We start from the raw sequence: 72,089 nt of genomic DNA on the forward strand, positions 1-72,089 counted from the left end.
CACTCCAAGAGCATAACCTGAGGCACAAGAACACTTCCGCTTGGGGCCCGAACCGTCGCAGAACTGCTCACAGCCGCCATTCAGATACAGGCACTTTAGAGTATCCTGAAAAACTAAGAGAGAGAATGTTTTGTGGCATATCAATGGATGGATGATTCTGTTTTTAAAAAAACAAACAAACAAACAAAATATGTATGGATATATATGGATATATATATGGAGATGTATGGATCCTGAACGCAGAAGGTGCATTTTACCTTCCTGACAGTATTTTCCCTCAAAGCCCTCCAGGCACTGGCAGATATATGAGTTATCCAAATATATGCAAGTCCCATTGTTTTTGCATGGGTTAGTCAAGCAGGGCTCGCGAGCTGGTGTACACACACACACACACAAACACACACACACACACACACACATACACACACACACAATTAAGCCAAATAAAGCAAGTATACAGGTATTGTGCTTTTCTTATTACTTATTACTCTTATTAGAACGCAAATAACAGTACAGTAGTCCTGCACAGCAGCACTGTGATCATGCAAACTCACCATGGTAGGTCAGCCAAAACGCTTTCTGTGAGGAAAACAAGAAAAGCAGGAGTTACAGGGCCATTCACAGGCAGTTTTTACAGGCAGTTATAGCATTATACAAGAGATGCACTTTTAAAGCACATTCTAAAGCAGAATTACAGTTCAGTTGCTTAATTTAACATACAGCAAAATAAATACATTACTAAACGTGACCTAAAAAAGCTTCACATTTATTTCTTGTCATCAGAAACTCTAATTTTCTTAAGTCAGATTTCACTCACGTTTTATAAACAGACAAGAACAACAATTGATTTATTGGACAGATTTTTTAAGGCCTCATTTGCAGAGTTTACCTAATACAGGCAAGTAGCAGAAAGGAGAGAAAGGAGGTGAAGGACACTATGGCTGAAGGAACAAGTTTAATTAGGTACTAGTCTTTAGTCCCCTGCGGGACAGAGCACTGTTGGGATGATTGCATTAGTTATAGTGTTGGTCACATATGCCTTTAAAAATAAATAAATAAATAAATAAATAAATTGATGGGGAGGAGGTTTACCCCCAGGACCCCTCATAAGCCCTTTATCATTTATTTTGTTTTCCTGACGTCATAATTTTTTTCCCCACACATTTGCTTGTATCCACATATTTACCTTACCATAGTTTAGCCTTCGCCACTATATAGAATTACATATTTATTTATTTTTTAAAGGCAGAGTTATATAAACTGTTTAATTACAAGGTATTAAACGATAATAGAAAATGATTAATTAAATTTATTATTATTATGTATTTATATTTTTTGGTTACATAAACCAACATAAAATGAATAAATAGACCATTTATAAATGTATAAATGGTCTATATTTCCACGAGTTTTGAGTTACACAACACCAAAACCACGCTTTTAGACTTCACAGACAAAAGCAGCCCCTCTCTGGAGTTAGCCCACCGTCGCCTGGTCGTTCTCAAGCGCTTCCCGCGCCTCCTCGTAGTCGCAGACCTCCTCCATACACTCGCGCTCGATGCTCCCCTGCTTCACCTCCTCCAGAAAGCCCGAGTTGGCGCGTTTGGGGCGCTGCAGCACCGCGTTAGCGTTAGCTTTCCTCAAAAACACTGAGAGGAAAGAGGGGGTGGGGGGGATCACACGTTAGAAAATTAAGAAAAAGCTCTCCGGGGTATTTTGCAGGATTTGTGTTCTTACCTGCTCCGGATATTTCGTGGCAAAAACAGGCCAGCAGCACCAGAAGCGTTTGGGTCTTCATGTTTTGGAGCCCTGAGCAGCTGTGAAGCTCGAGGCTTCTGGGTCTTTCCTGGGGGTCAACAGTCTCACTCTTCGATCCGCAGTGCAAAGTGTGGAGGGTTTCACAAGGCAGCTCGGCTGTATGCTTGACATAGTTCAGTTAATAAGCCTGTGCAGTCTGTGTGAAGTGCTTTACATGCAGTTAATCGATTAATATTAATATTATTATTATTATTATTATTAATAATAATAATAATAATAATAATAATAATAATAATAATGATAATGTTATAGGGAACGTTGGCCTACACGAGTAGTAATACAAAAAAAGTATTGCAACAAATACATCCATTTATCCTCTTATCCGCTTCTTCCTGGTCAGTGTTACAGTACTACGTCCAGAGCCCACCAGGACCACATTGGACACCCTCATTTACTCACCCACTCGCCTCCAAGACCAATTTAGCATTGCTAGTTCACATGCAGTGTGTTTGGGAATTGGAAGGAAACTCACACAGACATGTGGAGAACTCACCAAATTTACATACAACAGTCATGGTTACATCTGTAACTTTCTATACATATATAAATCTGTTTCACATCTCTCAGCTTCTTCAGCTCTTTGTTACCTTTAGTACTTTTAACTTTTTAAAATGGATCCCCTATCCTATTTATTGTTTAGTGTAATTTTCCTTTAGTTTAATACCGTAAATAATCTGTGTTCTGTGTTTTTTGTTACTTGTCATACGTGTTGCTCTCACCAAGACAAATTCCTTGTATGTGTAACATACTTGGTGAAATAAAGAGATTCTGATTCTGATTCTGATTCATTAAAGACTTTAATATTGTTGTTCCAAACCAAGTCCTGGGGGACACCCCCTGCCCTTCACATTTCAGCTATATCCCTCCCCTATACACTCGATCCAGCTAATCCCTGTATATATATATATGTATATATATATATATATATATATATATATATATATATATATATATATATATATATGAGAAGGAAAATAACTTAACTTTCAATGAAGTCAATGAAAAAAGATTTGAAGCATTTCTATTGGTCTGTTTATCATGAAATTCGTACACAATGTAAAAAACTAGTTATAGTTTTTAGTGGCCGCCTATAAGGAGTAAAAAGCAGAGGAATTTTAAATACATCAGCAAAATCAATGCTGGATGAGTAACGGTTCTTAAGTCTTTGTCTTGGATCTCTATTAAAATTGTTCTTAAAAATGTTAACTTTTTTTTGTAAAAAAAAAAAAGAGGAAATTATTGTGAATAGAAATCCCACGCTCTTCCAGTGAACCAAAGGAATGCTATTTATTTTATTACACAATGACAGTGAATTCGCACAAACAGGAGTCTGAGTCTTGTCTCAATTAACATTCCGATGCGAAAAAAATATATTTAATATATATTAAAAATATATTGTTTCATAAAATCTAAATGTAAACAGTCGTAGTATAAAAACACACCGTTGTGTGCATAAAATCTGGGTAAAAGGAAAGTTTACTTATCCAATCAGAACAGTAGGATCTGAAATCAAAGGTAGAAAAAAAAAGTCACAACTTTCACATTTAGGGTTTGTAATGGAATAGCCTCCCGATACTGGGGGGAAGCGCACATCATAGTTAGTAAATATTGATTTCCTGACTTTGATTTTGGCAATGGGCCAACACAATCCAAACTACCGATTAAAGGGTTCATCAACTGCGGGGATAGGATGTAAAGAAGCCTATGGAACCCTCTGATTAGGTTTCCTGGCTATCTGGGAGACGAAACATGACTGGCAGACCATCAGCCTTCAATCCAGGCCAAAAGAAAAAATACAATATACATTACACACCTATTATTCACATATATTAGAAAGAAACTCTTTAAGTCAGATACACTTGGATGTTTTATTTGAATATTAAACAAAATTACAAAGCTGAGCATTACAGTGGAGATTGTTTAGTACTCACAAATATAAATACAAAAAACTTTAACCAATGCTGTGATACTGATTTTTTTATTTTTTTATTCTTTACTTATGCTCCACAGACTTGGCCTATGATTCCTATGCTGAGTTGACATCAGGGGCTGGCATGTGCTTGTGGACCCACTCTAGGTAATTGGACACACGTGTGTAGATGCCGTAGTGCCCTGGTCGTGCACATCCTTTCCCCCAGCTCACAACACCTAGGAGAAACGTGGTGTTCCTGTAATGGGTTACTAGTGGTCCACCACTGTCCCCCTTACAGGAGTCCTGTTTACCTTCAAAGTAACCAGCACAGAACATGTTAGTGGTCAGCGAGACATTACTTTGCTGGACACAGTCCTGCGTGCGAATACGCGGCACCTCGAGCTTTCGGAGCACCCGTGAGGTAGGCCCACCCTCGCTGCGCCGCCCCCATCCGCTGACCGTGTGTAGATGGATGGCCCAAAGTTCCCGTTCAGCCAGCTTTCTGCGAGGAAGGCACACGGGTGCGACATATTTGCCATAGACAATTGGGCGGCGGAGGCGCAGAAGGGCGATGTCGCTGTCTGAGGTTGCGGAAATGTAGTTTGGGTGCATGATTATCTCGTCCACTTCTATCGTCTGCTCTGAGCCTTCGTTCACGTCAATGTCATGCTCACCTGAGTCACATAAAGAAGGTGATAATAGAGATGGTGGCTACAGAGAGACAACATTCAGCAGTCACTAAAAAACTCTAGAGATAAAGATACTCTCTCTAAAGATAAATACCTGCTACGATCTTTAGAAACTTCACCACAAGCTTCTCCAAACAGTGAGAAGCTGTGATGATCCATGTAGGCTTAATAATCACACCCCCGCAGAAGCCCTTTTCTCCATATTTCAGCAAAACCTGAGGAGCACACACAATTAGAGGCAAAGCACCATAACTGCATGTTTATATGTTTATTACTTTTCAAAAATATTTTATTTTTCTGCATCATGTGAACATGCTGCTCTTCACATTCACATTCTAGACAAGCTGTGTGTGTGCATTTGCACATCTGTGTCAACAATGAGTGCAAAATAAAGTAGCTGAATACATTTATAAGAAGAGGCATCTGCAAACATGGGGCATTGTCGCTGAATGCAATCAAATCTCAAATCTCATAGAAAGTGTTCAGTTACTCCGAATACTCCAGGATTTCCAATAATATGTCCATATAGTGTATCTATCTGTTTACATATCTGTCTGTAAATCCTTCCCTTTGTCTTATCTGACTATCTATGTCTATCTATGTAAACTACAGCTACTGTTTTTTTCCATTTTGAAGAACACAAGGCTTTATCCTGATAGTGATGCTGTTTAATGTAAATCCTACAATGACATCTTAACTTCACCTGCCAGGGACAGTGACCTCTTGGACATTCTGCTCCTCCGACTATCCGAGCCCTTGGGTCCTGCTGCAGATCCTTTGACGTGCTGTTATTCCAAAGAAGTGGCACCTTACCACAGGGAAATGTCTCTGATATGAGAGAGAGGGAGTCAAATGAAGAGAAATGAAGTAAGTAGGCTCATTTAGCACTCATTTATTCTACTCGGCCGCAAGACTCCCTAAAATAACACTAGTTAATTGTTGTCAATTGTTAAAAGTGGAAAATGTTAACAATGCACTTCCTTTATTTATTATACATGCAGATGTGATTTGTACATCATTAGTCTCACCTTGGGTCAGGCAGGCTTGACCATCCGTCCCAAGGAAATATCCGTCTGCACAGGAACAGAAGCGTTGCCCGTTATTCTCCTCACAAAAATGCTCACATCCCCCATTGTTATGGAGACAGGAGTCAGGAATGTCTTTTATTACTGGAGGAAAATTGCAAAGAGAGACCAGTGAGCAACAAAGGACAGCCTTGACTCAAATCCTAGCCTTTTAATCTGCATCAAATGTCACAAAAGAATGTAACATGTGTTAGTGTACATTAAAAACCTGTAAACAGGTTAAATGATAATTAAATAGATGAATAATAACTAGCTTAATAATAGCGTACTACTAACAAAAAGGTGCACATAATTTGAGTATGGGTATGATCTTACCACGCTCACAGTTACGCCCACTGAAGCCTGGTGCACACAAACATGTGTAGGACTCCTTTAGTAGGTAACAGGTGCTGTTGTTTTCACATGGATTTGACTGACAGTGGTCTTTAACTGTTAAAACACCACAAAAAATCCTAAAAATGGAATTCTAATATGTGTGTGATCATTAAAGCGTAAAGTGAGTGACTGAACCTCTTACAATTGTAGATTTTCCAGAATTCATCCTGTTGAGAAAAACATAAATCATTGGACAAAATAAACATTTTGATTTCAGCTGCAATGCTCATGCAGTATAGTCTGATTACAGCGTATTTCTGTATGGGGGGAAAGTTAGGACGATTCTAAGGGCCTGTGACTGACAGGGGCACCAAAAACGTATTAATTGCATATTTCTGGCAGACTTGTTAAGAGTTGTGGGGCCCAGTGTAATATATTTTCATTGAGGGCCCATAATCCCTGGCAGCACCCCTGATCAGTGATATTCCAATTGTCAGTTTGAGCCATGGGGTGTCACACTATTGTAAGCTTCCTTCCTTGTGCAAAATGTATAATTTACATGGTACTGACCGTGGCTTCAGTGTGTTCAAACACCTCTCTGGCCTCCTCATAAGAGCATTTCTCCTCTAAGCATTCCCTTTCGAGGTTACCCATCTTCAGCTCCTCTAACCAGCCAGAGTTTGCTCGCTTGGTCCTGGCAAGGACTCCATTGGCTTCATTCCGCCTTACAAACACTATAGAGTAACCAAGCACATGTGCACATGAGAAGAACCCCAGCATACAGTCATTGAATGCAATACATTCCTTTTAAATCTAGAGACATTATCCTTTAAACTCCCTGTACATGAATCCGCATACATACATACATACATACACACATACATATATAAGTGGTTGTATTTTACCTGAAGCAGTGTGGCAACAGCAAAAACTCAGTATCAGGCACAGCAGTGATAGCAGCTGCATGGTGGATAATGGCTGGTGTCCTAATCGCTCTGCTCCCCACAACTGAAGGGTCCAAAGTCTGGGAACTCGCTGTGCAATCAGGACAGGCTAAAAACGTTCCCCAAACCTCCAATAATGTAACTGTCAAGCTCAAGAGTAGAGTCAATAATACTGCCCATAGCTCAACTAAAAGAACTAAGACCAACCTTAATTATCAAATTAAATCTTTTATTTAATTATTGGCAGAACTTTACAAATGACATAGTACAGTATCTACTATTAATGCATTTCAAATCAAAATGTAACATTCAGAATTTATAGATATAGATATAAAAAAATCTCCATTCATTCTTTAGCCATAGTGTCCATAATCCATTTTATAAAGATGGACACACGAGTGTAGATCCCATACATATCTGCGCGAGCACAGCCTTTCCCCCAGCTTACTATGCCCGTCAGGAACCATGTGTTGTTGTACAGGGTAACGAGTGGTCCGCCACTGTCCCCCTTACATGAATCGCGGCCTCCCTCCTTGAAACCAGCACACAACATGTTGTTTGTTAACGTGAGACCTGATTGGGCTCTGCACTTCTCTAGGGGAACCTTTGGCACTTCCAACCTCTGGAGCATACTGGCCTGAGGTCCAAACTGAGAAAGCAGACCCCATCCACTTACAGTGGACATTCGCACTGCCCCCAGTGTGCGATCAAATGTGCCTTTGGTTGGGGGGAGGCAGACGGGCACAACATAGGGACTCAATGTTATGTTCCTGCGCAGGTGCAGCAGTGCTATGTCGCTGTCAGTGGTTGTGTGGTTGTACATAGGGTGGATAAACACTTTGGACACCCTCCTAGTCTGCTCTGTGCCTTCCTTTTTGAAACGGATGTGCTCACCTGAACAGGAAAGGGGGAAAGGAGAGAGAGAGAGAGAGAGAGAGAGAGAGAGAGAGAGAGAGAGTGAGAGTGAGAGAGAGTGAGAGTGGAATTATGGGAATAAAAAAAGAAAATTAAACATAAACAGTGTTCCCCTTACAACAAATGCAGTTGCTTAGCCAAGACATGTTTTGTGTCCAGTTTTGCACAGAGGCTACAAGGCTGATATAGCTGTCAAGTAATTTATGTTTATCCAAGAGTTACACACTGTTTCTCTGTGTGTGGAACATAAAAATAATAAAGTATAGATTTAAGTTAAAGGCCATTGAATTATTGAATTATTGAAGATTATTTCTTCGTTTTTTTAAATTGTTACATCTACAATTACACCTAGGCGTTCAATTTAGGACACAAATGTCAAAACTGTTAGCCTTCCTAAATGATTCTACCACATTCAAAAGGCTACTTTACTTTATTTTACCAAAACACTGTTGTCTTTGGGTGCATCCTAATTGTGTTAGTGGCTAATCTAATGCACAGGGCCTTTAGTTCCACCAGAGAAGCCCAACCAATGGCAGACCATGTTTAGATGTATCTACCCAGATAACACCAAGATCCTGATTGTAGCCCTTTTGTTGCCACAAACTGAATAATGCCGAGACCTGGTGTAGGAAAACAATTCTAATTACATCCAATACTCAGACTGGCTAAAGAGTTGCTCACTGTGACATTTGGTTGGTTTTGCTACCTCTAGGCTGGAGACCTGCAATACCAAGCATAGTCCAAAGTCCACCAAGGATGGGTTTCAGAAGAAGTCCTAGAAGATTTTCCAAGAATATTAGTGAAATGAACCTCATTGCCCATGAGGAATGGGCTAGGACTATTTAGGAACGCTGTCAGAAGCTGGTGTCTGGCTATGCATCTTGTATGCAGCAGGTCAAAACAGCAAAGAAGTGCTCTACTAAATACTAAGGGTGCTTGTCATGATGCGGTTAAATAGTTCTGAAGCTGTCTTTAAAAGGGGCAGTCTGTGTTGAAGTTGGAGAAACGACTTGTCATATTAGTTGTGTTGAGCTATTTAAACTGCTCTTATTTGATAGGTTTATCACAAACCGCTGGAAGTTTGTAAATTTTGTCAACCTAATTTGCAACCTGATTAGGTTTGAATACTTTTTGGTCTATGACAATGACAGTGTACTTTTCGTGTTAAGTTTGAATCTCATAATATTAGGAACCATATAAGCAAATCTGTTTACTGTGATTACTTAACAACTCACCACAGGTACCATACATGTCTATGAAGATTTGAGCTAAGGGAAATTAGAAAAATGGTGTAAATGCTTTTATTGCGTCACCTTCTAACTGATAGAGTGGATGCTTTTCATGGTGTTTTTGTTCATCACTAATCCTTACCTACTGTCACTTGTAGTTGAGATATTTCTTGTTCCCAAACACAGTGAGCTGCTGTGAGGATCCATTGAGAGTTTAGAATAATTCCCCCACACTTATACACACCATTGTAGTCAAGCATTGCCTGTAGAATTTACATGGATGGACAAAGAATGATGATGGTCAGAATCTGAAAACCTATCCTCAGTATAGAGAAACTTGAAAAAGTTGAATGTGGAAACCTTCTTGAAAATCTATTCAAAATGAATGTCCTCTTGCTCTTATTTACCTGCCAGGGACACTGTCCTTTAGGGCACATGTTTCCTTTTACAATTCTAGGACCCAGGCCTGACACCACTGGTTTGCCACAAGGAAAGCGTTCTGAGAGATCAAGCAAAAAAATGTTGTGTGGTGTTATGTGAAGGCCTACACAATGAGAGACTAAGGATCTAGTGAGACAGTGTAGAGACATACCTTGTGGCACACAACTGTGGTTGTCTACACCCAGGCTGTAGCCAGAAGCACAGTGGCACTGGTGGACCAAACCTTCCACCTCAGTGCAGAAATGCTCGCAACCTCCATTTTTGTACAAGCAGACATAGGCATTCTCTGGAACTGTTTCTGTGGAGTAAGCAAATGTACTGTAAGGGACGTACTGCAAGAGCTTCCTAAGACAAAGAAATTGAAATAGCAGAGTCAGTCATTCATATGCTTACAGGCTATGGTAAGAATATTGAATTGTGAACCCAATATCACTGTGTATTGATACACCCCTAGTATATATTATGGGCATATCTACAGAGTGCCCTGGGCTAGGCCCCTTCACTTGGAGGCCAGGAGCTAGGATTCCTCCCATGGAAACCAGCCCAACCTCCACTTATGTTTTACATTGTTAAAAGTGTTTGTGTATCATAATAATACAAATGTACAAATGTAGAGTTGTCCCAAAACGTTGAGCAGTAATGTAGCTGTCTGTGCTATAGGACATGCAATTGGACCTTAACCTAAATGAGCAGTTGTTCACCTGAAGACAAAATTAAAGCAGTAGGAACTCAAGACAACTGTAGTAAATGAGTAGATTTAGTCAGTCATTGACTGTGAAGGATTTGCATACATGTATCAAATATAATCCTTCTATCAATAATTTTTAACTACTTGTTGTTAAATGTTAAAAAGCTGTAATTTGCCAACTCCCCTGAATGAAAGCTGAGAGTCTACACACTACTACCACTTTATTGCTTTAAAAAATCCATTGAGGTAATGTACAGAGTGAAAATGACAAAAAATGTGTCACTCTCTAGTGGGGTATTTGGGGACTTGACAATGGGCATCATAGAGATGTGGCAATGCATTGTGGAGATCAGACACTGTATTAATTATGATATATAATGCAGCTGCAATGTTTGAAATGCAATGTAGATTTAATACAATCAACAATTTTCAAAATGTTTAGAATTATGAACTCAGTATTATGAATCAAATCATAAACCGTGTACATTACACCCCTAGAATATAGTATGGGCATAGCTACAGGGTGCCTTAGGAGGGCTATGTCCCTTCACTTGGAAGCAATGAGCTAAGTGTCGGTCCTTGTAAGCCAGCCCAGCATCTAAAAACCAGTAACAATAATGAACTAAGATGCGGTGTGCTTCCAAACTTTTAAGCGGCAGTGTTACTGACCAGCTTTCTCAGCAGTCAGAACAGATGCTATCAGTCATGTTACCTTTGTCGCAGTTCCGCCCCTCAAACTTGGCTGGACATATGCAGATATAACTGTTCCCCTCACTGACACAAGTGGACCCATTAGAACATGGCTCTGATTTACAGTGGTCCACCTCTGCAGAGACATCAATGTTGTCAAAGTGCCTGTGTGAATCAAGGCAAGTAAACGGAGGAGATATTTCAAGTCAGTCTTTTTTCAATGACACTTAATACCGTACCTGTGTATACCCTCCAGAACACTTCCTGAAAAAGAAAGAAACGAATGATAAAAGATCAAAGATAGATTTGTTCCTCTGTTATAATCTTGCTAACGTGATCAGTTTACAATAATCAGTCTCACTAAATCTGGAAGGTCTGTAATTGCTGTTGCTATATGGAACATAACGTAGTATTCAGAAACGTTTCATTTGCCCACCAATTGCTCAGGTACAGTGAAGATCTCCCTGGCCTCCTCATAGGAACATTTCTCCTCAAGACATTCCCTCTCCAAATTCCCTAGTTTCAGCTCCTCCAGGAATGAGTTAGCACGTCGGTAGCGATGCAGAAACATCTGGTTAGCCTCAGTCCTGCCAAGGAACACGGGGGCTGCCAGGTGTGGGAACCATGGAGAGGAGAAAGAAAGTTGGGTTCATGTGTTGGGGAAATAATTTTACCGTGTCTCTGTGACTTTTCTGGCAGATGGGCCTTGTTCTAGCAATCTGTAACCTGGTAGTTCCGTTCTTGTGGCTAACTAGTGGTTTGCATCTTGCAGTGTAGTTTTGTATTTCTGTTCGTCATGTCTTCTGAGGATTTTATGTTGACACCCGTTTATGTACGGCGCCATGTTTGTTCAGGTGTTGTTCATTCACGTTCATGTTTTGATTCGGGTCACCTGAGAGCTGGAGTACAAAAGGGGAGCAAACGCGAGGGTCTGGGCCGAGAATTACTCTTGCGATGTCAAGCGTTATGTTGGCCCCCTGTCACGAGACTTCCAAGAGAGTCCAGTGTTCTGTAGTATCCGCTCTAGAGGAGCCGTTCATGTTCAGAGGGAGTTATCTGGTTCACCGGTTGGTCACCAGTGAGATTCGGCGTACCGTTCCCTCATAGTCAAGTAGGTTTATCAGCGCCTGACGAGCACGTTTGGGTTCCTGCTTCTGTCTTCCTCCCTCTGTTAAGTTGGCCCAGCCTCGCTTTGCTCCCTGGCTACCTACCAGCCTCAGGTGGCCTTCAGGTTTAACCCATGTTATTTTGTCACGTTTGTCTTGTTTTTCCTTCTCTGTTATTGCTGCACTCTTGTGTTTTCCCCTGTTTTGTTAATAAATCATGCATCGCACCGTCCCTGCGAGTGTTCACCTGTCATTGTCTAGCCTAGCCAGCATGACAACTATGAGTATTTCAGATAATTGATAGAACCTAGGTTTACATAATAAAAGTCCTGTGTGTGCATCATTGAAAAAATGTCCAGTATAAATTTAGAATAAAACATATAAAGGTGACAAATCAGTATGTATTGTATTTTAAAAGTAGACTTATTAAATTACATACATTAAAATACATTAAGTATGTTTTATCACATTATAGCATTTGTGACATAAGTGTTTGAAATATGTCAGATTTAATAATAATAATAATAATAATTATTATTATTATTATTAGTAGTAGTAGTAGTAGCAGTAGTCTCCCCATTTCTAGCAATAACACCACAGAGAGATTCGTCTGTTTAACCATGACTAACAGACATGAACAAATAGGAATAGAGGAATAGAGTCAAGCAGCTGTGTAAGTAGAGACCAATTGTGTTTTATATGTGTGTGTGCTCTTCAAACTATCACTTATACCCTTTTCTGGATGTGTCCAATGTAACAAACGGTACAGCTTACCCGCTGGATGCCCCAAGCAGACTGGGATACAGAGCAGAGTGATCAAAAGGCAAAGCTTCATTCCGCGTAGCCTCGACTCCATTATGTTGTGCTTTGTAGTCTACAGGTTTTGATCAAAGTTCAGTTCTGTCCTTTTCTGAAACCTATGGGGTGAACACCAGAAAGGGGTTGGCCTGGGGATTGCAGAATACATTTGAACTACGATATTTTTTTTAACCCAATTCAACAGTAGGTGGTGCATTTTTCCTGTGAGCAGCTATACCAGCGTCGCAATGTTACAGTTGAACCACTTTCATTTCTATACGGATAATAAAATACACAGCGATATAGGCTCCCCTGGTCATGAACTGATCTCTGAGAGACATGAAGTTAAAAATGAATCATTCTTTTAAAACATTTTAAGCAAAATTAATGTATTACTCCATTCAGACCATACAAAGGTTTGGGAAATTAAGATCTCAGATAACTTTTACCAGGTCTCAGACCTTAATAAACTTGCAAGCGCTGTGACTACATTTGTGACAGTCATTTTTAGGAAAGGCCAGGTAATTTCAAAAAGCTTGATAAATTTCAAAAGCTTTATAAAAATTCTGACTCCTCAAACCTTATCCCAAAAATCAGCAGCCACGAGTAGCTATCTAGCACTCTAAAAAATAAAAAGTGTTTTCAGGTAGCTGTATCCTCAGTAAGAGTAAAAGTAAGTAAAAAGTAAGTAAAAGTAAGAAATCGCAATTGGGGATCTGGAAGATTAAAACACTTTTAGAGGGACCTGCTTGTAGGATTTCTACAAAGGCAAACAAAACCCTTGTTTGACTGCAAGACCTTCTGGAAGATTTAGCAGACTCTGAGGTGATGGTGCACTGTTTAAATGTGTAAAGACTCTCGCAAATATGACCTTCATGTGAAAACTCATCAGGAAAACCTTTCCTGTGTCCTTACCACAAATTCAGTGTCAGAAGATTCAAAGAAACATCGAAACAAGCCTGATGCATTTTTAAAATGTTCAACTTTGAAGAAGTTTTTGGTTGCAATAAACAAAAAGGTATATCTAGAGAAAAAAAGGTGCACAATTTCATAAAAAGAACACCTCTTCAACTGTTAAGCACAGGGGTGGATCAATGATGCTTCAGGGTTGTGTTGCAGCCAGTTGCATGATCTCAGATAACTTTGAATGAATGAATCCAATACTAGCAAATTCCAGGAACAAACATCCCACCATGATTCAAAAAGAGAATGATTTCTACAGCTAGATAACGACCCTTAACACACTTCAGAAACAGAGACGTAAGCTGGGGGTTTGCCATTGGCCCCACAGTCCTCCAATGTAAGTACACACCACAAAAACAAATCTGTGGACTGACCTTAAAAGAGCAGTGCAGCAAGATGGCCGAAGAGTCTCACAGCAGTAGAATTCATTTGCAAAGAGGAAATGGGGAAAATCTTATATATATATATATTATATATGTGTGTGTGTGTGTGTGTGTGTGTGTGTGTGTGTGTGTGTGTGATCTGTTTTCTGAATACATAATAGAATACTAGTCCTAAGGTAACATAACTTTAACAGAAGAAATCGACAGTCAACACTGTCACAAGTATTTAGTCATAGAAATGCCTTCATTATATTTATTTTGCTTTATTGTATATATATATTTATATTTTTAATCATATTCTATAATACATACAGTAGATTTAATAATATAATAATGTTTTTTTATAATTGTGCCTTAAGTGACTACAATTCAGAGAAAAGTTGAAAAAGAATTATTTAAAAAAGATCAGATGATCTAAGCATCAGTAGTTACACTTATATTCCTTTACAAAAGCAAGTACACAGAAGTATTGTGTATTGTGGTTAGCCATACTTGTTTAGTCTTTTTTTTAATTCTTCTGTCAAGCACTTAAATATTTAACATGTCAACAGAGGCCTGGAGAATCTGGGATGTTGATTGAGCGTTTCACGGTCTGACCTTGAGCTAAATTGGACATCCCATCTTGGCTGTTGAATGTTTTTCACATGTGAATAATCGTTCTCACTGGAGAATGATGGACTTCAGATTGTTTGCAAATGGTCATATAGCCCTTATAAATTGATGGGCAGCAACAATTGCTTCTCTATGATCATTGCATTGTCTTTCCTCCTTGGCACTGTGTTAACACACACCTGAATTCTTCAGACCAGCAAAATGCCAAACCTTCTGCTTTTATAGGAGGTGGTCACACTTGCTGATGATCAAGTAATCAATGGCATTGGATTAGATATTTACCCTCTTAATTCCTATGGAAGCAGTAAAGGTGTACTTAATTTTCCACACACTAATCAGAAGACCTGCTAAGGACCAGATGTTTTTTTGGGATATCCGGATATGTAAAACCATAGAATTCAAAGAGGGTGTACTGTGTTTTCATTACTGTATGCTCTAAAAAAATTATGTTACTCACTGCTTTTTATTTATCCATTTAATCCAGCATCAATTTAAATGTGTACTCTACAAGCAGTGTCAGACATAGAATGAAATGTAGGCTAAAGGGAGGGGCCTGGCAAATACATCTCGGAAACACCAAGGCTACTGTTACAATATAAAAGGGTTAAAAACCCATTCATTTCCCCTTCTCACCTCCACAGTTCGTGTTGGCCAGGATTCCCCCCTTCACGTCATTGTGAAAGACATAGGCCAAATAGAAAGAACTGCTCAGAGCACCTGCAGTGCACAAAATAACAAATGGTTATAAGTGTGTCTTGTGTTGTATAAAATGGAAAGAATCGCTTCATTTCAGCAGAAATAGATCGATGCTAAAAAAACAATACCAAAAATATGGAATTTTTCCACTTGTTGCAAAATGACGTGTTGAGGTTTTATTTTTTAACTGTGAGCTGTGTTATTTTAGTGTCTGTAAACCCAAAACCACAAAACAAGAGTGTGAGTCTTCCCAAGAACTCATACACACAGTCACGTGAGCAGAACATTCAGCAAATCAAAGACTAGAAAGAGATTTCCCAGTGTTGTTTTTGTACACTGGCAGTTTATTAGGTACCTTATTGATTACTATAGAAGAGAACCTAATAGGTATACAGTTACTGACTGTAGCTCAACTGTTGCTGCCCAGTTCATCAGCCCACCTCTGCCTTGTCTATCCGTGTAAAGGGGCCACCATAGGACCACCAGTGTCCAGAAACTGTTTGGGCGGTGGATTATCAGAACAGTCACACTGACATAGCAGTGGCATGTTAGTGTGTGTTGCTTGGGAACAGGTTTCTTATACAAACTGCAAATAAAGAAGCCCATAGAACGACTATTGTGTACTGACTGCTGTTAAAGCAGCTTTATGCAATATTTTGAATTTCTAGCTCTTGAGCGTCCCCTACTGTAAGGAAGTGCAATTTGTGCTCTTTAAGACTTTACACATGCATCCCTGGACAGTCTGGGAGATACAGAACCATCACTGAAAGAGAAAGAAGTTTGTGGACTAATGTGGTAGAGTGATACTACAGGACTTTACACAAATATGACTCTGACATGTTACATTACACAACATTACACAGTTGTCACGCACATTGTCCTGCCCACTTCACCAGATTTTTCATAGAGTAGTTAGCGGAGCCCGGAGTGGCAATGATAGATATGCCATTCTCCCTATATCAAGTCAGTGGAGCATCAACATGATGTAAAGTTGTTATTTTAATGTAAAAAAATGCTACATAATGTTGCTTTAAACTGGTAATTCAACTGGTAAAAAGGCCAGGTTTAGAAATTGACTGCAGTTTTTTATGGTGTATACAGAGAATTAAGGGACAATGTGACGCCTTTTATATAGCAGGCAATTCCAAGTGCTTCTATGGCCTTCTGGTGAACCTTTAGACTCTCGTCTGAAGAACCTGGAAACCTGCAGCACAATATATTATATTTGCACATTGGACTTTTTAGACACAGAGAGAACATTTCAAAACTGTTTAAAAATAAGTCAAACCTTCAAACCTTCAAGTATTTCACATTATTTTTTCAAACTGGGTCAAGAACAATCCCACATAATATATCTCTTTAAAAGGGTAGGTGTTATTAAACATTGCAAATATTAAATATGTCCTAACTGACTACAATTCATGGCCATCCCATGCCAACATAATTAGTTATCTTAATGAGTAAACAATGCCATGTCTCCTTTACGAGCAGGTCAGCAATAGGTGCAGTGAAAGCTACCAAAATGTACACCATTCTGGTCAGACAAGGTTCTGGTCCAGTAAGTGAAATTAAACATGGGGTGCTGCAATTACACTTACCATCCATAAAGGGAGCCTTAGTGTAAAAATTACTTGCATGAGTGCAACCTCATACTTGATCGATAATGTCATTAACAGCCTAATCACATAAGTATTTTCCAGAGCTTCTTACACTGAACTACACATAGTGTATTTATGCTAATGTTAGTACTGCTACAGTCATGCCCGAAAGTATTCATACCCCTGGCAAAGTTTGACTTAAATTTACTTTTATTTAACCAGAAGTTATATTTTTGCCTTGAAACGACACAGGCATCTCCCAGGAGATAACACGATGATGTACAAGAGGCATCATTGTGGGAAAAAGTATTTCTCAGCTTTTATACACATTTGAACAAAAAGTGGCATGTCCAAAATTATTCATACCCTTTGAAAACTGTCACAGTATATGGGAAAATCCAAAGTTCTATACCATTCCAAATAGTCAAAGCTGTTTTAAAGCATCCTAATTACCCTGATTCATTGGGAACAGCTGTTTTAATCAACTCAACAGGAGAAAAACAGCAGCTCTCTGCAGTTGGTTTGTGGACAGTCATGGCTAAGACAAAGGAGCTCACTAAGGACCTGCGGCTGTGCATTGTGGCCGCTCACAAGTCAGGAAAGGGCTATAAAGCCATATCAAAATGTTTTCAAGTTCCAGTGGCTACAGTGCAAAGTATTATTAAAAAACACAAGAAGTTCCGCACTGTGGAAAATCTCAGAAGATGTGGTCGGAAACCAAAAGTGACACCTGTGCTGGCTAGGAGAATAGTGAGAGAGGTGAAGAAAAATCCAAGGATCACCACCAAGGCCATCCTGGTGAATCTGGACTCTGCTGGTGGCGACATCTCAAGGCAGACAGTTCAACGGACACTGCACACTGCTGGGTTCCACGGACGCAGGCCAAGGAGGACACCACTTCTCCAGAAAAGGCACACAAAAGCCCGCTTGACCTTTGCAAATGCTCATCTGGACAAAGAAGAAGACTTCTGGTGTTCTGTTTTATGGTCAGATGAAACAAAAATTGAATTGTTTGGCCACAATGATGTGTGCACCATTTGGCGTAAAAAAGGAGAAGCCTTCAACCCTAAGAACACCATCCCCACTGTCAAACATGGTGGTGGGAACCTAATGTTTTGGGGGTGTTTTTCAGCCAATGGACCAGGGAACTTGATCTCAGTAAATGGCACCATGAAAAAAGAGCAATACATCAAGATTCTCAACAACAACATCAGGCAGTCTGCAGAGAAACTTGGCCTTGGGAACCGGTGGACATTTCAGCACGCCAACGACCCAAAACACACAGCCAAAGTGGTGAAGAAATGGTTAGCAGACAAAAACATTAATGTTTTGCAGTGGCCCAGCCAGAGTCCTGACTTGAATCCAATTGAGAATCTGTGGAGGGAGCTAAAGATCAGGGTGATGGCAAGGAGACCCTCGAACCTCAAAGAGTTGGAGCTCATCACTAAAGATGAATGGGCAAAAATACCAGTGGAGACATGCAAAAAGCTGGTCAGCAATTACAGGAAGCGTTTGATTGCTGTAATAGCCAATGAAGGCTTTTCTATTAATTATTGAGAAGGGTATGAATAATTTTGGACATGCCACTTTTTGTTCAAATGTGTATAAAAGCTAAGAAATATTTTTTCCCACAATGATGCCTCTTGTACATCATCGTGTTATCTCCTGGGAGATGTCATTTCCAGGCAAAAATATAATTTCTGGTTAAATAAAAGTAAATTTAAGTCAAACTTTGACAGGGGTATGAATACTTTCGGGCATGACTGTATATCTGAATATGCTTATTTAGTGGCTATTTTCTAGCTATGATACAATCTTTACTCTCAAAAGGCTCTAAATGGCACTATGTAAAAAAGGATGTTTGTTAGTTTATTATGACAAATTCAGTGAAGATCAAGATCAGGTTTCATATATGATCATTTATGTTCATTTATGTACAAAATGTAATTGAATCATTTTTAATTAGATTCTGTGGGCATTAGGAGTATATGGAAGTCTATGTGCTCATATTTACATACCACTGATCTAGAAGGTTTTTGTCTTGTTCTGAACGTGGGAGTTTTTCAGACGTACCTCTCTGCCTGGTGTATGTACTGCTTGCAAGTGTCCCAGGCATCAAGAACAGGAGATCTGAGGGCCCACTCAGCCTGCTGCTTCAGGCACGCTCCATTTAGGGTGGCGTGAAGTGCACTAGCATACACTGCCGTGAACGTATCCAGCTTTGGGTAAGGATGGGTGAGCTTCACAAACTGCACTGCAGCAAACACCTGAGCAAATTCAAAACAGGATGAAGATCAGAGGAGATTAATTACTGATGAAAGAGACCTCAAGGTAGATTACAAGACACAGTGATGTCAGGCATTAACAAATGGCTAACAACCTTGCGGCAGACCAGGGTTCAATTTCCCGGTAGTACCATTTTCATCTCTAACAGCAGACCTACAGAAGGCTCTTAAATTCAGTGATGCATCAATGTGTGTCGCGTGTAATATTACAGTTATTTATGGTAAATTGTCCTTTGATGGTGTCTTTGTAATAGGCCACCTGCATGATGAAATGGTTCTGTTGATTTGAAAGGTCAAGCACGCACTAAACACTTTGTCCGTGTTTCTTCCAATTTTATTTAATCGTTTCCATGCATGATGTGTCACAGCTGACAAAGAATGGACTTTACAAAATCCAGGAAAGGACCTGGAGCATTAAGCTCTCATCACAAGCTTGTATGCTTCAAAACAACCATCATGAGAAGTCACCAGCATTAACACTCAAAGACTACCGTCCGATAGCACTAAACTGATATAGCGACATATAGAGACAGACAGATAGATAGATAGGTAGATAGATAGATAGATAGATAGATATCTGTCTATCTATGTGTCTATATATCTGTATATTATTAAACGGTGGAGGCAGGAGGATGGAGGATTATATAGGTAGTAACACTGGCTTTAAAAGGATACATATAGATAGATTGATAGATAGATATATAGATAGATAAAAGGAAGAGGGTGTGGATGGTTGGATGGAGGTTTAGGTATCTATCTATAAATCTGTGGTTAATGTAAGTATCTGTCTATCTATATATCTGCATGTTAGTCGAGGATGGATGGAAGGAAGGATGATGGAGGATTAACATTGAAGTTAAAAGGATACATATTGACAGACAGACAGACAGACAGACAGACAGACAGATAGATAGATAGATAGATAGATAGATAGATAGATAGATAGAGCAGGGGGGCTTGCATGGACGTAGGTTTACATATTTATCTATAAATCTATTGGGAATGAAAGTATCTGTCTATTTACGTATTTATCTATCTGTCTATTAGTCTATGGTGGATGGAAGGAAGGAGGATGGAGGAGTAAATAGGTAGTATCATTGAATTTAAAAGGATACATATAGATAGATAGATAGATAGATAGATAGATAGATAGATAGATAGATAAAAGGAAGTAATTTTACTATGGTGAATGGAAGTATCTGTCTATCTATGTGTCTTTTTATCTATAAATTAGTTTACCGTGGATGGAAGCAAGGAGGATGGAGTAATATATATGTAGTAACATTTGCTTTAGAAGGTTTCATCTAGAGACAGATAGATCGACAGACACATAGATAGATAGACATCTACATAGATAGATAGATAGATAGATAGATAGATAGATAGATAGATAGATAGATAGATAAAAGGAAGACATTTTGGATGGATGGAGGATTAGGTGTCTATCTATCAAACTATGGTGAATGGAAGTATCTGTCTATCTATGTGTCTTTCATCTATATATTAGTCTATGGTGGATAGAAGGAAGGAGGATGGAGATTAGAAGTATCATTGAATTTAAAAGGATTCATATAGAGACACATAGATAGATAGACAGCTACATAGAAGGATAGATAGATAGATAGATAGATAGATAGATAGATAGATAGATAGATAGATTGATTGATAGATTGATAAATAGGTCAAAGGAAGGAGGTTTGGATGGATGGAGGGAAGTTTAGGTGTCTATCAATTTATGGTGAATGGAAGTATCTGTCTATCTATATGTCTATATATCTGTATATTATTCTACGGGGGATGGAAGGAAGAGGGATGGAGGATTATATAGGTAGTCACTTTGGCTTTAAAAGGTTACATATAGATAGATAGATACATAGACAGTAAGATAAACAGAAGAGGGTTTGTATGGTTGGATGGAGGTTTAGGCATCTTTATATCAATCTGTGGTAAATGTAAGTATCTGTCTATCTATATGTCTATATATTTGTATATTAGTCTACGGCGGATGGAAGGAAGCAGGATGGAGGATTATATAGAAAGTCACTTTGGCTTTAAAAGGTTACATATATCCTGAACATAAACTGATATATTTAAGAAACATATAAATGTAGAAAAAGGGAGAATTTGGTTGCCTTTCATTTGAAGAGACAAAACATGCACATAGTTTTTGCTTTGAATGTCAAAAGAAAGTAAAAGTCTCCGTATTCGAGGGTTTTTAACTGGAGACTGAAATGACCTCCAATTAAGTCTATTTCTGTTTATTTCTGTGTTCAACAGATTTACAGTCTACATGCACATTCAACAGTGCTGTTTTTCCCTTAATCTAATAGTGTCAAACATGCTGTTTTAAATAGGAACAGAACAAAGCAATTACACACTCAGATCACAGACATTTCATTAAAAGAAGAAACACAGGCCGACATCACTGGATGCTCCTCTGGGTTCAGTTTGGACAAAGCTTATGAACACAAGTGAATCAGGCAGTGGTGGTGTAGTATTGTATTTGTAGAACAGGTGGCGCAGTAGAGCTTCAAATGAACCACTTCTGCTTCAACTGGTTAAAAAGCCTCGTTCTGCTCATCCCTGATACAAAGATATGACTGGGAGAAACAAGCAGCAGGAGAGCAGCGCTGGACCTGTCAGCCGGAAGTGACGTGTCTGTCCAGTAGAGACAGATTTCTTCTACAGTGTTAAAGTTTTCATTTCACTTCATTTATTTTAATATTTATTACTTGTAGATGAAACTGAAGAGCACATTGAACACCTACTTTTTGCCTGAAAGGAGAATAAAAATATTCTGGAAATATCCTGATTTCTCCTCATTTCTGCATGAAAGGGTTCCTTGATTACCGACTCATATTTATTATAAATAAAGGATCTGCCCTGTTTTTACATCTTTATAAAGCCTCAGTTTGGCAAAGCTTTATTTTATTAGAGAGTTATTATAATAATTTAATTATCTGACAGGAACAAACACTATATGTCCAAATGTTTGTGGACACTCCTTCTAATGAAACACATTCAGCTGTATTTAAGTTGCACCCATTGCTGACACAGATATGCAAATGCACACACACAGCCAGTCTAGTCCATAGACTAGTTCTGCCAATAGAATAGGACTCTCAGGAGCAGATAATCATGAACCTATTGGCTCCATGCCTAATGCCAAGCCGGGGTTAGAGGGGTATAAAGCCCCCCAGCATTGCAGTGGAGCAGTGGATCTGTGCTCTCTCGGATGAAGGTGCTCATGGTGCTCATAACATATAGGTTGATCTGGGGAAAGTTTTGAACTTGGGGTTGGGGATGAGAAGTACAATACTGAGTCGCTGCGGTTTTCTCTCTGATGATATTAGTAGTAATAAGTTCCACTTTATGCCAAAAAGATTTACGACCGTGGGAATGTGATGTCCCTTGGGGGTGTGGCGACATCATGGAGTAGGTAGGTGTGTGCAAAATGGTAGAACCGTGGGAAATGTTTCTAATTCTTTGTCCACTGTACAACTGTTCTTCCCAATTTGTTCCTACCACAGGATTATGTAGGAGTGTTTGAAATTTAAGATAATTCTTTATTAATCCCACATCAACAAATCTAATATTTTAAGGAATATATAGACTACATAAAATATATATATATACCATCGTCTGAGACTAGACTCTGAAGGAGTTCCCCAAGCAACATACAGCGGATTCCTGTCCTACTTCAGCTTTTTGTTTTCTCATGTTAGGTATTTCCTACACGACAGCTGTACTGAAGACCCACAGTGTAGTCAGAAACAAGACCCTAACTTTTTATGCTTTGACGTTTACAAGAAACATAATATGGATAAACATTCCCAGTGTGTGTGTGTGTGTGTGTGTGCATGCAGGCACCGAAGACCCTTAGTCAGAGAGATAAGTCGTAAATTAGTTTGGTTGGACGTTTGGGTTTGTGTATGTGTATCTGAAAACAACCAAGGCAGGTGCAATCGCTGTGTCCAAAACCCTGTATGTCACCAAAGGCGCAAACACGTCCACATTAGACACCACTTGAATGTAAAGAGCTGAGTGCTGAGCATGGTGGTTATGAGAAGACCTGCAACTGAGCTCAAGCTAGAGAAAGTTAAGAGCTTTGTGTTTGGGAGGGAAACGGGTCAGTGTTATTCTGTGGAATGCTGTGTACAATGTGAGAGCAAGTGGGGTGTTGGCAGTTTATTCAGGTGGGCTCTCAGTGTTACTTACTGTGGGGGTCTTATTTTGGAAAACAGGAGAGCGTGGTGTTACTCTTTGGGATCGATACTTTAAAGTGTTTTAGAGTAGAATATCCAACAATGAGAACACCGCCCTGAGGAGTCGTCCTCGGTGCCGGAGCAGGTGACGGTGAAGTCGAAGAGCTGAGGACCTTGAAGTGGTTAGCAGTGTTGGAGGCGTCACAGGCTGCTTCCAGCCACGTCCTCCGTCAAGAGAGTTTGGACTGCCTCTACAACGGTAACTGGATCTGCCGGTCAAGCTGGACGTCCTCTTCCTCTGCAGTTGCTGAAACACAGAAACGACGGACAGTGTACAGTGTTCAAGTTTTCACTTCTCTTCATTTATTTTAGCTTAACGCTGAAGTGCATGCTGACCTCCTGAGTGGAGACACGCAGCAGATCAACAGGAACCTATTGGCATCAAGCCTAATGCCAAGCGTGGGCTAGAGGGGTTTAAAGAGAAGTACAATACTAAGTAGCCGCAGTTTTCTCTCTGATTACACTGAAACTTGCTTTATTGAGGGACTGAGACAGCGGGATTACACCAGTACACCAGTGATAGCTACCACTCAGTGAACGAATCTGCATATTTCCTCCCACACAGAGATCGGATTATAGTCTGACTAACCGGAGACGCTTTTGATTACCAAGTGTAAAGACATGAGACTAAAATCTTATCAGGATACAGCCCAGATATAAGTCCCATGAAGTGACCAGGAGTAAAAGGGAACTACAGCTCTGGTCAGAATTAGATCCTGGTTGAAGGGGAAATGCTGGGAACATCCCTGCATTCAATAAATGAAGACATAAAAGGGTATAAATTCAGTATATTCATGTTTTACATACATGTGAAGATGTACACATCTCTTAAACATTTGTAATGAAATAAAAAAGATGCATTATAATGCAAAATAAACACAAATACGGAATAAAAACACTATGAATAGTAACAGTAAAAAATCTTTTAGAATAACTGCAAACACAAATACAGTAAAAACATGTATTTTATTAAATGCAGAATAAACACAAATACAGTAAAAAGAAAAAAAATGAAAGTTGTGTGTGTGTTACACATCAAACTGCAAATTAAAGTGTTCTACACATATAGCAGAGGTTCTAGGATGTCTCCTGGGCAGTCTCTGCATTGTTCATCTTTGAATACAGAACAAAGGATAAACACATTACAAATGCATATATACATAAAGGACAGACCCATAAAAGCTTTGTCCCAAATTTGTCCTTCTTGGTTAGCAATGGCTGAAGTTACTGCCCTTTCCTAAATACACCCATCATTCAACCCAACACAATTACCAAAGTCTCCACTCCATGTTTAAAAATGTTCCAACTCCAGCTAAACATGACGCTCATTTTTAAGGAGGCAACCAATAAAATGAGAGTAAGGGTGAGACAGATTTACTCATGTTTATGTCTAAATCATTTGAAGCAAACATGACCCGACCTACCTCTGCACCGTCTTCCCCTCCAATTACCTGCCGACTGTGTTCCATCTCTCCCGCTCAAATTAGACGAGGTCCTGATACTTTTCTTCAGTCACTGTTCAGAATCACATCCTGGCTTTGTGTTGGAAAAATTACACATTTTAAGGAACAAATGACTTCATTTGTTTATTGTAATAATAAAGGAATATGATATTTGGTAGATATATTTTAAAAAGTAATAAATATTTTTATTATCAGTGTGATATTTAATATACATTTTGTCTAAATGTGTAAATAAATGCCAAGGATAGTCAAGGATAGTCCTTCATGTAGGGGTCAGTAATATTGGCCTGTGGACATCTAAAGTGACTAAGGATAATATTAAAGAGGAGATTACTCTGGCCCAGGCGATGTCGTAATATGCTCTGCTGCCATCCTAATGAGGCGCGGCCCTCAGGCTTACAGCAGACTCACAGCGCTAAACTGCCGGATGTCCAAGTGGTGTTCAGAATATCATGTGGGCTTCATAGACAACTGGATAAAGTATGAGGACAAGCCTGGTTTTATAGGCAGGGATGGTGGAGTCCACCCCACGCGGGAGGGTGCTGCCTTACTTTCATGCAGCAGAGCCCACAGTCGTTTAGTTAGTCTGCAGAGTAGAGTATTCATCACTCAGGTTCAACCGTATTGAGACTGTGTCTGTGCCCCAAATTAAATCTATATTAATTAATACATTTTATTTTAATAAGAATATATAATAATTATATGAATTCATTGCATATATTTATTAATCACTAGATTTGTTTCCAGTCTAGGTGGAGGTGGGCAACAGTTAAAAGCAGGGAGTGGGAACGGTAAATGTATGCTGTAAATTGCTCCTCTGCAGTAAAAAATGGACACAACTGCATTGCCACCAGCAGTAATTCAGGCATTTGCAAAAATGCCCAGAGTTCAGTTTACATGATGCAGCAAAATAGTTCCTCTTCACTTCATTGTAGAGTCCCCCTGTCCTGCACGTTTTATAGGCAGGGGTGTTCAGTCTTATCTGCAAAGTGCCGTGTAGCTGCAGCTTTTCCATCCTAAACAAGCTGCAGGACACCTGATTCCACTTGTTTAATCAATTGGTGAGTCTTCAAACTTGGCTGGTATGAAAAGCTGTAGCCACACCGGCCCTTTGTGAGTAAGATTGAACACCCCCACCACTGAGGGAGGGTTTGTAACTCATGATCAATAAGATAAAGGCGTGTATTTGAAAAGCTTCTCAATGTAGGAATGCAGATATGGGATCAGAGTCCTCTGTTATTTACAAAGACAAGAACTGCTCCTAAATTAGTGCATTACCTAGCAGCTGATTGTCTGCTTATATAAAGAGTCTTTTAACTCTTTCAAATAATCTTATTGTCTTAGTTTCTGCTGTTCCCACATTTACCACACCTTTATGTTAAAAAAGTGACACATTCCAGCAGATTTTAAAAGTACTGAGAAAAGAAGTTATTCAGTGAATCAAGAAGTGTGTCCACTATTCTTAAAAGCTCATGTATAGACCTTGATGGTCAGGCAGAGTTTTAAACTGCTTTAAGAGAAAATGCAGGAGCAGTGCTTGAGCAGTTCTCTACCAGCTACATGATCTATATAGAAACAGAACTCCAGCAGAATCCACTCTGTGCATGAACCTGATGAGACTCCACTGAATTCTGCGTGCAAGGCACCTTTTACCACCCTGTATCCTGTCATTATGTTAAATGCATTTTTTAATAATGCAACATTTAACATTATTGATAATGTAATAGCAGTGATGTGTGAAGATTAAGACACACCTAGGGCTGGGCCTTAATGTCCAAATATTATATTAAAGCACCATAAACTCAATTTTTCCTCTTTTCTCTTCAATCCTACTTAGTGTTTGTGGAGTTGTGTGAACAAAAAATCATGCTCCATCCCTTACAATTAAAACTGGCTGTTTTTTATTTGAGGTCTTTTCAACTGTGTGAAATTCTGCTTCAGGTACTTTAAGCTAGATACAGTGGGGTATGAAAGGTTTGATTTCTGATATTTACAGTATTTTTAGGATTACATTTCAGGGAGGTGAATCATGTTATCTAAAAAAAATGGGCTATGCTAATCCCCTTACAGAATCCATAGGGAGCGCTACAAGCTCTGTGTTGAATCTGAAGCGCAATGCTGTTGTATCCCGTATTCAGAGCTATGCTACTGAATTCTGTATGAGAAGTAGCAGAACTTTCCTACAGACCACAGTAACAGAACCCTGTTCTACCAGAATAGAGCAGTGTAATGATGTCTTACAGAACACAGTAGTCTGTTCATTCACAACAGAGTAGCATAACGCTTTCATTCAGAAGACATTAGAATCATTATTTTAATACAGAATACAGTACCAGTTCTCTTTCAACCAGAATACGGTAGCATAACACTACACAACCAGCATAGAGGAGCATAACTCACACAGAATACAGTATTCAGTTCAAATGAATTTTATTTATACAGCGCTTTCACAACAAATGTGGTCACACAGCAGCTTTACAGAGATCCGGGTCCAAGCCTCTTCTGAGCAAGCCAGTGGCAACAGTGGCATGGAAAAACTCCCTCAGATCGAGAGGAAGAAACCTTGAGACTCAAAAAGGGAACCCATCCTCCTCTGGTCGACACCGGATAGCACAATGAAAAGCAGAACAGGAATAAAACATGGAATTAAGGGAATATGGCCAATGTGCCGTCAAGCCATAAAAAGATGAAAACAGGAGTGAAATGAAGTCCATGCAGGTACACTGTCACAAGCACAGCCATGCCGTGAGGCGAGGATAACTCCATTCGAGGCACCAAAACCGGACAGCGGTCAGGAGGGTGGTGGAGAGAGCGAGGTCTGCCGATGGAACAGTTGAAACTGGGCATCTCAACATATGTGAAAGAGAGAGAAAACACAAAGGGTTAGGAGGAAGGGGGCAAAAACTTTTTAGAAGGGTTACAGCAGGACAGGGTAGGAAAGAGCAGCCAAACACAAATGCACTCGCACCAGCAGACAGCAGGGGGCAGCTCAGCACATGGGGAAAAGAGAAGAAATGAAGGAAAAAATAAAAATAATGAAGAAAAGGTTTAGGTTTATGTATGAATATGAGAAGCACCGTAACACCGCTCAAGCACAACAAAGCATCAAAACTAATTATACAGAACACAGCAGCATAATTTTCATGCAAAACATGCAGGACACAGCAGCATAATTAAACAGGACACAGCAGCCCAACATGGTTCAAGCAGAACACCTTAGCGAAATATATTTCAAGCAGAACACAGCAGCATAATGTTGATAAAAACATAAGCAGGACAGCAGCAAAATTATTATACAGAACAAGGTTAGGTGACACTGTTCAAACAGAACACAGCAGCGTAACAAGTTTGATGCAAAACACAAGCAGGACACAGCAGCCCAACACGGTCCAAGCAGAATACAAGCAAGTGGCACAGCTGCAGCCACCTTCAGCACTGTGATTGCAAGGCAATCTCGTCAAAAGTTTTAGACTTTGCTTAGGTCAAGTAATTCCACATTTTTGATTGAGTAATTAATTGTCAGGCAGTGTTTCAGTTATTCACACCAAGACTAGACTTGCGATGGACTAGTGAGGATAAATGTTTCAGGATCCTAAAGCCAAGCATAGACTTGAGCTTAGTGATTTGAACACGTGTCTGCATAAGTAAGTATGTTTATGTAATTATGTTTCAAGAAAAGATAAATAAATATATTGCTGCATTGGTCACCCGGACTCGTACTAGGTTTGTACAATGGTGGTAGCAGATATGCTGTCCAATAATCTATGTACATATGCTGTATGCAGTTAAAAGAGTTTGATATGGAAAGGGTAAGCAGAAAATAGTAGCTATGCTGGACACTGCTGGAAGCCTAGTTACCAAAATACTGTGCAGTAAGCTACCAACACCCTGTCACTGCTGTGCTAGTCTATACCCTTTAGTACTAGTGTGTAGTATGCAATTGGGACGCAGCCTAAATCCCCTATCAGATGTTGGAGTGTTTAGTGCGCCCTTCTTTACCTCTGTTTGAGCCATGGAAGCTCAGGTACCAGCACTAATGCATGGCCTTAATAGCTGATATGACCAAATACGATCAAATAAATAAATATATAAATAAATATATATGTATATGTGCTTTTACTGTGCGTTTACCTCAGTCTGGACACTTTTCTGTCAGAACTATTTGCTGAGTACTCGAACCGTTTCGCCTCAGCCAGCTCTCGACCGGCTGATGAAATCCCGAAACCCTGCTCATTGGTCCCACAGGACTGATTGACAGGAGTTTAAACCAATAAGATCACGGAAACAATTCATGTGAACCAATACAGAAAATAAGAGAGTTAAGCTGTAATTGAAAATACTTATTTATTAACGTGTTAATACAGTAATAAGAACTATATTTATAAACAGTACATACTAGGGATACATATATAATAAAAATACAGAAATAATAAATAATTTTACTGGACACTCATCAGTCCTTCTGGGGTGTCGGACAGGCTGTAAGTGTGTGTGATTAATTTGGTGATTGATATGATGATTGATCAGTGCTTGATCAGTGTGAATTGGTTTGGTATCTTAGCTTTTAGCAATTATTTAGTCAATCGCCATCTCCCTGCTCTCTTTCTACGGGCAGACATTTTGTCACAGCTGGCCATAAATGAATGAATGAATGAATGAATGAAGGCCCCAAACATGACAAAATTAAAGTGGATGAAGCTGGAATCTTCATGAGAATTTCCCCACTGCGGGACTAATAAAGGACTATCTTATCTTAGGTGATCAAAACTGAGGCAGAAATGAGCTGTATAGCTGTAGGTCTTCTTAGCGTGTTCTTCTGTGGTGTTTGTGGCCGGTGGACCTCAGAGCAGTACTGATCAAATTTTACGGCTGGCCATAAATGAATGAATGAATGAATGAATGAATGAATAAAGGCCCCAAACTTGAAAAAATGAATTTAAATCCTTAGTGGTTTCCTGAGTGTCCCCTGGTCAGATCTACGATCTTGAGATAAGAAGTTGTGATTCAGGAGGCGTTTGAACCATGTTTCTGCGCTGTATTATTGTAAAGATATTAATAGAAACGCGGAGACAACATCGTAAAAAAGTAATTAGCATTAAACAGTAGCATTTATGAGATTCCGAAAAAAGGACCTGTCCCAGCAAAGGGGGGCATCCGGTCACCCTATCTGATCACTCCCAAAGGAGCTGGTTAAGTTGTTTGAGATGTCGAATTACTGGACAACAGTGAGGGTTCCGCCATTTCTTGTTTACCCTTGTTACCATGGTTACACCATGGCCAGAGGTTTAGTACAGCTCCCTGCAGAAGTCAATGGCAGTGGCCAAGTGGCCAATCAGAGGGCACGGTTTTAAAAAATGTCAGTCAATGATGTCATAATGGCCTCTTTGACATCCCTGTGACATCACGGCCCCACAGAGCAGTATAAATAGACCCTGCAGAGCTCACCTTCCTCACTCTGAGCCTTTCACTCACGCAGTGCAAAGGAGCAGTCAGTGGCATTACCAGTTCTCACCTGAACCAAGACCGAAACCGGGGAGATGGAGCAGTGGAAGGCTGAGCGGGAGTCCCTGCTGTTTCAGCTCAAGGAGGCCCAAGAGAGCATTGAGAAGGAGAAGGCAGCCAGGCTGAGGGAGCGGAAAGCCAACACAAGGAGGCACAACCGCTGGATAAAAAGGGTCAACACAACAAGGGACCAGGACATCGAAAAGGAGACGTACGAGCTACGTGCCAAAATTCAGGACCTGGAGGAGGCCAAGCAGGAGGTAAAGGACTCGCTGGACTTCCAGTCGGAAATCCTACGACAGGTCAGCGAGGAGCTGGCAGACAACAAAACCAGGCTCAGCAGGTGCAGGGTGCTGGCAGAGCAGCTGTACGCCCAAAACATGGAGCTGCATGCATTAAACTGGTACAAGAACCAGGAGCTGGAGGTCCTGCGACAGGAAAGGGCTCTGACAGAGGCACTGGACAAAGAATACAACCTGGTATCGGCTCTTCCTCCAGTGGCAATGCAGAAGCAGAGGGTCATGGAGGAGCTGAAGCAGAAGGCAGCTGCTGCAGAGGAGGCCGCTGCGGAGAGGGCTGCTGCAGAGAGGGCAGCTGCGGAGAAGGCAGCTGCGGAGAAGGCAGCTGCGGAGAAGGCCGCTGCTGAGAGGGCCGCTGCGGAGAGGGCCGCTGTGGAGAGGGCAGTTGCGGAGAAGGCCGCCGTGGAGAGGGCCGCTGCGGAGAGGGCTGCTGCTGAGAGGGCCGCTGAGGAGAAGAGCCTCAGCCTTTTTAGCCTTCTCAGGGCGAGGCTTAAAGGCTTCTGGAGCCGACTCTCTGCTGCATGCAGAAAGATGAAGTGAGAGAGGGAGACAGAAACCGAAACCGAAACCGAAACCGAAAAAAAAAAGAAAAAAAAAGGACGGGAACAACAAGAAGGGAACAGAAAGAGACAGAGTGACGATGAAGATGAAGGGAAAGACAGAAGGCAACAGAAAGAGACAGAGTGACGATGAAGATGAAGGGAAAGACAGAAGGCATCAGAAAGAGACAGAGTGACGATGAAGATGAAGGGAAAGACAGAAGCAACAGAGACAGAGTGACGATGAAGATGAAGGGAAAGACAGAAGGCAACAGAAAGAGACAGAGCGACGATGAAGATGAAGGGAAAGACAGAAGCAACAGAAAGAGACAGAGTGACGATGAAGATGAAGGGAAAGACAGAAGCAACAGAAAGAGACAGAGTGACGATGAAGATGAAGGGAAAGACAGAAGGCAACAGAAAGGGACAGAGTGACGATGAAGATGAAGGGAAAGACAGAAGGCAACAGAAAGAGACAGAGTGACGATGAAGATGAAGGGAAAGACAGAAGGCAACAGAAAGAGACAGAGTGACGATGAAGATGAAGGGAATGAAAGAGACAGAAGAAGGGTAGAGAAAGAAAGTGTGGGGGAAATGGGGACGTTAATCACAATGACATCATAAAATGGGCTGGATACCCAGCCTCAGAATTCTCAAATAATTAAACAAATCAGTCCCATTAATAAATGAAATTGGCCTCATAAATGAAATCGGCCTCAAAAATGAAATTGTCCTCAATAATAAACGAAATGGGCCTCATAAATGAAATGGGCCTCATAAATAAATGAAATGGGCCTCATAAATGAAATGGGCCTCATTAATAAATGAAATCGGCCTCATAAATGAAATGGGCCTCATAAATAAAATTGGCTTCATTAATAAATTAAATGGGCTTCATTAATAAATGAAATGGGCCTTAAAAATGAAATGGGCCTCATTAATAAATGAAATGGGCCTTATTAATAAATGAAATGGGCCTCATAAATGAAATGGGCCTCATTAATGAAATGGGCCTCATTAATTAATGAAATCGGCCTCATTAATAAATGAAAATCAGCCTCATTAATAAATGAAATCGGTCTCATAAATGAAATCGGTCTCATTAATAAATGAAATCGCTGTCATATGTTCAAATCATTAATATCTCAAACGCTAATTTCTAACTAGAGAAAGCTATATCAATGATTTGAGTTCTGAAGGTTTAATTAATAATAGTATTACAATAACAGCCAGTATCAAATGATATCAAGACAAACAAACTGGAATAAATAAATGAAGCAGTTATTAACACAAACTACTCTAAACACAATAACACCCTCAGTCAGTATTAGTGATGCACGATGATATATCTGCGGCCGATATATTATTCACCAGTATATTGATTTTTTCTGTTATAGGTTCGCTAACTGAGGTGGCGGCTGCTCGTCCAGCTCAAGCGCCTCACCTCGGCACACCAGCTCTTGCTGCAAACGAGGAGAACACGGCGACAAGCGCGGCGTGACTCCACCCACTACGCGCGGCAAGGGAGCGGAACTCCAGCGCATAGTGGGCTACCGACCTGTCACCCTGCTCCAGCCACAGCAGCAGGTCGTCCGGCGTGAGCCCCCCTCGGGGACGCTGAAACACTGTCTTAAAGTGCCTCACGTACTCTGAGAAGGGCTTCACGCTCAGCTCCTCCCAGGTTGCGCTGGCCCAATCCAGAGCTTCTCCAGCGAGACGGGATACGAAGAAGGCGACCTTCGCCTGGTCAGTGCTGGTTCCCTGACAACTTAAATAAACCGAGCACTGAAATACGAACCCCTCGCAAAGCTCTGGATCACCAGAATATGTATCCGGAATGTCCATCGGATACGGACTAGGGATGTGGCGGGGAGTTATGTTGCTGTAAAAAACATAACAACAAACATGCAAATGAAAGAAAACAGCACAATAACAATAGAAACACAACTGTAACAAATGTAAGTGGCAGGCAATTCCCACCAGTGCTCTTACACCAGAGACACTCACCATATAATCAACAACCAAATAATGGAATAGATTTGGATTATTCAGGAAACAAAAAAGCGTCTGTTAATAACTAAATTATTAAGTAGTATTGTGTGCTATTTCAAAGTCATGGACCAAAACTACATTGTGATTGCACACTTTAAAATAAAGCAACAGCCCTGTAACCCTGCTAAATATGTGTGGCATAACAGTTAATAAAATCAGTAAAAATGTAGGGGCAAAATAATGATGATCAAATCTGAGGTAGTGAAAAATATTATTGATTATGGTGGCGGATACTGATCCAAAAATAACCTGCACACTGTTAAAAGAATAAGTTCCTCAAGGATCTGGGACTGGGAGGAGCAGGGAGTGACAGGGGATTGAGCCGTGATCTACCGAAATAAGAACGTGGGAAGGGGTTAATGAAAACCGCAAGTCTAGCTTGGGATACAGGGTAATACTAGGGGAACCTAAACTGCAGGCCTCGCTTGGGAAACAACAGGGAGAACTCAACAGAGTACTAAAGCAATGCTCTACATGAACAAAAGAGAACCAGCTGCCTAAACCAGATAACAGGGCAAACCCAACCTGAGTATGTCGTGGAACTGCCTTGTGAGCTAGAGCCGCCAGAGAGCATGAACTGGACGTGACGTAACGGGACTGCCTCAAGAACCAGACTTGAAGACCACTTGAACAAGACAAGATACCAGCTAACAGGATCACACCACAACACATAGCGCTTAAATTCACAGCAACTACAGGCTGGAGCGAGGCTCCTTAAATGCTCCCAGTCCCAGGTGCAACACATGAACACACAATCAACACAAATAAGGCGGAAGTCCTTTTATGAGCTTGTGGACGGCGCCCCAGGGAAGGGCGCAATAAGAAGGGCTGACACCATCCCAGAGAATATTCCTGCCTTGTGCCAAAAAATTCCAGAAGGAAGAAAATAGATTATGAAACAAGCGTTTTTTTCTTTTTCCTAATTTTGGTCTCTGTATTCATGTTTTCTATTCAAACAATCCACATGTTTTTGCTCACATAAGCAGTGTGTGAGGGTTGCAGACTTTAATTTTTTGGCCTCCCAGTCAGAGCTTATCAAACCTAATGCTGAGCGTGACCTAGTAGTGTATACTGGTCAGTGCCTAAATCTGAACGGGTCCCATCAATAAGCTTTGAAACCTGAACACAAGAAGTACAGTTTTTTGGCAGTTATTCAGCAGTTTCTTATTTTTTAAATCTACATTCCACCTTAACTAACATAACAGCTACATTCTGGCACTAGTACAATACTACAGCATCATTTAAGGTGGAACAGAAATTTATATAAGAAGCCAACATCTGCCTCACATGTAGGGTAGCCTTCAATATGTGCTGTGCTACTCACCTCCAGCTCCCCCTACAGTCTGTATAGAGCCTCTGCAGTCTGTATTCCTCCACGCAATGAGATTTGACAAGTTGTGTAGTGTACCTCAGGATTAATAAGCTCATTTTTAGATTTTAATAAAGATTAAAAATAGCATTGTTAAAATGTACAGTATTAAAATGTGCACCTTAATCACTTAAGAGCCAGTGGTTGTTTGGGGACAAAAAGTAAATATTAAACCTGTGGGCTACACTTATACTGTTAATTATTGATGCAGTCTACAGCTAAAAAGGTAAAAGTAGTCATTGTCACACAAAAACCTTATATCTTCATTTTGTCGTCTTACACTTTATGACATAATGTGAATCTAACTATCTATTGTTCTTCACATAGTATCAGAATCTCATGATGAATGGATCAATAGAAATGCTCCAAAATGATTTTTGAAAGTTAAGAAGATTGTTTAACCCTTATGTAAAGCTTTTTGGAGATATAAGGTATCAGTGCACAATCTGTCACTGCTGTTCCCTGCTTTCAACACCAGAGGTTCTCCTCACCATGGTCTCACTGAAGCACTAAACCTGCTTGGCTAGTTCAGACCATGTCTTCAGCTTATGAATACAGAGGAGGAGGAGGCAGAGGTTTTGTGGTGGAGTTTGGGTGGATTCTGGTTTGTGGTAACCTGCACACTGTTAAAAGAATAAGTCTTCAGCTTATGAATACAGAGGAGGAGGAGGCAGAGGTTTTGTGGTGGAGTTTGGGTGGATTCTGGTTTGTGGTAAGAGCCGGTTTCTCCTCTCATACGTGGAGCCAGGAAAGATAGATGACAGGGTTGAAATGGAGGAGACGGGGTGGTGGAGGGTTGTGAAGACTTGTCATAGACACAATGTCTTACTTTATAACTCCACATTGCATTTGCCCACATCAAACACTCTTAAATACCCCTCTATATAGTGAGCCTTCTATTGTTTATTATTTACCTGCACTTTTGCACCTTTTTTATTTTTGCTCTTGGAATTTTTTGCCCTGAAATTAGACTTTTACCCTTATATGACTGATCCATGAATCTTGAGTCTGAACTGTGTTCTGTATGCATGTGGCTCTATGTGGTGATAATGTGCTTAAGCTTACATGTCTCAAACTCTAATAGTCTGAGAAGGCGTTTGCAAATTAGCAGTGACTTCGCCCTGATTGTGCTTCTTAATTCCCCTGAACAAATTTGAATCACTGTAAATCAATACACACGCATAAATGATACATATGCATATATACATGCAGAACGATTATAGAAACACCTTATTTGGATTAGACAGAATAAACCTCATAGTCATAAAGGAAAAATTAACTCAGATTTAATTTTTAATAATAAATGCATTTTGTTATTAAATTAAATTCATATAATTTTCTATTTAAACCTGATTAAATGTAAAGAATCAAGCACAGACACCGGCTTGTGTGTATCAATGAGTAATAAACCTAATTATAAAGTTTTTGTACCAGAAATGTTACACTATATGGGGTCCTAATTAGTCCAATCATGAACACCAATCATGAATAAGCAAATTGTCCCATTGACACTACAAACTTTTGTAGAAAGCCTTCTCAGAACAGTGGAAGCTGTCAGAGCTGCAAAAGGGGATGAACTCCATATCAATTCCTATGGGTTTAGAATGGAATGCCGTAAAAACTCCAGTAGGTGTAATGTGTAGGTGTCCTAATACATATGTCCATATAGTGTATCTGACACTTATGTTGATATTTGAGATAATGTGCTGCATTTTTAATACCACTAATAATATTTCAGCAACATGTGATTGCTGTCATCATCTCCATTGATGTGTGCTGGAGTAAACTGCTGGGGGAGTTAATAGTAGTACTGGAGAGCAGAGCCTTCAGTGTTGGAGTGATGATGGACTGCAGGGTTGAAGGTATTTACACACATTGGGAACAGTACACATGGGTCATCGCCTCTTTGATCCTACACAAAGACACAAAGGCTGGTTTACGAGACAGTAGGGAATGACGTCAGCAGATCTGGTTGTACTTTCATGACTTCGCCTTTCAATGTCTGGCTGAAATGACTGTAAGCAGCTTTATATGATTATATGAGCTTATTGACTGACCTGTGAACCTCTGACCCAGTCTTCAGAAGGTCCTCAAATACATGCAAATGTGACAGGTGGAAAATAACATCATCCTATGGAGAAAAAATAGATATAGAGAGTAAACGTAGCTACATTGTTTAAATCCTGGATGGAAGTAATGTCTAATACTGTATACACTACCGGTCAAAAGTTTTAGAACACAGTAGTTCAGTAGTTCACAGTCAGTGCTGCAGGGCCCACGCAAGCCTGCTTTGCTTGTTTTGCCATCTAAACTTGACTTTCTTACTGCCGCTCCACCTGCAGTCCAACCTGCAGCTCCAGGGCTTCTCTTCACAGCTGAAACTGAGACCTGGTCCAGTGTTAAGATGCTACCAGGTGTCGTCATGTGAGCTGCCGATCACACAAGGTGTTGACTCTCAGAAACTCGTCATCTGATTATGGTGTGGATGTGAGTCTGTCAGACCTCTTCCTGTACCAGACCTCTTCAGTTTCCTCTAATTTTAAAGAGCTTAATGGTGAAAGAAACTGTCCTCACATCATTCCCTCTTAATCTGCAATTACCCAAAGGACAGAGTAACACTTCTATGAGGTCAATATGGCTTCCTTTATTAAGTGTCTTCTTTGAGACATTATAATAGGAATCCAAATTCGCAATGAATTCGAAATACCTCGGTGCAGAGTGTCATAACACCGTTGCTACACTGATTTTATGTAGATAACGGGGTTGTAAATGATAAATTATGTGCATTAGCTGTCAAAGTCTGATTTACTTCCACTGCAACAGGCAAGCTGTAAGTTGTAAACCAATGACTTCCCTAAATAGTTCCCTAAAAAGCTCTTTTTTCCAACAATCTACATAATTTTTCAGTTTTTAGTTCATTTTACTCAAAAGCCAAGGTAATTTGCTGCCTAACTTTGTACCATTGCAAGAGCTCTTCCAGCTTCAAGTATGGCTCGGCTCGACCCGCCATCCCTCAAAATCCACGGAAGACAAACGTCCAGACTTTTTTCTGTCCTGCACCGAAGTGGTGGAACGAGCTTCCCCTGGGTGTCCGAACAGCAGAGTCCAACGCTCGCTGTCTTCAAACCCGGACTGAAGACCCTCCTCTTCTGAGAATACTCAGGTTAAGAGAAGAGTATTATGGTCTCCTTATTGACTTGTGTTTAGTATAGTCTAAGATTAGAGGACCTTTGAATTATTAGTCTATTCAAACTAGCTGAGGTTTTTCTTGGGTAAATGGCAAAACACTTTTGTAAGTCACTCTGAAGAAGAGCATCTGCTAAATGCCTTAAATGTAAATGTAACTTTATTGCCATTTAAGTCCATTGAATAACTTACAAACAATGGAAAATTAGGAGTGACCAGTAGGGTAAGAAGATGAAATTTAATTAGTTAATTTAATTAAAAAATGTAAGAAAGCTCTTTTTACCTAATCCTCATGCCAGCCACTGAAGGTCAGTTTGAAATGTTCTGCTATGTCTTTCATATTACGCAGATGAGTCAGTGGACAGTGGGCTCTCCCTCCTTTGATGGTTTTAGCATTAGGGTGAGTAGCAATGGCGTTCACAGCCCTTTAAATCCTGGCTCTTTTCTTTAGGGAAGATTACAGGCATATAATTTTAATACAGTAATGAAATTGAATGTGTGCATTATAGAAAAAAAACACTTGCTTTTTTAGCTTTTTTGGCATTCATTTGGGATGGATTACACAATATACACAAATTTCTCAATTTGCCAAAGGTTCTGCTTGAGAAATAATAATATATTACAGGACTGGCTTCAGTGTTTACCTGCTCAAGTTTGCAAAGATCTCTCTCCAGAGCTCCTCTTTTCTCAAGGTTTCTCTCGCTCTCAATTTTCTTCTTTAGAATCATCAGTGGGACTTCATAGGATGGGGTAAGATGTGTTGGTGCAAAAGAGTTTGCTTTATGACCATGTTCTGCCTGAGTTTCTGGGTCTGGACAACCCAAGAAATCCCCAATGGCCAGTTTGCTGAGCTCCTGGACATTGAGAATAAAGGAAGCAGTTCAGGTGATTCAATTTTACAGTAGGTTTTATTGTAGGATTCTTTAGATTCGATTCAGTTCAAATGAATTAGAATACTTTTTGTATGGTGAGAACCTTTGCAAGTACTTACTGTGTTTCCATAATGACAGGGGGTAGATTCAGCCGTCCGGCAATGATCACAATTGGCCGTGTTTTTATTTTTTAATTTTTTTATTTATTTATTTATTTATATTTGTTTTTACTATTTTTAGTCTTCCAAGTGGATCAGAAGTCTAATATCATACCACTATGGCCCAGGGGTTGCAAGTTAAAATCCTGAGCCATGCTTTGCCATCAGCGTCCGGAGTCCATGTGGTACTGTAATAGGAACCACCGCTGTATCAAGAAATGAGCAGGTGAAATTTCTTCCCTCCATCAACTGTCCATCGAACATCTTTATGATAAACTAGAATGGAAATTGTGAGCCAGGCCCTCTTGTTCACCCCACAAATGCTCTAACTGATACATGGGCAAAACGTCCCACAGGTAGCCAGTGTGCTATCACAGTGGTAGCAATGTCGGACAAGGTCGAAAGGCAGTAACTGGTGTGCTATCCCTGTGGTAGTGATTTTGAGTCAATAGGTATGTCTTCGCACCACTTTCCTTTACAATAATAGCTCAAACAAGGAGTCTCAAGCTCAGCTTACCTTAGATTACAGTTACATTTAAGGCATTTAGCAGACGCTCTTCTCCAGAGCGACTTACAAAAGTGCTTTACTGTTTACTCAAGAAGAACCTCAGCATGTTTCAATAGACTGAAATTCAAAGATCCTCTAATCTTACACTCTACTAAACACAAGTCAGTATGGAGACCATAATACTCTTTGCCTGGGTACTCTCGGAAGAGAAGGGTCTTCAGTCTGGGTTTCAAGACAGTGAGCGACTCTGCCGTTCGCGTGTCAGTCTATATGCTATATATAGACTATATGCTCAACATTCTGCAGTGCAGAATCAGCGAGATATGTATGTCTGTGTTCATCAAGGTAGCACGAATAGGAGCTGGTCCAGGGGTTGGCAGCAGACACTGCATGAACTAAAACACAAAGAGGGAAACATCGGATCAGCATCTCCTTTACTTCAGCCTCTCTTATTGGAGCACAAGACTGTCAATAAGGACATTGTCCTCTTCTGTGTGAACTGAAAAAGCCATCTACCATCGATAAAGTCTAAACTAAACAGCTTACCGTTTATGTTTTTTGGGAGATGTTCAATTATGGATCCAGAGAAACAGCTTTCTATGTAAATCACCATCTGCAGTGTTGTACAGGACAATGTCAATAGCATTACTTTCAGAAATGAAAGACTGAGCATGTTGTGTTCCTACTGACCTTTGAGAACTGGTGGCTAGATCTAGGTATCTTAGTTATGGTGTCAACAAGGTCATACGCATGAAGCTGAGATGAGCTAAGCATGTTAGATGCTGATTTTATACTAAATGTATAAAATTCTGAAAATTAGGAAAACAGGAATACAGCTTACTGTATCATTGGGAAAGGCAAACAGTCCTTTACCCCCGTGATCCGACAGGTATACACAAATGGTGTCATTTTTACCTCTGTTGATGAAAACAGGTGGACAGTTTATTATTATTATTATTATTATTATTATTTATGTATTTATTTTGTTATTATTATTATTACATTTAATAATCAGATGCTTCAAGAGATGTCAAGTCACAAAGTACAAATACTTCATTATGTTTAATTTTGGTTATATTTACTTTACTGGAGTAATGAATTTTTAGTTCTACTCCTCACATTTTTACCCAATCATCTAAACTTTCTCCTCCTTACATTTTAAAAACAGCCTCGTTACTCCTATTTCATTTTCTTTAGTTTTCATTCCGGCTCATCATCCTTCAAAAAACAAAACAAACAAACAAACAAAAAAACAAACAAACAAAAAAACCCATATCCAGACTTTTGGCACCATTACAAAACTTCTAGACAACGACTCCTCATATTTTCCTCCATGAAGCACATGTTAATGCTCAGTAGAGCACAGAGACGCTCCTTTAATAGAGCTGATATTACTAAAATGCTTCATTTTCAATGGGCAGATCTGCAGCTGAAACAGGAGCCTAGTGCAGCTCAACATTTTTCAACATCAACATTTTAATAGAACATTCTCCTCATTATGGCTTTTAGAGAAATGGGTTTTTGGGGAGGGGGATGGGGGGTAGTGCACTATAGACCCCTGTGGTGCGGCCTAAGCTTTTGGTCTTTGTTTTCCTTACATTACTTTTACTTTTCTACTTGAAGTCATTCTGAAACCAGTATATTACACTTTTACTGGAGTAAAGCTTAAGTTGATACTTCAACATCTGTAGAAGTTTTTAAAAAACCTAGTATCTCCAATTCTGCACTTGTTTAAGTCGTTTAGTGTTTATACAGTTGAGAAATTACCTTTTGAATTACTTGGATTGATTAAATGTAATTATCTCATGCAATGGGGCAAAAAGTATTTAGTCAGCCACTAAGTGTATAGTTCTTTTACTTAGAAAGATGAGAGAGGTCTGTAATTTTCATTATAGGTACACTTCAACTATGAGAGACAAAATGAGAAAACAAATCCAGGAAATTTTTTAAGAATTTATTTGTAAATTATGGTGGAAAATAAGTATTTGGTCACCCACAAACAAGCAAGATTTCTGGCTCTCACAGACCTGTAATTTCTTCTTTAAGAGGCTTCTCTGTCCTCCACTCGGTACCTGTATTAATGGCACCTGTTTGAACTCGTTAACAGTATAAAAGACACCTGCCCACAACCTCAAACAGTCACACTCAAACTTAATCCAGATCCAGAAGAGGATTGGGGGAATATCATGTTATCTGATGAAACCAAAATAGAACTTTTTGGGAAAAACTCAACTCGTTGTGTTTGGAGGAGAGTGAATGCTGAGTTGCATCCAAAGAACACCATACCAACTGTGAAGCATGGGGGTGGCAACATCATGCTTTGGGGCTGTTTTTCTGCTCAGGGGACAGGACGACTGGTCCGTGTGAAGGGAAGAATGAACGGTGCCATGAATCGTGAGATTTTAAGCCAAAACCTCCTTCCATCAGTGAGAGCATTGAAGATGGAACGTGGCTGGGCCTTCCAGCATGACAATGATCCCAAACACACAGCTCAGACAACGAAGGAGTGTCTCAGTAAAAAGCATGTCAAAGTCCTGGAGTGGCCTAGCCAGTCTCCAGACCTCAACCCCACAGAAAATTTGTGGAGGGAGTTGAAAGTCTGTGTTGCCCGCCGACAGCCCCAAAACATCACTGCTCTAGAGGAGATCTGCATAAAGGAATGGGCCCAAATACCAGCTACAGTGTGTGCAAACCTGGTGAAGACTTACAGGAAACGTTTGACCTCTGTCATTAACAACAAAGGGTATGTTACAAAGTATTGCGTTAAGCTTTTGTTATTGACCAAATACTTACACTTACTTATACATGTCCGGTGTAGTCTTTCAGAACTCCTGGATAAACGCTTGGGCCATCAGGCTCGTTGATGATTTCTCCTGGATTTGGGTTCCTGTTGATAGGAGCAAAAAAAAAGCTGTAGAGTTTCTGCTTCCACTTTCCACTCCACACACACCTCATCTCAGTTTACCAACAAATACAGTCGACATATTCAGCCATTACAGGATGAAAATAAAAATTCCACTTACTCTGCATTGTAAGCTATACCATCATACATCATCACTGCAATCTGCTCATCTGGAATGCCATTGTGGTGAACCATCTGATAGGCATGGCACACATCAGCCTGATCAATAGATAAGAAGGTTTTTACACAGTGCTGGATATCAGAAAGCGTTTATTATCTGTTTTGAATATCTAAAATTTAAATAAACAATAAACTGTAGACAGACCTGATGTCTGTAATTGTTCCAGCCTGTGGAACCATTAGCCAGAAGAACCCACTGCTTGCTCTGTGTCTCACCCATCTTAGAAGTCAACAAAAGGATTTTTTTCTTATTTTTTTTTTTTACATATTCATTAAAAGAATGCACCATTGACTTTTATTTATTTATTTGCTTATAAACAAAATTGGACACCTCATAAAAACCTTTGTATTTAAACACATTTGACACAAATAAACTTATTTAAACATCTTCTGTCACGGTTTGTCATTGGAGACAGAGGCAGATGTACTCCCAGGATATTTATTAATAAACAAAAATCCAAAGCATGAAACTGAACACACCCACAAGGACATGCACACGACTAGACAAGGGACGACTGAAACAAAGAGGTACTTATACAGAGGATAACAAGGAACATCTGGGAGTAACAAGGGGGCGTGGTTACAAAGGAGACACTGGTGGAAGCACTAATGGACAGGCGTGGCTAGGACAGACAAGACACAAACAGAGTCTTGGGAGCTTGGGAACACATGGCAACACAAAACAAAAGCAGACATGACAATAACATCCCCACATGTATTCCTTATAACTTAAAATGGCTAAAAGATAAAGGGTTAACCATTAGAAATCAGCTGTTCCACTGTCCACTAAATCATCTACAAAAACCTTTATGGCTAGATCAGGACATCCCAGCAAATTCACCCCAGAGCAGACCTGAAGATGAGTAAAGAAGTCTCCAACAATCTTAAAATGTCATCAAATCTAGCATCTATCATCAGAAAGATACCGAACAAGCTTGTTTTTCTTTGACAGGAAAGGGATTCCTCACCTCCCATGAAAATCATCACTGATCAAGTGTTCTGAGATCTTTTTAAACCTCTTCCTAGACCCCTCTGCATCTTCACCCTTCTTTCTGAAGGCCTCAGAGAACTCTCTGGATCTGGCCATAATGGTGATCTTCTTCACCACTCACTTCAACCATCAAGATCAGACCAGACTAAACATCTGAGGTTTAAATAAAACTCCAGACTCCTCCAGAATAATCCTCTCCAACCATGTTCTGATCATCTGCAGCTGATGTTCTGCACCTAAGTCTGATTCTACACATTTGAAAGAATAATAAATGTGGGGGGTTCGTACCTTTTTCCTCAAAGAAAAATAAATTGATATTAATTCCATTTTATAAACAATTTTAAAAGACATATCCCTCACAGTTAAATTCTATTATGTAGTATATTACAACCCTTACAGTTAGTTCTGTTACTAGTATTTTAAACCCTCACAGTTCTTTTATTCAGTATATTAAATTTTCACAGTTATTAAGTTGTACTATTTAGTATATTAATATATACATTATGTATTAAAAATATATACTATAAGGATAAACCCCTTAACAAGCCTTACAGTTGTCCTTAATGTGAAGCTTTAAAATGAATTAAAAGGAAAAGAGAGAAAAAGGCATTAAAATCCACAATTTAAATGTATTATTTATTTTATTCAGTTAAATTTGAATAGATAGATGTTCTTTATTCATACCTGATATCTGTCGGTTGTCCACTCTCCAGAATCAGGAGCTGGAAGAACAGTCTTGCTCTGTGTCTCACCCTTGACCAGATTGTACAAGACTGAAACTAACCAGGCCTGCTTCAGATATCAGCATGATCAGCATCAGGGGGGCTGAACCTCCCCCCTACACAAATTTACTTTCAGTTTCATTCAGCATCATCCCATATAAATCATTTCAGATGTGGAAAAATAGCCAAGAAGACGTGACAGTCATATAATAAACATGAACACTTGCCTGCCATCATCTGGTGCCTGTTTGAGATATTAATATTGTCATAGAGAGAAACTGCAGACTCCCTCTGTCAAGATTTTTCTTTAATTTTTTCCCTCATATAGAATACCCTACAGAAATAGTTCAGATCAGTTTATTCTAGAGCAGCATCTTTTATATTCTGAACTGTAGCTTATGAATATTAGCCTCCTGGACAATAAATTAGTTACCTTGCGTGTTTAAAGCAGTAAAAACTTTAGGGTCCTGTAGATGGCGCTGCACAAGGATGAGCAGGCTATGAAAACCTGCAACGGGGTTCACGGATTGAGAAGAGGTGGTACAGGAAATTTCTTATTAGAATTGTGGCCGAAAGACAAAGCTGATGGACAGGGATCGCTGGAGGGTTTCACGGCTAGAGAATGAAAATTGATTCACTTCACAGAATCGCTTTTAAATGCAGACAATGCAGGTCCTTCACCACCAATTTCTGAAAGGAAACTGCATACCATGAACATATAGAGCAGAGTGGCATGCAAGAGGCCTTTGCTCATTTCAGTTTGATGATAAGTATGTGGAGAATTCCCTGTAGACTGGGATTTTTGCCACTGCTGGTAGACCCATATGACCGTATGCTTCCTACAGCTTCCATACACCTGCAGATTCAGCTACTTATTTTCAGCTACTACTACTTTGTGAACACCATTTACTCTCAAACTTGTCCCCCATCTCTATCACCCTTCCCTGATGTACTTCAGCTGCTGACAACCAGCAAAAACTAATAACCAGGCCTACTTCAGATATCAGCATGAGATATAGGATATCAGATATAAGCACCTTGCATGTTTAAGGTGGTAGGAAGCTCCTGCAGATGGTGCTTTACATCCTTTGAGCTACAGGTCTTTACTGTGATCTCTCAATTTACTTTGCAAACTCCTTGATTTAAAGAAGCATGAAGCCTTGAGGTATTTGCGGTGTTGATGACCAGTTATTTTTCACGGCTTGTTCCAAACCTGAGTCCATCATGCAAATTTCTGCTTTACACTATCTGGAGAATTCGACATCACATTTTTAAACATCAACTAAAGACCCACTTTTAGCACTAATATCACATCTATTAAAGCTTTCATTGCATTTACAGAAATACCTACATATTGCACTGCTCATGTTCGTCTCCACAGGGTTTCAGACAGTTATCTCTACATTCAGGTTCTAGGAATTGTGCATTTCTTAGAAATTGTTCATATAAGGTATTGTGCGGCTCATTCCTGGCAATGCCATGGCTCAAAACTGCCTTTAACTCAGGGTCTATCGACACTAGCTTTGGGAGATAAATAAGCACTTTTGTAAGTGCTCTGGATGAGAGCATCTGCTGAATTCCCTGACCCATTAGTTTAAAAGATAGAAGTGGCAGAAAAACACTTGATTGTCTTTTGCTTTAAGTGTTTTGCTTAACAGCTTTTCCTACTTTTGCTGTTATCCTTCTAAACAGTCACTGTAACAAGGGTTACGGCCAGCCCGTAGAAGACTGCAACATATAAAGTTGGAAAAGCTCAGAAAATAGCTTTATTTAAAGAGCTTTTAAAAATCAGATTCCGAAGTCATCTATCTATATCTATAGTCTCCACGCTCTGCAACAAAGACCACAGAGAGAGAGAAACACAAGAGAGATAACGACCTCTCCAATAACAGTGGTCAGATGGTCAATAGTACAACAATCTCCTGGAAGCCAAGATCTACTATCACTCCAGGGATTCTACCCTAAATCTGAGCAAGCACATGACCGCTGAGCTCAAGTCCCTTATAAATCAGCAGGTTTCATATTTACACCAGGTGCATCCCCTAATCACTATTCCACTAGTGGCCAGCAGAGGGCACACACAGAACACATGCTTATACTTAGAGTCTTTAAACTTAGAGGTATCTTTTAATTTTGAGTCTATTCAAACTAACTGAGGTTATTCTTGGGTAAATAGCAAAGCACATTTGTAAGTCACTCTGGAAAAGAGCATTTGCTAAATGCCGTAAATGTAAATGTAAATGCTTAAGTTTAATTTTACATAATTTCAAATGTGTTTCCTCTGTTTGGTCAGTTGAAAGACCAGTACAATGAGCTCTAAAGCTCATATATTCATTAAGGGCACAGGAATGTCAAGGGGATAAAAAGTCTTGTCACCAGAAAGGCACATGCTTGTACAATTTGCTCTGCGATAAACCTGAAAGGTTTAAGGCTGCATGAGAACTGTAATATAGATATATAACTGCTGTTTAACAGAAGTATAGAATGGGCCAATGTTTGCTGGGTTGGATAAACTTAATGTAACACATGTTCACAGTCAGTGATGGTCATGTGTTTATAACACATATATCTAAAAGGTTCCTTCTTTCAAACATTAGAGTTATTATTAGCAGTGCTAGAATAAAATAGTACAGTGTATTTCAAATGCACAAACATTGCAGTCAGAATCTGGGGCTGTTTTAGACATCAGAATTATTAATAGTATCAACTTAAAGGAGAGAAACTGCAGACTCACGCTGTACAACCTTACTTTCACTTTCACTCATATATGATCATCCCACATTCAGTAACAGCATCTCTCTCTCTCTCTCTCTCATATATATATATATATATATATATATATATATATATATATATATATATGATGTCAATTACAGGCCTCTCGCATCTTTTTAAGTGGGAGAACTTGCACAATTGGTGACTGACTAAATACTTTTTTCCCCACTGTACATACAGTACTGTGTTGATATGTTTATTCAGATCAGAGTTATTGTATCAGGCCAATATACAAAATGAATTGGAACATACTATAACATAATATAACTAACAATTTAATGTTGGGTTTTTCTGGTTTGTCAAATCACTACTTTTATTTTTTGACCATGGTGAAAACATGCATAAACCTTATTGTCTGTATGTCTGGGTAATTTACAGACTGACAGCTTCAGATGTAGTGTCCAATTTGTCTCTGAAGATAGATAAAGAGTCCTGCAGCAGATTCAGCATTAACAGAGCAAATGTGTGGGATGGAGCCATACAAGGATTTATAGGATCTACATACAACCCATCCAATGACATGCTGGTAAAATTCTCTGTGCCTCAGGGCATCTGTGTCTTTCATAAATCTCTTCCAGTACTTTGTAGGTAAAGTGAAGTCCATTGAGGCTCCTATAGAAGATATACCAGATGAAGAAGTGAGGAATTCTCTCCTTGAGGGAATGTAACATTTAATACGATGAGACAACATTTGTCATCCAGTAAAATCAATTTGAGTATTGTTTAAGGTTTACTAAGTCTAGACCAATATTCATAAAGCTTCAGAGTACATGTGATGATCTAAAATCAGATTTCTGTCTCATTTGCAGTGATCTTAGTGACAATAACCGCTCCTACTTGGAGAATCTTTATGAATACAGGGTGTGATTAAATCTTTAAGATAGTATTAAGCATAATTGTAAGAGCAATATTGTCTTATCAGTTCTGTTTAGGCAAATATAGAAATAGGGTAATACTATGTGTCTTTTACATTAGTACATAATCTTTATGATCTAGATATTCAATGCAACATCTGTGAGTGAACTACAGAGATGCACAGATAAACACTCCAGCATGCTCCAGACAGCGGGATGCTTAAACTTCATTAAGACACTGAATGACTAGAAGAAAGTCATACAGGATTACATTCAGTGGTATTTCATCTACTGCAACCATTTCTCCATTCAGAGGTATTACATTTATTTTGAGTACATTTGAGTTCATCACTTAATTTGTACATCTAAAGTTGATTAAATGATTCTTTTACCAGTTTGTTTAATGTGCATGTATCTGACACTTCATGTAGGGATGCACTGCTAAATGCTACAATTGTACAGAATATATAAGTGACTGTTCTGATTGACATGTTTCCTAGATTTAAGGAGGGACTAGCAACACTTAACGTTGCCAATTTTCAGGAAAGGTTTTAGTTTTCTCATGAGGCAGGCGAAGCATGGTGTGTATCTACTCAAGCCATCCACTCCTTTCTGTTCCTTTGAGTGGCAATATGAGTAAGTTTGAAGTTTTATTTGATTGTCAGATAATATACATGTCATTATTGAAGTAAATTTGGGAAGTTTTAAGGTGCTGTATATGTCAGTATAGTGAAGTCCAATTTGAAGTTAAAATTGGCCCTTAATGCATCCTATACATAAAAGGAAATGTGTATTTGATTTAAGTGGACATATTATGATTTGTATACTGAGTATCTTTCTGTATTTTGTATTGTTTCAGTTTCACACCTTTTTTGCATTAAATTCTGTCCAAATACATCACGCGCCTGTTCCTTGAAGGAAGTGATGCAAAAGGGAGTTTAGCTGGCTGTGAATCCCAGTATAGGACACGGGGTCACATTGGGTGCAACAGTACACCAGAAAAATAAAATAAAATCTTATTACTGTAACTTTCACAGTGACGGCCAAGAGTTCAGTGTTGGAGGATCTAAAAGAAGACACAGTTACTTCATAAACACAGCTTTAGTTTCCCCGGTGGACATAATCAGCCTCAGGGAAGGAGAAGGTGGTTGAGTGGTTAACAGCTGACTGAGTTCTGGTGATGCTGGATTCACCACCTGGTACCTCCTGGATACTGTGGTTGAACGGAGCAGATGATGGAGGAGCTGCAGCTCCTGGTCACCTCAGGTCCTTCAAGCCACCAGTAAAACCAGTCACCAGAAGCACTGAAGGAGATTCACACAGACCACATTGTGATTACAGCAGCTCACCCACAGTGGCTGTTCACACATACAGCAGTTGTCTGTGAGAAGGCAGCTACTGTTTGTGAGCTGATGACAGCCAGACAGATACCAATCAGTTAAGTTGCTCTGCTAAAAATAGATAATGGCCAATGACCAAATGTTTGTTGACACACCTTCTAATGACTGAATTCAGCATCTTTAAGCTGCAGCCATTTCTGACACAGATGTGCAGACAGCACACAGCTTGTCTAGTGCTTGTAGAAAAGTACTGCCAATAGAATAGGACAATTTCTAGAGCAGATAGTAAACATGAACCTGCTTGCGCCATGCCTAGTGTCAGATGTGGGTTAGAGGGGTATAAAACCACCCAGCATTGAGATGAATTATGGTGGTGCTCCATCTAATAGTTTTAGATGGGATGAGTTGGGGAGGTGGTGGGGTGTTGATCATCCAACATCCTGACTTCATTAACGCTCTTAATGCAATAAAATCTAGTAGAAAGCCTTCTTCCCTGAACAGTAGAGACAGTTACTCCAACAAAAGCAGGATAAATACTTTTTTATTACCTTCATTTTGGAAGAAACAATGAATGAGCAGGTGTCCAAATACTTTTGTCCATATAGTGTAAATCACAGAATTCTTGATTTAGTGCTAATTAGTATAATATAATATTCTCTTTAATGTTCATTGGTTCTTATAACTTCTTATAATATATATACCTGTTATTATATATATACCTGTTCTCTAAACAGAGCAGCACATGCTTAGCACAAAACTGTCCGGGTGTGAATCAGGTAGTAGCACGTTTTTTATGGACGTTCTTAGATAGCCAGTAGCAATCCGTGCTGCTCACACATGATTACAGAATGCTGCTACTACTACTGCAGTCAGATGAGCTTATTATAAAGTCATTCTCTGTGCTCTTACCCACAGTGATGCTGATGGAGTTGCTCCTGTGTGACTAGTATAAGATGTTACAGTGGTCACAGCAGTACTGGGCTGCTTCCCCAGGTGAGACGACACAGTTTGAGGTGTTTAGGGTGAGCTTTGGGCACTCCAGGGTGTCGGTTAAAGAAATGGGATTAATCTCTGATCATTGATGGTGCCAGTTAGTTTTTGTTATTAAGAAACCTCTGACTTCTGACTTATAAAGACTACATGCACAGTAAAGCTCCCAGTGTTAAATCAGCACTTAAGTAATCAATACAGTTCAGCTCACCCTTCTAACACTATGCAGTGTAATAGTACAGTCTAATAACAGAAGTTAAGGGAAGATCTGTGTGTCTTATTGGCCAGAATGCTTCTTGGTCTGCTAGCTTGCATTACATCCAAGTAATCCAAGTACATCCTGGATACATGTGTTTTTTTAACCATGCTGAATAGGCCTCCAAGCCAACACACCTACTCACTGTAGGGCAGACCCATCTGTCATAAACACACATAAGCTTTAAACTGAACTGGACTGAAGCAGGAAAGGTGTGTGTGTATCTTACCAGGCAGAAGCTGAGAATAGCCAGAAGCTCTGAGAATACTGGAGACTGAAACAAAGAACAGATGTTTTGTTAGTTTCATGAAAAGTTGTGGCTTTCCTTTGAAGACAGTAACACTAAAGTTCTCAAGATAGGTTAACCATCCAGTCTGCAAATCCAGGTCATGTGGAGAAAAATAATATAATCTATAAAATATTTGTATAATTTATTCAATGATCAAAATAAGTATAAACAATCACTTAAGGACCCCAAACACAAATCAACACAAATGAACAGAAATGAACAGGAAGTACTTATTTGTGCCTGTGGGCGGCGGCTTGGGATCGCCCCGAGGGAGGGCGTGATAACGAGGGCCTGACAGTTATAGCTTTATGGTAACAGTAGGGGGCATTGGCATCCTTCAGAACCAATATTAACAGTGTCAACAGTAAACAATTATTTAATAATTAAATATACTTTTGTAATTACACTGATTATTCTTATGTATATGATTATTATTATTTTTTTATTGCTATGATTATTTAATATATTTTTAATTATAATAATATTTTTGAACATCCAGTGAACAGTTTAAACTCACCCGGCATATCGAGAGTCTCTACACCCAACTGAATGATGCGTGGAAGAATCGCCATCTAGCGATCATTATATGTCAGTAGCAGCTTCCTTGTATAAAGCCTCACTTCCCAGCGCTTCTCGTGACATTTAGGGTGAGATGGTAAATATTTGTTGTCGTTCCTTGTGTAACATTTCCTATATTTAATTTAACATAAAACACGACTCATATGAGGGGTTAGGTTGGGTGGTGTGAGCAGTTTAATTGAACCCTATGCCACTGTTTCCTTCAAATATTTCTTTAACTAGAAGCTGATTGAATATTTACTGCTGGAAGGTCTAATTTACACTGGAGAGTGATATCATTTTCCTTTATGCTTTAAAAATGAAATTCTTCAGAAATTTTGATTCAGTTTTTATTACACACTGTGCTGTAATGGCGAGCTTAAGACTCTTCACAGGGGGGCGCCATTAGCGCAGCGATGTACTTGAAGTACTTGAGCAGCTTTGGTGTAGAGATGCTCACTGAGAAGCTTTTCAGAGTATCAACACAGTTCAGTGCTGTTGAAGCATTTGACTCCTGACTCCATGCTGCCACCTAGCGTCTAGTTTAATCTCCTACAATGACTGTTTCTGTCCTTTAATACAACGCAAATGTCAATTTGATATTTTCAAAGTTAAATTAATATACCACTGATATAATTCTCATTCTTATTAACCACAGATAAAAATAATAAAATGAACTTTATTTGACCTAAAAATGTCTCTCTCTTCTTTCTTTTTTACACACTTTTACACACTCTGGAAAGTGGGCGTCAGAGGGACTGAGACAAAAGTATTAAGTTATTCAGACAAAATCTAAGATAAAAGTCTTTATTAATGGATCAGTGTATAAATGTAGCCGGTCCTCTTTACATCCGGGATACCCGTTCACTAAAGAGAAGCAGTCATGCTGTCTCCTCAGTCATGCTGCAGCACAGACTAGCTGAGCTACAGGCTAAGCTTAATACACTGCATTCAACCCATATTCACTTCCTAATCAATGCTGAACGAGTCTGTGTGTGTCTGTTGTGAGTGTTGGACCCTCATCTGTTTAGAAGCATACTGTCCTAATTGCTGCTGCTCTAACATTGCATTTAAACCACTCCCATTTGTTCAAAGGTGAAATTTCCAGTAGTGAAATATCTTCAATTAAGCAAAAGGTTACTATTAAATTTCCTAATTGAATTCAAAGGTGAATTTCACAACTTAAAATACTATCCGTCATATTGTGAGGGATTAACCAGTAGTGTAGCCTTGAACACTGACCATTATTGGAAGCATTAAACCAGGTGTACTGTCTGGCATTGGGGTTTCTTGTCCTCCAACAGTTTGTCAGATTAGTATTGGAGACTAAGTTATTGAAAATATAATCAAAAAGATGCTGCTGCCCTCTAGAGGGAAGATGATCAACTGAGTCGTCTGGAACTACATTAAAGTCTTCTCCTATAACAACCTGATCTGTCCAGTATTTTACCCTTCATTACTTTATCTTCCTACAAAGGTCTGCTTAAAATATTTTGTTAATCGCTGTACTGTTATTCCCATATACACAAACTAAAATGAATTTTGCTCCATCAGTTTTCACAACTACTGTAGACCAATGACATTTGTATCACATACATGGCCCAATAAATCTACACTATGGTAGCATGCTTTGACAAGTAAGTGAAACTCACCAGAACATGTGATCCATGTACAAACATAAATTATATAATCATCAGGGAAAATATGTCAAATTGGTATATTTGGAATTTTACAATAATATATGTTGTTTATCCTGTAATATAACCTTATTTTTTTTTTACTACAGGCTCACTCACTATACGAGCTTATATGTAAATAGAAATCTGTAAATTTCATACCTCATATATTAGAAACTTGTTTATTTGGAACAGACCATGCATAATAGTGTAAAATAGTGTATATATATGTTTATATATTCTATATTTGAATGTGAATATTGTATACTTCATAATAAAAGTCACTATAAAAGATTTTAGTTCTGACATTCTGCTGTCTTCCACTACTAAGGAACAGTGCCAGAAAGGGTCCTGTGAATTGTTGAAACACCTGGCTACATGTGGCTTCAAGGTATCACCTGCCAAACTACAGTGGTGCAAACCCTCTGTCACCTATCTGGGGTTTGTGCTTGCTCCTGGTGAACTTTCATATGTGTCATTCCTCGTCCAGTCACAAAAAAGGCCATGAGTTAGGCCTGGTCAACACTGCCGTCAATGGGTCCCAGACTGTTTAACACATGACAAGGCATTGAGACAAGCTTGCACCAAAGACTGCCCTGATAAGCTTGAATGGACTGAACCGATGTACCATGCATTCAGGACTTGAAGGCCGCACTGTGCTCAGCTCCAGCACTAGGTCTGCCTAACTATGACCTGCCCTTTCATCTGTATGTCTCTGAGAACGGCAGCGTGGCAGGGGGGGTCCTGGCCCAGGAGCATGGAGGTAGTTACGACTATTTGTCAAAATCTATAGATTTGGTAGTATAGGGCATGCCCACTTGTCTTAGAGCTGTGGCTGCTTTTGCCCTGATGGTCACTGATGCAGAGAAACTCATCAGGTCTTGACTATTTTGAATAACATTGAAACACAACACATGACGGCTCAGCGACGTTTAGGTTATGAGGTCATTCTCTGTTCTACTCAGAATCTTTCTATCAAAACCATCACCACTCATAGCACACCTGTCATCCTTTTAGAGTCTCTGTTGACATCGGCTTCCTCTGATGTGATAGCTGATCATGATTGTCTAGAACTCATCCATGAGTCATCAAGTGTAAGATCTGACCTTTCTAGCACCCCATTGGAGGGTGGTTTCCACATCTTTGTGGATGGTTCCTGTTTTAGGCCCTCTGATTCAGAATTTCATTGTGGATATTCTGTATGCTCTCTCCCTAATTCTATTTGGGAAGCATGTTCTCTTCCCTTTAAATCTGCCCAGGCAGCAGAGTTGATGGCACTTGTAAGAGCTTGTCAACGTTTTTAGGATCAGATTGTGACCATTTATACAGACTCTCGCTTTTGGGGTGGTTCATGATTTTGGTAAGATTTGCCATTTGACCTGGTGTCAGCACTCCTATCAGCATGTAGTAAGCCGAGACGTCTGGCCATTGTTAAGGTTAAAGGTCATGACACCACATCGGACACTGATCTAGCGAAGGGTAACGCACTAGCGGATGAGGCTGCTCGCTGGGCTGAGTTAATACTTCTTTATGCCCTCAAGCCTCAGTCACTGAAGAGACCTTTTCAATGTTTTCTCCTGAACTTGTTCCGAAATTATATTGTCTTGCTCTTTTTGCAATCGCAGGCCACTCCTCAAGACTGTGTCTTTTGGGCGTCAATGGGTGCAGATGGAGGATTGATTAGGAATGACCAGGGCCGGATAGCCCTCCCTAAATCTGTTCTGCCTTTTCTTGTGCGCTATTTTCATGGTATTTCATGGTATTCATGGTATTTAATGTCGCCCAAACGGGGGGTGATAGCTAATATCTAGAAACAGTTTTGTATCCCTGATATACGTACAACAACCAAACTCTTGTTAAGTAGTTGTTTGACGTGCAAGAAGTAATCAAGGTAAGACTCAGGCTAAACATGACGATTTACTTGCACCAGATTATCCTTTTCAGTGTCTGCAGATAGATTTTACACACATGCTGCCTTGTGGTCAGCTTAAGTATCTACTTTTCAAAATGGGTTGAAGCTTTTCCTTGTTCCAGAGAAGATGCTCGCACGGTGGTCAAGATTTTGTCAAAAGAAATCATACCCCGATACGGAATCTCACTAGTGATTGACTCAAAAGGTGACCCAAAAGTTGTACACATATCTAGGTGTTGAGTGGAAGTTTTATATACTTTATCATCCTCAGTCTTCAGGTGTGGTAGAAAGGATGAACCGCACAGTAAAAGAAAGGCTCAGTAAAGCAATGATGGAGACCGGAAAGAAATGGTTAGATTTACTGCCTGCTGTACTATGTGAAATTAGGATGTCACCCAGCGCCACCACTAAATTGTCCCCTTTTGAGGTAATATTTGGTAGACCATTTACCACCCATGGGTCAGTGGTAATCCTAGCGTTTCCTTTACAGGTGACATGGACACCATTTTGGCAGAACACACCCAATTGAACAGTGTGCATGGTAATGTCTCTTGTTCTCTCCCTGTTCCCGCAGACAAGCCTACTCACCTGTTTATTCCAGGTGAAACAGTCTTGGTTAGAACATTCAATCCGCGAAAGGTTGGTGAAGCTGCATATGGCCCACCTACGACCGTGATCGCGGTGACAGGGACAGCTCAGTATAGGCTCAGTAAAGCAATGATGTAAATAAATGTTGATCGTATGAAACACAAGCTACGGCCTACGTGTCATACAGGCCTAAATCCCATGTCTATACCACAATCATGGGTATGCACTGACACTGATTCTAACAGTTATTTTATGAGACTGATTACTTCCGCACCTACACAAGACATTATTGTTTATCTGCTCCAGAGAGTCCTATTTTGTTGGCAGTTTTTCTCCACAGGGACTAGACAAGCTGTGTGTGTGCATTTGCACATCTGTGTCAGCAATGGGTGCATCTCTCCCTCTCTCTCTCTCTCTCTCACACACACACACACACATTTCTATACATACATATAGAGTATACATGGCCCATGTCTACATCGTCAGTACATCACCGTGGCAACAAGCTCATTATGATGTCACAATAAATGAGGTAGTGATGCAGAACTGCAAAACTGTACAACTTAAGAGTTCAATGAACGAAAACACTCAGAAAACGATGGAGCAGCGCTCTAAACATACAGGTCAGTCCATACACTCCTTCTGAAGTTTTACTTATTAGAGCTGCTTTTGTTTTAAGGCCACTTTTGAATCTGATATGAGACTTTAGTGAAGGGACAAAAATGCTCTTTACTTAGCAACATTGTTTATGGACACTAGTGCAGTTTCAGCACATTTAAATAGCACTTTACCATAAGAAAATAGTATATCAATGTTATGTACCTGTCTAGTATTACCATTAGCAGAAATATACGCAGATCACGGTCTATGAAATTCCATTAAAAATACAAATTATCCTGTACACAGATGGTGGTGGAAGAAAAAGGAAAAGGACAGAGGTGGAATCCAGCCGCAGTGTTCTGGTAGGAACAAGTCCAGTTCCTAATACTGAAGCCTCTACCAGGAAGAAGAGGAAAGGGACCGTAAACCATCCCAAGGATACAACTCATGGACAAACGAAGGCCACCAAGCCAGGTCAGTTCATTGGCCAGACCTGAAGAAGGTCCTGTGTATATAAGTGAACCTTTAATTATCCAAGTTTACATGATGTAAATTCCACTGCCCCCTGCACAGCAGATGATGTTAATAGATAAACTCTTGATAAATGATCTAAAGAGAGCTAATACTCATGTTCACCACTATTTTCCACAGATACCTTTGATGATTTATATATTTTTGGAAGGAAACTGGGCGAAGGAGGCTTTGGAACAGTCTTTGCGGGAACACGTCTCTCCGATCTCCTACAGGTTGTTACCTCAGTCTCTCCATAACTTCATTATCTCGTCTATTGTCTTTTCAGTCCCCATAATCCTAATACCTTGTATTATCCTTGTGTGCAGGTGGCCATTAAATTTGTCACAAAACAGGAAGGTGATCTATACGTCCAAAGTGTAAGTGTACATAGAACCCAGTTTTACCTTCAAAACCTGTCCATAAATCATACTAGTAGTAACACAGAACTGGATTTCACATGATCAGTTCTCATTATCTGATCTCACAATGTTGTCCTGCAGCCTGATGACTCCAAGTCCGTGCCTGCTGAAGTGGCTCTCATGCAGACGATGAGTGAGCCACCTGTTAGCAATATTATAAAGCTCATCGACTGGTTTGATGAGCCTGAGCGCTACATTCTAATCCTTGAGCGTCCTCATCCCTGCATGGACTTGGATGCCTTCCTTGACAACTTCGGAGGTTCCATCACTGAAGACATGGCCAGAAACTTAATGATCCAGGCAGTTGGGGCGGCAAAAAAATGCCACAAGCGAGGTGTCCTGCACCGGGACATCAAAACAGAGAACTTCCTCATCAACACGGACACCTTGGAGCTAAAGCTCATTGATTTTGGCTGTGGTGACTGGGTCAGGAAGGCTGGACATACTGATTATGCAGGTACATTTGAGTTTAGGGCACTGATATCACTACAAGCTTCACACATTGCTTACAAAAAGAGGATCCTCAGAGGAGCCTGATGTCCCATAGCCACTTAAGCTGTTAAATGAAGATCTGTGCTCAGCTCTCCTTATTTCTCTTCCTCTGTTATGTTCTCAGGCACCTTGGAATACTGGCCTCCAGAATTCCTCCTAAAGCGGAGGTACCACGCCAGGCCTGCAACAGTGTGGTCGTTAGGAGTCCTTCTGTTCAGGATGGTATGTGGATTCCTGCCCTTTAGAAACGGCCTGGATATCCTCGAGGGACTTCTGTGCTTTGAGGACGACCTATCCACTGGTAAGATAAATGGGAGCATCTTGGTAAACAAGAAGAAAACAGACACATATCTAAGTGTAAGAGACAGAAATCAAAAACTAGATCTGTAGTTGGGAGAATATGCAGAACTAAAGCTGAAGGATCACACTACATACCAGGTGTCCCCAAATGTAGAAGTTCAGATCTGTGTATTTAGCATGGTAGACTTTTTAAAATGTAGAGATCATTAAAAGAAAAGAAAAGCTAAACGTCATGCTGAAGCATCTTTCTCTCATCCAATCCCATCACTCTACACAGAATGCTGCAATCTGATTAGCTGGTGCCTGCAGTACAAACCATCCAGGAGGCCTACTTTTCAGCAGATCTTGCAGCACAGTTGGTTCCAATGCAGCGAGTCAGCCTAGGATCAGGTTAGCCAGGGAGAAAAGGAAGTTAATGCTAAGAGAAGAAGCAGTACAAGCTAAAATATGTCTTTTGGTGATAGAGAGGAGCTGATAGTGTGATATTAGCACATGCTCCTAACTTCCTAGAAATATCAATTAACATGAACAAATCTCAGCATTGCAAATCTTAAGGAGTGCATCTGTATCTAATGCATATTGTTTGGTTTGTGTTTCAGGCTGTGGAAAGAGAATCCTGTGGACAGATCACAACACTGTTAGGGGATAACACAAATGTGGCACAGTCTGTGACCCACTGAGTGAACAAGCTAGTGTGAGGTGTAGGGATTAGTGTGGAAGTGAGTGTAGAAGTGCGTGTGAGGTGTAGAAGCAAGTATAAAAGGTAGTGTAAGGTGTAGCAGTGAGTGTAGAAGCTAGTATGAGGTGTAGGAGTGAGTGTGAGGTGTAGGTAGTAGTGTAGAAGTGAGTGTAGAAGCTAGTGTGAGGTGTAGGAGTGAGTGTAGATGCTAGGGTGAGATGTAGGAGTGAGTGTAGATGCTAGGGTGAGGCCTCCATCAGATCAAAGGAGGTAAGCAGTCAGAAAGGCTTGGCTTGTTTCATCAAGAAAATAAACTCTGAAACGTTGCAGCTCTTGTCATTTACGTGCATCACCAAGCTAACGTCTAGTTACACCCATACATTTGGCATTGCATAAAGACACTGTATTCATGATAAAGCCATTCCACAAGTTCATGGTGAGAAATTAATGTGCTCTATTGGTGTAATGTCTCAAAAGATCATTTATAAACTTTAAGACAATGATACTGGTTAAATAAACACACGCTGATCCTTAATCTACCAATCCACCAAAAAACACTAAGCTACTCTAGTCATACTGGCTCATATCAATTTGTACTGCTGTTGTTTTTAAATACTTCTAATTAAAGCACATAAAACTGGAAAAAAATGTCAATTTAAGTTCAAATATAGGACTGTGAACCAAAGACATATGACCATACCTGCTACTTCAACCTACTACTTAAACCCTGTACATAGGCCCACACTGCAGCTCTCTCATAATTAACATCAGCTTCATCTACCCTACAACTGAGCCCTGTGGGTCTGTAGGAAGGTGGATATTCAGGAGCTTTGTTGACCACTGTTGTGGATTGTGAACTGTGCATTGCTGGCACTGGATAACAGCATTACCTTTTGGTTTTACCTTTCTTGCTGTTTTTTTTTTTTTTTTTTTTTTTTGGTCAATGAACATTATTCACAGGATCATTGGCCATTCAGGTGCCTGTAGTTTAGACCGGACAAATAAAGTCAATACCCAGTATGACTCTATATTATATACACACACAGATGGGGGACAACTGGAAGAAACATAATGTGTCTCACTAAGGTGTCGAGCCACCATAAGTTTCCAGAACAGCTTCAATGTGCCTTGATATGGATTCTACAAGTTTCTGGAACTGCTCTGTAGGGTTGAATACCACTCTTCTAAAAGATAGTCTCTCAGTTTTATTGATGGTGGTGGAGAGTGCTAAGGCATGAGTCCCACTGAAGTTCAACTAGGTTGAAATCTGGTGAGTTTGAAAGCCATAAGATTTGAGTTCTATCATTTACAGAAGACCAGCCCTCCACAGCATAACCAAACCACCAGACCACTTACTGTAGGGGTCAAGCATTCAGGCCTGTACTGTTCTCTTCAGGTAGGCCACACATGCACTCACCCACTTGTGGAGAATATGGTGAAGCATTAGAAATCAGACTGTCTCACAGTGCCTGAGATTGTCACACTGCTGAGCTCTCAGGTTGTCGTTTGTCTTTGTATCAAGCGGTTTCTGCACAGTAGCCTGGCTTTAACACCCTTATCTATGTAGGTGTGGATAGACTGTTCATGCTGACAAGCTGATTATATCCTGCACTGCCATTCTCCATCATCTGAGTACATCTGCTCCCCCATTTTTCGTACATATCTCAGTATCACATGAACATCACGCTCACTGACTGCGAATGTGTGCTTTCAACCAGATGAGCAGTCTGAGACTGAGGCTACTGCCATGAGAACGTTGTTTCGTTTCACTGTGTACTCTGTATGTAGTTGAAATGACAATAAAACCCACTTGACTTGACTGTGTCCCAATACTGAACCCTCTTTCAGAGTCAATTAGATCTTTTCCTCTTGCCTTCGTGATCCAGAAATGAGTTTAACTGCATAGGATCATCTATTAGTGAACATTTACTAGTCCTCTGTTTCTGGATGAAGGTTAGAGAAGTGGATTTGAGAAGGTTGAGAAGGCAGTTCAAACCTTTGAACCAGTCATGTCCAGAGCTGATGCTGAGTCGCTAATTTTGTGAGCAGTTATTAAGATTAAATTGTTGCTAAACTGTCAAAAAAGGATATAAAATACCCCCATTCCTCATTTTTCCAGTGTTATTTTGTCCTGAGTTTAATAAACTCTCATAAATTGCTGTTCAAGAAGGGTATATTTTCAAGATGATAGTGTTGATAAGGGAGTTAAACGGTTATCAGATCAATAATAAATGTGAGATATCTACCTTGGCTAAAGGAGTTCGTTTCAGCTGCCAAGCTGTAGGCTAGCAGGATTAGCATCTTGTTTAAGGGTAAATAGATTGTTAAGTGTAAACTCCTGCTATGCGAATTTTCCTGTATCCAAGTTGGCGAGCCAACCCGAGACTACACTTCCCAGAGTACTGTGCGAGTGACGTCAGTAGCGGGAGCACCCCCAAACAGAGAAAGATACACACACAGAAAAGAGAAGCAGGCACTCAAAACACACCTAAAGCCTTAGTCTACTCAGGTAGTGAAGATTTAGACACACTGACACAATATTACACACGGGGAAAAGGAAAGGACGTTTAATTATTATTACAAAAAGAGAAAAACTGTTGGTTCTCATTTTAAGTTCAGAAGACCGTTATATTGATGAAAGTTGAGTTAAATATCTCACGAATACTTGACACTGAAGTTTTTTCTAACATTGAAACTGAGCTGAGTGACTTATGTGCACTGGGTTTTGGTGTTTAATCTAAACTTGTGCATTTTTTCCAGTAACTAATAAAATTTATATAGAGCCTCATTGAACTAAAATTTTCCTTCATAACTCATTTGTACCCCCTCCTCTAATTTGTTTTATATTTTTTTGTTATCTACCCTATTAGCCTCCAACAACCATTCACACACACACACACACACACACACTTTAAAAGAACGTCACATCATTTCTGTTGTGGTGTGATAGAAATGAAAAACTGAGTCTCTGAGTCTGCATCAAAGTGAGTAACAAATTTATTGGAGTAAGACAATGCAATGCATAAAGTCTTCCTCAGTGCAGAACAGTTTCTCAGAGTCTTTATACCCCACCTTGGTTATGCTACAATTATCAGTCCACTCCCTTTTGTAGCTAGAAGCAAAACCATCACTGTATAACATATTTACTCTTTTTCTACCTGTTAGCAGTGTTCGGGCACATTCCGTCCCCAGTGCACCCCCCTCACATCGGCCTTGACCGGTGTCGGCCAGCATATCTTCAGCCGGAGGTGAAAGAGGAAGAGAGGAACAGGATGTGTCAGCACACCGCTATCTGCTACACATAAGTCTGCTGCCTGTACAGAGAGTTCGGAAACTAACAGTTCTAGTTACACAAACATACATGATCATCACTGATTAAAAGAAATTAATAATGTCCTCTTAATGATTATGAATCATTTAAATAAACAAATTCAATCACAGACTCAATAGCATTAAAATGTGGCTTTAACAACAAACAAAACAATGAAATAAAGCAAAAAAGGATTTATTATACCAGCTAAAAAGAAATCATATTTCATTCTAACAAGGCAAAATGTATGCCATACTCAATGAATTCATATGAAAAGGTTAAATTTATTATTTTTGATCAGCCTTATTAAAAAGAAAAGCACCCACCAGAAACCAGAAGCAATATTTTACCACACAGAACCCACAGAGTGTCTATGTTTAGTAAGTAAGATTTTCCAAAACAATGGAATCACTTTACTATGCAGATGGCTCATTACCCAAACACCAAGAGAATATTAAACATCATTGTGTGTAATATTAGATACACACTGAAGCACCTTTTCTTGAAACTGTACACATCTGAGAGTATCAATTAATTTAAGAGTATTCTGTAGGTCTGCTGGTAGAGACAAAAATGGCATGCTTACACTTTGGTGAGCATCTCCTGAAGAGGAGTCCTTTAGAGAAAAAAACTCCCAGCATTGTTTCAGCTGAAGCAGTGACAAACGTACACCATTAAAGGATGGATGGCATCGACCTCATCATACAACTGTAAGGTAAAAGCAGAAAATACACTCATTATGATGTTGTAATAAAGTGCAGTGATGAAGGCAGTAGCAAAGAGTAAAAAGACTAGAATAGCCATAAATATCTTACAACAGATTATTAAAAACACAATTTTACATACTTGGTTCATCACATCACATTCGATGGCTTTGCCGTTTCTCCCATTACATTTTTCCACTTACCCCTAAGAAAACCCATTCCCTCAGCTAGTTCTCCATGCTGCCAATGCAAAGGTCTTCTTCATGTGGTCATTCACGATCATTAAATCAGGTTGTGTCGTCCTGTACTTTTCATGCAACACCTTAACGTGGGCCTCAGACGTAGCATCCTCTCCAACAATGCATGATTCCTTCAGCAGAGACACAAGTTATCAGCAATTATGCAAATCTCTCCACCAATGTTACACCAACTACGCTTCTGTGATCAACAATAATAAAATTATTTAAAAAAACCACACCAACTTACATAACCATTCTCCTCAACATCCCTCAGGAAACGGCTCTTTACAATTAAAGCGTCGGCAGCCTGAACATACTCTGCATTGGTGGGATACCTGCATGCCAAGAGCAACAAAATGAATCAAATGTGTCAGTAATTCTGTTCATCTAACAAATCAGTTGAATCCTATGTAAACATTTAGCCACTCCTGGGGGTTATTTCACAAAGCAGGATTTCTCAGTTTAGTAAGATAACCTGGGTCCAAAGTTAAGCCTATCCAGTAGGTAAGGAGCTGAGGCACGTTTTGAAAGGGGGTTCAGTTCCTAATCAGCATCTGGCACTAGGAAGTGGCACTGCACCGTCCAAAAATGACATCCACTGGCACGTACCACTTTACGAATGGCACCCGTCACTGATGCCTGTTAACAAACGGCACAAGCCACTAACGCTACAGTGGCTTTGCACACCGGTCACTTGGCCATGCTAACTAGCGGCTCATCACGACTTCATAATCAGCCATCAAATCTGAGTGATCTGGACAATTAAGGACGTTGCAGGGATGTTGCTTTCGCGCCAAACGTGCAGTCTACAGATTTGTTCTGGACTCGTACAGACATTTAACACTGCAGTGCTAAGAATAGCTCACCATTCACAGGGTGAAAGTATGCAGAGAAACAGATGGACTACAGTATGGAATTACAGAATTACAAAGTGCTTCTATATTTATGGCATTTAGCTGACACTCTTATCCAGAGCGACTTACAAGGTTATTTGTATTACAGAGGAGGGCCAAGGTAGTGTTAGGAGTCTTGCCCAGGGACTCTTATTGGTGTAGCTCAGCATATCCACCCAGACTGGAAATCAAACCCCAGTCTCCAACGTGGTAGCTCACTGGCAGGTAGAGGTGTTATCTGTTGCGCCACACCAATTATGCTTCCCTCTTTCAATATAAACACTCATCAGCAGCATGAAATGGGGGCTAGCACTGCCCACTCGCAAAATACCCCTAACAAACTGCAGTGCAGCTCAGCATGTCAGCTTCAACTCTACCGGCTTTTCTTTTTACTCTTTTTCATTAATATGCACCAAAAGATTCACCCAGTACACTCACCGAATCAAACGCAGACTAAATCCAAATCGTCGTTTCAGCCGTACTTCTCAAAGTTCACCTTTATGAGCGATTTTATGTAAAAAAAAAGTCTTAATAAAACTCTCCATCCTGTTTCACTCCAGCGTTCTCTCTTTCTCTGATCCACAGCACGTCTCTGGCAGAGGAGCTGAGGAAACGCCCCCCTGAGCGCTGATTGGCCGACTCTGAAGCAGACCAGACCTTGGCAACAAGCTATTGGCTGTCATTTTAGGCTCGATTTATTTACCTTACTTATCAGTAAGTAATTTTCCATCTGCTTTAATGGTTGTTATATTATTTTAAAAAGAAATGATTGTTTTTATTTATTTATTATTTTTTGCTTTACCTTATATTCTACATGTTGAAGTGCATTATTGACAGTATTTGATGTATTTGACAGTGATATATTGACAAAGTTTTTTTTAAGATTATGTTATTTTGGTCAATGTGTCAACATTATGTGAAATATTACGACATAAACAACACTGACAATCTCATCTCATTGGTCTCCTCCTGGACTAGATGAATTTATTAGAAAGTGCTTCCAAGAGTAAAACTACAGGTAGGATAATCTGATAGACTAGATTAATTTATCAGAAAGCTGATTGCTTTGCTGTTGCAGCATGTGGTTTAAATGTCCATTAGCCTATTCTATAATATTGTCTGTCCAGAGGACTTTATATAAACATTCACCAATTAGGATGAAACATATGGGGATTTATCAATGTAGGCATATTCTGTTAACTAGTGAAGTCAAAAACACACCACAACAGTGCTGTGATCTTCTGTTTCCTATATGTTATATTTAAGGATCCACCAACCTTTTTCAGTTCCTAGACCAATGCATACACTTAACGATAGATACGCAATACTGATCCGAAACCATTGTTAAATAAATAAACCGTATACCCCACCATGTAGGAGACACTTAAAGCATCAGGATTGATGTGGATTGACCTCAATAACTTTGTCAAATAAAATACAACAAATTAACACACAGATGTAAATGCATTAAATTACTATTTATTTGTCACTAAAATAAGAAACAATTGTGCAGGACCTTGGCACAGTGTTTGCACTACAATTACATATTATTTTTATCAGACACACATGCCAGATTTTGTTGTTTTCAAAAGATAGGCTATTCTAATATGTCTTCATATGAGATATGACTCTCAACAGATGATTTTAGGTGAAAAAGCAGTCATTTTGATGATTAGTTGTGTTTATTGATGATCATGAATTTATCAGCATTCTCTGGCTTTTATTCTGAAATATTAAGTCAGTGAGACCAAAGGGGAGCGAGCATTGTTAATATCTGGACAAATATCCGATCCTAATATCTGATAGGTGCATCCTAGTCTCATTGGGCCTGTTGTGCTGATTCTTTATGTCTCATTGGGCCTGTTTTGCTGATTCTTTGTGTCTCATTGGGCTTTAAGTCACTTGCCTATTGTCTATTTTCTATATTGGCATAAAAGACCTACAACTCATGCCTCCTTAAAGCCATAGCTGAGACCTATGTGACTCCAGTGTTGTGATGGATGGCATGTTTTTTTCATGGTTATTCCTACTCCATCCACTATGTGGCAGTATAGTGGAAGTAGGCCAGTTTACAAGCCAAAAGGAGAGACCATGCTGCAGCAAAGAGTTTTACATGTGGCTAACTTCAGGCCTCGCTGTAATGAAGATCCTGTTCTGCTTTGACAGAAAGCTTCTCTTTTTTCTTATTTGTTTATTTCTTTTGTTTACACTTCCTACAACTAACTTACTCTTCATATGGATATTTGAATACCTACACACAGAGGACAAAGGTAGGATAAAGGAAACACTCCTGAATTGACTCTCAGCAACTCCAACCAAAGACCAAGGTTCAGATACGGTTCAGGATAATAAAATTCCACAAAAATATGTGGAAATAGTACCACCAGTGAAAGTGGTGAGATTGGGTATGGAGGGTGAGATTAGGCATAGCCATGTTAACAGAGTTTAGTAAGTTTCTGTGGGTTGCTTTCCTTTCTGTTCTTTTAAAAAGCTCTTCTCTCTCCATCCATCCTCAATGCTCTTTCTGTCTGTTTATCTATCCTGGATGATAGGTCTTCAGTTGCCTACTCGCTGTTTGCTAGTTCTCATGTTGTTTGTTACTCCAGAATAGTGTTTATTTTAGCTGAAAATGCAGTAATTTTGATGATTAGTTGTGTGTATTTATTTGGAACTCGTGTTCATCAGTGTTGCCTGGCTTTTATTCTGAAATATGAAGTCAGTGAGACCAAACATTGCATTGTTAATATCGGGATCAATATCTGATCCTAATATCTGAAAGATGCATCTCTAGTCTCATTGGGTCTGTTTTGCTGATTCTTTATGTCTCATTGGGCCTGTTGTGGTTGGACCTTTAAGCCACTTGCCTATTGTCTATTTTTCTATATTGGCATAAACAATTCCTACAACTTAGGCCTACTTGAAGCCATAGCTGACACCCATGTGACTCCAGTGTTGGGATAGATAGCATGTTTTTTTTTCATGGTTATTCCCACTCCATCCACTATGTGGCGGTAAAAAGGAAGTAGGCCAGTTTACAAGCCAAAAGGAGAGACCATGCTGCAGCAAAGAGGTTTCGATGTGGCTAACTTCAGGCCTCGCTGTAATGAAGATCCTGTTCTGCTTTGACAGAAAGCTTCTCTTTTTTTCTTACTTGTTTATTTCTTTTGTTTACACTTCCTACAACTAACTTACTCTTCATATGGATATGTGAATACCTACACACAGGGCAAAGGTAGGATAAAGGTATCACTCCTGAATTTACTCTCAGCAACTCCAACCAAGGACCAAGGTTCAAATACGGTTCAGGATAATAAAATTCCACAGAAATATGTGGAAATAGTACCACCAGTAAAAGTGGTGAGATTGGGTATGGAGGGTGAGATTAGGCATAGCCATGTTAACAGAGTTTAGTGAGTTTCTGTGGTTTGCTTTCCTTTCTGTTCCTTTAAAAAGCTCTTCTCTCTCCATCCATCCACAATGCTCTTTCTGTCTGTTTATCTATCCTGGATGATAGGTCTTCAGTTGCCTACTCGCTGTTTGCTAGTTCTCATGTTGCTTGTCACTCCAGAATAGTGTTTTTTTTTTAGCTAAATATGCAGTACTTTTGATAATTAGTTGTGTGTATTTATTTGGAACTCATGTGTTCATCAGTGTTGCCTAGCTTTTATTCTCAAATATAAAGTCAGTGAGACCAAACATTGCATTGTTAATATTGGGATCAATATCCGATCCTAATATCTGAAAGATGCATCCCTAGTCTCATTGGGCCTGTTTTGCTGGTTCTTTATGTCTCATTGGGTCTGTTTTGCTGGTTCTTTATGTCTCATTGAGTCTGTTTTGCTGGTTCTTTATGTCTCATTGAGTCTGTTTTGCTGGTTCTTTATGTCTCATTGAGCCTGTTGTGGTTGGACTTTAAGCCACTTGCCTATTGTCTATTTTTCTATATTGGCATAAAAAATTCCTACAACTTGGGCCTATTTGAAGCCATAGCTGACACCCATGTGACTCCAGTGTTGGGATAGATGGCAAGTTTTTTTCATGGTTATTCCTACTCCATCCACTATGTAGCAGTATAATGGAAGTATGCCAGGTTACCAAGCCAAAAAGAAGGGAACCATGCTGTAGCAAAGAGGTTAACATGTGGCTAACTTCAGACCTCACTGTAATGAATTGTAGGAACTATAGGTTCTAATACTCTTTGTAAGTTTAATTCTTCATATATTCAGTCAAGCCTTGTGTATGTTTTCTTCATGATATTTTGTGCTGTTCTGCTTTTGCAGAAAGCTTCTCTTTTTTTTGTTTCTTTGTTTGCATTGTGTACTGGTAATAAGAGGGTGAGTGCAGACCAAATTTTACCCCCTTCAAGCACTAGTGAGGCAGTCCACATTATTCTGTCTTTCCTTTTAATCTTAGTCTCATCTGTCCAAGACCTTTCTCCAGAATTCTGCTGGCTCTCTTAAGTACTTGTTTGCAAATTGTAATCTGTCTATTCTAAGTGTAGTAATATATTTATCAGATGTTTCTCTGTACACTACAGCTGATTTTGAATTTGTATGTGATATGGATGTTTCATTGGAACAATATTATGTAAAACATGTTAAAATAGGCATATATTATGACTGTCAAAATAGTGATTTATTTGTTATAAAAATGCACTACATGCATGTTCACATTGTCTAATGTAAGGAAGTTCATTTTATCTCTGTTCTTGCGTAGGTTTGATTGCCTTTATAACTTACCCCAGCAGCTCCTTATCTCTGTGAGCGTTGTAGGCTTCTGCACTTTTACCATGTACAGCACCTGCTGCATGAATTCTGTCTATTTTGATGAAATATCCTTGTCAAAATGAAAAGACTGGAAATGTTGAGTAAATTAAGTGATTGTAGTTTCTCTGTTCTGTATTGTTTTAAAATCTCAGACGTGACTTTTTTTTTAGACATTGTGAGTGAGCGAAGGGGTGAAGTAAATATCAGCAGATCCAATATCAAACTAACTTGACTGAGCTCCCCAAACTCCAGTGAACATGTGCTTTGATATAGAAGCGAAGGACTGTGTTTTTTTTTTTTGGCTCCTTAGTAAGACAGCATGATTCACTCTGTTTGAATGGCTAGCGTTTCTGAGGAGACTCTCAAAGCTGGTTGCAATGACATGTACGTGTTACTGTCGTGGTGTTCTTTGGAGGACTTCTTTTGGAAAGGAGACTTGTGATTACAGTCTTTCAGTTGTAACAATGAAACATTTTATTCCAGTCAAAAGTACAGTGTGGAGAGAGTCCGCCAATTCAGGGTGCTCCTCTGCTCTCACTCCCAGACAAAGGAACACCTCGTGTTTTATTCTCTACTACACATCATATGTTGTTCTACTGTTCCCTAATGCAGGATGTCTGCATTTCATCCAGGAATATTCATTAGCCCCCACCATTACTTATGTGGTCTACGTTCTGCAGAAACAGCTGGACCTTTTAACATCTCTCACGTAAATCCGAAAGTATGTCCAGTCTAAACATCTTATGTTCGTTCAGTTCATGTTCAGTTTATCAAATTTGGTGTGGGAGCAGATCCCACTCTCTATTCCCAAGTGTAACCTATGGGCTTCACTACATCATTCCTCAACTCCATACCATTCCTTTAGGCTTATGAACATCTGCATAGCCAATAAATATACTACATTATACTGTAATATGTGGTCTCTTGAATGATCTTTGTTCCTTCAAATGTGCAGTAGCAAGGAGGTTCAGTTGTGGCTAACGTCAGGCCTCACTGTAATGAAGATCCATATGGGTGGAACTATAAGTTCTAATACTCATTGTAAGTTTAATCCTTTATATATTCAGCCAAGCCTTGTGTGTTTTATTCATGAAATTTTGTGCTGTTCTGCTATTGCAGAAAGCTTCTTTTTCTTGTTTGTTTCTTTCTTTATTTGTATTCCTAACAGCTAACTTGCTCTTCATATGGACATTGGAATAGACTTACACACAGAGGACTCCGTAGGATAAAGGTATCACTCCTAAATTGACTCTCAGCAACTCAAACCAAGGACTTGCATGGTTGAGGCATGGATCAGGATTATAAAATGTCTTCAGAAAGAAGGATGTCCGAAGTACAAACACCATTGTGAGAGCTTTTCAACTTCTATGTTTTGGATTGTTCCTAAGAACTCAAAGTATGTACTGTTAGATGGTGAATGCAGAACAAATTTTGCCCCCATTCAAGCACTATTGAGGCAGTCCACATTTTTTCTTTCCTTCAGTCTGATATAGGTTAATCATAGTCTCATCTGCCCGCAATACCTTTCTCCAGAATTCTTACAAAAAAAATGAAATAGGCATATATTATGACAGTGTCAATATAGTGATTTATTCATTATACAAATGTGATACATGCATGTTTAGATTGACTGGCTTTAAATTAATGAACTGTGAGTGGTTATCTGCATCTGGAACTCTGTCTGCCTGGCTTTTTCATCTGCAACTGAATAACAGGTAAGTGAACATTCTGTTTCTATACATACATTGATTTTCTTTTTTGTCACACAGGATATCAGGATCCCATGACCCACCTTTTTACCTCAAACTGAATCTGGCTAACAAGGGGCTACACATCTCAAGCTGAGAGTGCTGGTCTGCATCTGGAACTCTTTCTACCTGGCTTTCTTTTCATCTGCAACTGAGTAACAAGTAAGTGAACATTCGGTTTCTATACATATATTGACTTTCTTTTTTGTCTTTCTTATTTTCAGGATTTCATGACCCACCTTTTTAAGTAAATGTGGATCCAGCCAAAGAGGTGTTATCCATCTTCAGCTGTGATTGGTTGTCTGCATCTGGAACGGTGTCTGACTGGCTTGCAATTAATCTGCAACTATGTAACAGGTATGTGTTAATTCTCTGTCTATACATATACTGATTTTCTTTCTTGTCACACAGGATCCCTTGATGCACCTTTTTTACCTGAAAGTGGATTCGTCCAACAAGGGGCTATCCACCTCCAGCTGTGAGTGCTTGTCTGCATCTCAAACGGTGTCTGACTGGCTTGCAAATACTCTGCAACTGAGTAACAGGTAAGTGAACATTCGGGTTCTATACATACATTGATTTTCATTTTTGTAACACAGTTTATCAGGATTCCATGACGCACAGTTTTACCTGAAAGTGGATCCAGCCAACAAGGAGCTTTCCATCTTCAGCTGTGAGTGCTTGTCTGCATCTCAAACAGTGTCCAACTGGCTTTCTTTCATTTGCAACTGTGTAACAGGTAAGTGAACATTCGGTTTCTATACATATATTGACTTTCTTTTTTGTCTTTCTTATTTGCAGGATCTCATGACACACTTTTTTACCTGAAAGTGGATCCGGCCAACAAGGAGCTCTCCATCTTCAGCTGTGAGTGTTTGTCTGCATCTGGACCGTTGTCTGACTGGCTTGCAATTAATCTGCAACTGTGTAACAAGTATGTGTTAATTCTCTTACTATACATATACTGATTGTCTTTCTTGTCACACAGGATCCCTTGATGCACCTTTTTACCTAAAGGGGATTCGTCCAACAAGGGGCTATCCACCTCCAGCTGTGAGTGCTTGTCTGCATCTCAAACGGTGTCCGACTGGCTTTCTTTCATTTGCAACTATGTAACAGGTAAGTAAACATTCGGTTTCTATACATATATTGACTTTCTTTTTTGTCTTTCTTATTTGCAGGATCTCATGACACACCATTTTACCTGAAAGTGGATCCGGCCAACAAGGGGTTATCCACCTCCAGCTGTGAGTGCTTGTCTGCAACTGAAACGTTGTCTGACTGGCTTGCAATTAATCTGCAACTGAGTAACAGGTAAGTAAACATTCGCTTTCTATACACACATTGGTTTTCATTTTTGTCACACAGTTTATCAGGATTCCTTGACGCACAGTTTTACCTGAAAGTGGATCCGGCCAACAAGGAGCTCTCCATCTTCAGCTGTGAGTGGTTGTCTGCAACTGGAACAGTGTCTGACTGGCTTGCAATTAATCTGCAACTGTGTAATAGGCATGTGTTAATTCTCTTACTATACATATACTGATTTTCTTGTCACACAGGATCCCTTGATGCACCGTTTTACCTGAAAGTGGATCCGGCCAACACGGAGCTCTCCATCTTCAGCTGGGAGTGTTTGTCTGCATCTGGACCGTTGTCTGACTGGCTTGCAAATAATCTGCAACTGAGTAACATGTAAGTGAACATTCGGTTTCTATACATATATTGACTCTCTTTTTTGTCTTTCTTATTTGCAGGATCTCATGACACACCTTTTTACCTGAAAGTGGATCCGGCTAACAACGAGCTCTCCATTTTCATCTGTGAGTGGTTGTCTGCAACTGGAACAGTGTCTGACTGGCTTGTAAATAATCTGCAACTGTGTAACAGGTATGTGTTAATTCTCTTTCTATACATATAATGATTTCCTTTCTTGTCACACAGGATCCCTTGATGCACCATTTTACCTGAAAGTGGATCCGGCCAACAAGGAGCTCTCCATCTTCAACTGTGAGT

At 39.7% G+C, this 72,089-nt stretch overlaps 4 protein-coding genes across 4 annotated transcripts in view; 1 reads left to right on the forward strand and 3 right to left on the reverse strand.

The window, feature by feature from the left end:
• The window catches only part of f10 (coagulation factor X), a 12,676-nt gene extending 10,809 nt beyond the window's left edge, over positions 1 to 1,867 (reverse strand). The window contains exons 1-5 of the mRNA XM_072657993.1: positions 1,738 to 1,867; positions 1,486 to 1,649; positions 555 to 579; positions 258 to 371; positions 1 to 113 (exon numbers count right to left, since the gene is read on the reverse strand). The exon at positions 1 to 113 is cut by the window's left edge and continues 25 nt beyond it. Of these exons, the coding sequence (XP_072514094.1) occupies positions 1 to 113; positions 258 to 371; positions 555 to 579; positions 1,486 to 1,649; positions 1,738 to 1,798 (477 nt within the window). The 5' untranslated portion in view covers positions 1,799 to 1,867. The remainder of the gene's footprint in view (positions 114 to 257; positions 372 to 554; positions 580 to 1,485; positions 1,650 to 1,737) is intronic.
• Positions 1,868 to 3,844: 1,977 nt separating this feature from the next.
• Positions 3,845 to 6,785, reverse strand: LOC140536277 (coagulation factor VII-like). The gene is made up of 8 exons (XM_072657994.1): positions 6,725 to 6,785; positions 6,390 to 6,553; positions 6,022 to 6,046; positions 5,820 to 5,933; positions 5,448 to 5,588; positions 5,123 to 5,247; positions 4,514 to 4,634; positions 3,845 to 4,404 (listed from the first exon to the last, which is right to left on the reverse strand). The coding sequence occupies exons 1-8, from the start codon at positions 6,783 to 6,785 to the stop codon at positions 3,845 to 3,847; spliced, it is 1,311 nt and encodes a 436-aa protein (XP_072514095.1).
• A 324-nt stretch (positions 6,786 to 7,109) lies between these two features.
• Positions 7,110 to 12,688, reverse strand: f7l (coagulation factor VII, like). The gene is made up of 8 exons (XM_072656795.1): positions 12,607 to 12,688; positions 11,163 to 11,332; positions 10,966 to 10,990; positions 10,749 to 10,862; positions 9,500 to 9,646; positions 9,315 to 9,406; positions 9,050 to 9,170; positions 7,110 to 7,657 (listed from the first exon to the last, which is right to left on the reverse strand). Exons 1-8 carry the CDS (start codon positions 12,686 to 12,688, stop codon positions 7,110 to 7,112), a joined length of 1,299 nt encoding a protein of 432 aa, XP_072512896.1.
• Positions 12,689 to 28,907: 16,219 nt separating this feature from the next.
• On the forward strand, positions 28,908 to 58,121 carry LOC140536278 (serine/threonine-protein kinase pim-1-like). Its single transcript, XM_072657995.1, has 10 exons — positions 28,908 to 28,919; positions 30,493 to 30,876; positions 53,553 to 53,676; positions 55,400 to 55,426; positions 56,320 to 56,487; positions 56,665 to 56,759; positions 56,853 to 56,903; positions 57,027 to 57,402; positions 57,562 to 57,738; positions 58,015 to 58,121. The coding sequence occupies exons 1-10, from the start codon at positions 28,908 to 28,910 to the stop codon at positions 58,119 to 58,121; spliced, it is 1,521 nt and encodes a 506-aa protein (XP_072514096.1).
• The last annotated feature ends 13,968 nt before the right edge of the window (positions 58,122 to 72,089 follow it).

This window comes from Salminus brasiliensis, chromosome 15 (genome assembly GCF_030463535.1).
Source record: "Salminus brasiliensis chromosome 15, fSalBra1.hap2, whole genome shotgun sequence".
Lineage (NCBI taxonomy): Eukaryota > Metazoa > Chordata > Actinopteri > Characiformes > Bryconidae > Salminus > Salminus brasiliensis.

Coding starts and splice junctions, on each gene's coding strand:
- f7l (XM_072656795.1), bottom strand. CDS start 12,688: ATGGAGTCGAGGCTACGCGGAATGAAGCTTTGCCTTTTGATCACTCTG. Junction 11,333..12,606: donor CTGCTTGGGGCATCCAGCGG/GTAAGCTGTACC, acceptor CACACCTGGCAG/CCCCCGTGTTCCTTGGCAGG. Junction 7,658..9,049: donor TCAACTACAAGTGACAGTAG/GTAAGGATTAGT, acceptor TTTCCTGTTCAG/GTGAGCACATCCGTTTCAAA.
- LOC140536277 (XM_072657994.1), bottom strand. CDS start 6,785: ATGCAGCTGCTATCACTGCTGTGCCTGATACTGAGTTTTTGCTGTTGC. Junction 6,047..6,389: donor TTGAACACACTGAAGCCACG/GTCAGTACCATG, acceptor TTTTCTCAACAG/GATGAATTCTGGAAAATCTA. Junction 4,635..5,122: donor GAGGTCACTGTCCCTGGCAG/GTGAAGTTAAGA, acceptor TGTGCTCCTCAG/GTTTTGCTGAAATATGGAGA.
- LOC140536278 (XM_072657995.1), top strand. Junction 30,877..53,552: donor TGGACAAAGAATACAACCTG/GTATCGGCTCTT, acceptor CCATGCATTCAG/GACTTGAAGGCCGCACTGTG. Junction 57,739..58,014: donor TGAGGACGACCTATCCACTG/GTAAGATAAATG, acceptor CACTCTACACAG/AATGCTGCAATCTGATTAGC.